General features: G+C 33.1%; 1 protein-coding gene across 9 annotated transcripts; it reads left to right on the top strand.

The window, feature by feature from the left end:
- The first annotated feature begins 16,542 nt into the window (after positions 1-16,542).
- Positions 16,543-52,447, top strand: LOC134842368 (leishmanolysin-like peptidase). Of its 9 annotated transcripts, none has more exons than XM_063858673.1 (5): positions 16,543-16,661; positions 40,914-41,183; positions 43,976-44,513; positions 50,545-51,007; positions 51,330-52,447. In XM_063858673.1, the coding sequence occupies exons 3-5, from the start codon at positions 44,162-44,164 to the stop codon at positions 52,438-52,440; spliced, it is 1,926 nt and encodes a 641-aa protein (XP_063714743.1). In that variant the 5' UTR covers positions 16,543-16,661; positions 40,914-41,183; positions 43,976-44,161; the 3' UTR covers positions 52,441-52,447. The 9 variants fall into 9 exon arrangements, with proteins under 9 accessions (XP_063714743.1, XP_063714741.1, XP_063714742.1 ...); XM_063858671.1 differs by having other exon boundaries at positions 16,543-16,668; XM_063858672.1 differs by having other exon boundaries at positions 16,543-16,678.
- Positions 52,448-72,089: the final 19,642 nt, after the last annotated feature.

Genomic DNA, 72,089 nt, shown 5'->3' with positions numbered 1-72,089 from the left:
AAAGTTTAACATTCCAAGAAATTCTTGGATTTTCTTTTTATTTGTTGGTGGTTGAAGTTTTTGAATAGTGTCAATGCGTGATTTCAATGGAGTGATTGTTTTTCTTTCTATATTATGTCCTAAGAATTTAACTCTTGTCAAAAAGAAGTGTGATTTATCGGGGGCGGCCTTCAGATTTTCGTTCTGAAGTATTTGGTGATATTTTTCTAAAACATTGAACATCTCGTATTTTGTTTGTGATTGCATAAAAACATCGTCTAAATAGGTGATTGCGTTTTTCTTGAGTATTAGTGGTCTAAAAATTTTGCTCATAAAAGCTGAAAATGCTGCTGGTCCTATGGATATTCCATAGAATAAGCGGTTGAATTCATATTGTTGGTTTCCTATAACAAATTGTGTTAAACGTCGTGATTGTTCATCTAGTGGCATTTGATTGTATGCACTATTCATATCGGCGGTTGTAAAGTATTTGCCGTTTATTTTTGTTAAAATAACTTGTATTGGTTCAATGGGCCAATTACATTTTGATTCATCTATGAGTGAATTGAGGTATCTAGCGTCGAGAACGATTTTCAATGATTCTCCTTTAGCTAGTATGATAACAGGGTTGATGAATGTGTTGCCTTTTGGTTGTTCTTCTTTGTTTACTGGTGATATAATGTTGTATTGTTCTAAAATATCGAGTAATCTGTTTACTTTATCATGTAAGTGAATTGGTACTTTACTTGCTCTTTGTTTTTTGAAAACTGCGTCTGGTTTTAACGGGAGATGTAGTGATGAACTGATTTTGCCAACATCGAATTTTGATGTTGCATAGACTGATGAATATTTAATTAGTTGTTTGGCTAATTTTTCGAATTCGTCTTGTGTTATTTGTGAATGTTGGAAATTAAACATTGTTAAAAAATTTTTGTTGGTCCTCTGTGTAGTTACTTATGTTGAATGTAGGTTTGAAATATGGAGTTTTTGTGAAATAATCCGTATTTCTGTTTTCGTTACTTATTATATTATTTATAGATAATTCTTCATTAAGAATTGTAGATTGGCAAATATCTAGTAATTGGAGTATATTATTTACGCGATAGGCTTTTTCGTGTATTGGTGATATTGTAGCGTTGGTTTCACAATATCCTAAAAGTCCTAAAGGTAATGTTACTTGGTAAGGTGTGTTGTTATAGACATGTAAGGAAATGATATCGGAATTCGAATTTTTCAAATATTTTATGGATGAGATTGTGATTTTGAAAAATTTATGAATAGGTTTGAATTCAAATTCTGACATATAAAATTTTTGTTTGTTTTGTTCTTTATCATATTGGTGAACTTGTTTGATTGAAAAATTATAGATATTTCCTGATAGTGGTTTTAGGTGTTTTCTTTGTTTGTTAAATATCGGGTAGAATTTTGAAAAGAATGGTGGTTGTTTATTTAATCTTTGAAAAAATGTTAAGGATGTTTCTTTTGTTTTTGTATATTTATCTTTGATTAATATTTTACTATTTAGTATGTTAATTGTTGGTATATACTTCGAAATAAATGGTATTCCAATGATATTATATTTAATGTCAGTGATATGGAATATTTGTTTAAATGGCTTATTTAAAATTTTGCTTTGTTCCATTGTTCTGGTGGGGAGGAGAAATAATTGGATTTTTCCGTAGTTTATCAATGTTGATCCTTGTGCTGTTGCTAACTTACTGGAGGTTTCAAGAGGTATTAACTTTGGGTGTAAAGTTTTTATTTCATTCCATGTGGGGATGTTTATTATGTTTGATTCTGCTCCTGAATCAATTAAAAAATCTATTTCAAGGTCTGGTGGTTGAAATTCTTTATTTCTTGGGCTTTCTAAGAGAAATGGTATTGTCCAAATTTTTTCTTTGGGTTGTTCTTTTTGTATATTTTGATAAATGTGGTTTGTATTCAAGCATTTTGTTTTGGTATTTTTATTGGTTTGATCTGTAGTGTTAATCTCGTTTGTTTCTTGCGTCGTTGGTGTGGAATTTATGGGTGTAGTGTAATAATTTTGAAGAAATTCTGATTGATTTTCATATATGTGTGATGAAAAGGGTTGTTCATATATGACAGATTCATAGTCATTTTCGACGTTTATCATATTGATAGAAAGAGTGTTTTCAGTATCACTTTCTGAATCTGATGATGTACAGTTTATTTGATTGAGTTGTAACGTATCAGTTACTGTGTCATCAATACCTGGAGGGTCTGATGTTGTTTCTGGATTTGACTGTACTTGATTGATTTGTCTTTGATGTTTAGGTGTACTACTTCTGTGGCGATTATTAGAATTATTATAGTTATTATTATTCCGGTGTGGTGATTGGGAATAATTTCTATAACGATTATTATAACTTGAGTGTCGATTTTGTGAATTATTTCGTGATCTGTTTTGGTAATTATTGTTTGGTCTGTTATAGTTCGATCTATTATATGAGTTATTCCTTGATCGATTGTTCGGGTAATTCTGATTTCGGTTGTTTGAATAAATTCTATTTCGATTATAGGAGTAGTTTCTATTCCTATTGTATGATGAATTTCGTGATTGGTTGTTTGGATAGTAGTTATTTCTTGATTGGGAATTAGATCTAGAAACAAATCGTTGTGTATTTGAATTTGATCTGGAGTAGTTATTTCGACTATTTGGTCTATTGTAGTGATTTTGTGATGAATTATACGTGTTTCTTCGTTCTGGTGATCTTCCTCTATAACTTGAGTTATATGGTGATTGATTTCTTGTATAATTTGTATTGTTCGGGAGTGGTTTTCCTGAACTGTTGTTGCTGTGGACTGTTTTGTTCGGTAGATTTTGATCTTTTTTCATGTATTGATAGAATGATTTATTTGGTTCTTTATATTTTTGAGGTTTATTTTGATTGTCTTGCTGTTTTTGTCTACATTCGGAAATACTATGTCCGTATCGTCGGCAATAATTACACCATTTTTTGAAAGATGGTTTGCCTTTAAAGTTCGGGTTCTTTTCGTAAATATTGAGTATTTCAGTGATTTTTTCAACGAGGTCTGTCTCTGATTCCTGTATATTATTAATATTAGTGGGAGTCGTTTCAATTCTGTTAACGTATTGTAGTTTCAGATTTTCCGTTTCTTCTAGTTTCATCGTGATTTCTGCTTGTTCTAATTTGTCTTCTAGTTTTCGAAAATCTAAATCGGGTTCTCGAATTGAAGAAGGATGGGATGCTCTCTTTTTTATTGCTATTTTCCTTAATTGTGGTGTTAAGGTCGTCATTAAGATTTCTGTCATCTTTGTGTTTTTATAGTCATGTGTATTTAATGAATATGCTTTTCGAACTAGTGTTTCGATTCGTACTGCTATTTGCTTGATGGTTTCGTTTGGTAATCTGCGAATTTCATTACATAAAACTCTTTGTTGTTGTTTGTTTCTTTCGGAGTCAAACATTTTTGAAAATTCTTGTGTAAACCTTTTCCAGTTTGATTTTATTTCTAGAGGTAGTACTGAAAACCATTTTTGGGCTGCGCCATCTAAGGTTGTTTGTATTAACGCTGTGCGTCGATGTATCCAATTTTGATGTAGTGGCGTATTAATTGGTTCAGGTCCAATATTTAAAATCAGGTTTGCTGTTACTGCATTTAAATAATCTTCTACAGAGTATTCAGGGTCTGTTCCTGTGAAAACCATTAAAGGTTTGTTTGATGTTATTGATGATCCACCCATAAGGTATGGATTCATTGTCATTTGTAATGATTCTGCTGCATTTGGCATTTGAGAAAAATTTGAAAGTTGGTTTCTTGTTATCTCATGTTGTTGGAGATAATATGGGAGTGGTATTTCATTTTGCATTTGTGATGGTTGATACGAGTGTGCAGTCATTGGATTTTGTTGTTGAATTGGTTGAAAAGATTGTGTATTAATTGGATTTTGTTGTTGAATTGGTTGTTGATTTTGTGCATCTATTGGTTGTGGAGAAAAGTTTCTATGATTTGTACGTGTTCTCTGTATTCCTTGTTTACGATATTCTTGAGTATTTTGTGCAAATATATCTGGTTGTAAGAAATCATCATCTGAGGATAAATAATCCATTTGATAAGATGTCTGTTTTTTATTTTTATTTTGTTGAAAAAATGGGTAATTTTCACTGTGATCCCGTGGAGGATTTGTTTGGAAATTTGTTGAATTAGGTTGGGCCATTGGGTTATCCCAATTTCGAGATCTTGTATATTGGTTAAAATTTCTTTGTGGTTGATTATATGTTTTTGATGGATGTGTATAATTATAATTATGGTCTGCAAAGTTGTTTCTAGTGAATGTTTTGCGTGTTTTTGATGGTATTGTCATGGGTCTGTATGTTTGGTAATCCATATGTGAATATTTAGGGGCAACCGAAGGTTTAACGGTTGATTGTAAGGTTACCTGTGTTTGTGAAGGATTTGTATTTCTTGGTGTTGTTAAATTTGGGCGTATTGGTGAAATACTTTGTTGTGTAGTTGTTGTGTGTACAATTTCTTCATTTATGAAGTGTGATGGTGTCTGGATATCTTGTTGAGTAAGATTCCTAGTTCCATTGAGGTTTTCATTGTGTATAACTGTAGAGTTTAAACTATTATTTTGTGTATCGGGTAAAAATGTATTATAGTTTAATGGTGTTGCATCAATTGTTAATGGTATTACTCTTACATAATCTCTTATGTAAGATATTGTACCTATTGCTTGACTTGAGATTGATTGTGGAAAGCTTATAAATGCGGGATGAGACCATTCGGGGTCCCAAACATAATCTGATTGTTCTGTGATAGCGGTATCATCGTTCGAATTTTGGGGTCTAAAATTTTTTCTTGCTTGTGCAATTAAATCAATATTGTGTGTGAAATAATCTATTATGAACCATGCCAAAATTTTTTGTAGATCGTGTTTTGTATGTTGTGAAACGTCGTCTTTCGTGAAATTTTCTTTAGTGATGTTTAAATAACTAGAGAGTAGTGTGATTTCATGTCGTACTTTCAAATGTTTAGATGTTTCTGTCGGTGAGACATTTGTTATTGGGATTTCGTTTTCTAATATCGAAATATAACTATATATTATTGCGAAAACTTCATTGGTGAATATGGAGTTTGCTCTTTGTGAGTTATGGTATTGGATGCTTTTTATATATTCTGAAAAAACTTTTGAAAATTCTAAATCAAGATCGTCTGTTTGAATTGTATATTTTCTATTATTATGGTTTGGTGAGGTAAATTCTATGGAGTAGATTCCATACTGTTGTGTTATGTTGCATATATCTTTTAGATAGTGATCTATGATTTGTCTTTTGATTTTTACATCGGGGAACTCTGTTTTACATGGACTGATTCCGGGTTCAAATAAATTTACGAGTAAATTTTGACAAAATATGTGTTGTCCTCTATCAGTATCTGCGTCTACTATAAAGGGAAAGATTTCATCATCATCTGGACTTTCTTCACCTGGGGTGTGCGTTGAGCTCATTTTTTCGTTCGATGACTGTTAATATGTAATTATCAATGTGTCTAATTGGTTGATTCCAATTGTATAAATGTACTGGTTTGTGTTTATACTGCTTTTTTATTCTTCTTTTTCCTCTTTTTGATGAATTTGAAGTTGTTTCTGAGTCAGAAAAATATAATTGATCGTGAAGTGGGCAATTTTTATCTATTGATTCTTTTAGTTTGTAAAGTTCGTCTAAACTGTTGGTTTCTGATTCTGAAAATGCGTTTCGATTTTTTGAAAATCTTTTTCGTGTTATTTGTCTTTGTTTCGTTATTATTTTTCTTTTTAGTGTTTGTCGTTTTGTTCGAATGTATCCAACTGTTTGTGTATGAGGTGTGATTACAAGGTCGTATTTTTTGTTATCTATTTCACAATTGTGTAAAACGATTGTTTGTTTATTTCCTAGGTTTTTAAATGACATAAGGTTTAGGATGACGGATGCAAAAGGTTGTTAAATGATTTCTATTTTCTTAAACTGTTAGTTCTTACGATTTTTTGGTTAGCTTAACTTGGGTCTGTTTGTTCAGGGTTGGAGAGAAAAGTATATCGATTCCGAAGAATGATTTTTTACTTTCTCGTGGCTAGTATAAGTTAAGGTGTTAACTTACTTAATCTTACTTAGGGGTAGTGATTGTGTTCAAGGGTTGGAGAATAGTAAATCGATCCACAAGGTTCAGGTATAATTAGAACGCGAGTAGTTCGTTAGATACTATTTTAAACTTACTAAGTCTAAGATTTATCCTGGGTCTGGTAAGAGGGGGGGTCAAGTGAAGGATGAATAACCGAAGTTCTTCACTGTTTATCCTAATTTGAATGATTAGTTTTGTTTAAAAATTTCTATTAGTCTTGGGTCTTTAGAAAGGGTTGGGTAGTGAATCGACGTTTGAGGTCGTTAGACACTAATTAAGTGGGTGGGGGAGAACAAAGTTGTTCTGTTTGATCCAAGGATAAGCCTTGATGATCAAATTTGAAATTTAATTAAGTAGAAAATGATTTAAGATCCAAGGATAAGCCTTGATGATCTGGTTTTAAAATTAAGTGAATTTAAGTTTTAATAAAATTTTAAATGTGTGTAAAGGAAAGATTTAGTGTTTTGATGATATTAGTGGGTTTATGATTGCTGTTATGTTTTAGATGATGAAGCTGGAACAACAGGATGATTTATGATTACTAACCATTTATTGTCATGCTACTAATTTTTATTTTTATTTTCCAATAAATATTTTTCAAACATGTTTTGTATAATACTGCAGAGTTTTAGGAAAACGATCTAAGATTTTTTTATCAATCGTTATTGTATATTAATAAATTTGTTTAGCGCCTGAAATGATTTTGAAGAGTAACTTCAAGGTTTTATGTTTGCAAATGGAAATCTAAATTCATTGCAAGTAGTATTCGAAATATAAAAGTTTGTTCTGGCTTTTGCCGAACTATCATATAACTATACGGCAAGTTTCTACTTTGTCGTATGTCGTCTTTGGTTCGAGGTCTTCTTCCAATTCCGGGTAGTTCTGTTATGGTTCGGAATATTGGCTCTGATCTATTGAGTCGTAGAGACATTTCGATTAAATTATTGTCGTATAACATTTTGTAAATGTTTTTGTCTAATTTCTAATCTATTTTGGTTAATTCTAATCTATTAAGGTCTTGTTCGAGACTTATGGTCGCACCAGATGAGTTAGGACCGAAGTGTATAACTCATAGAGTAATTTCGGATAGGGTACACCGTCTGCTCGTCACGCTATCTTATTTTCGGCCGGATAGATTCGTGCAACTTCTTAGTCTAATACCGATCCTAATCTTACTCTTATACTATCTAGTCTCAGGTTGTTTAACTAGTCTCTGCTAGGCTCAATAGATCTAGGGTATACTGGTTTATTGCGGCTGCTGAAGTGCTCGGGAGAGTCCAACTAATTTCTAAGTTAAATTCAAATCTCTCTGGTGCTGAAATTACAAGTAACTTCAGCACTTACAAATAAGTGGGTTGTTAGTTAGATGGATCATGATTGGTTAATATTAAATACTTTACATTGGTAAAACATTTAATTTATCCAATCATAAAATGTAGTTTAGATCAGGTTCCAACTCTGTCTTCTTGTCCCCGTCAACGAATAGGGGAGCGCTCTTTTTGCTCTCCTTTTCGCGCTACTCTAGAAATATCTGGAAAAGAGAAGTATCAAAAATAATTTGAAAACTTTTAGCGACGTTTGTTTTTTGCGCTCCATTGAAAGGGGGACCGCGCGTTTCCGCACTCCTCTATTCTTTTTTCGGGAATACGCGCGGAAAAATTCTAGAAAAAAAAGGTTTTCAATGATCTGTTTTAATGAAGAGGGGAGCGCTCTTTTTTGCATCCCCTAGAATTAACCCATTGTGTGGGGCAGGTCAGATTTTTAATTTTTTTTTTTAAATTAAAGCTCCCCTTTACAAATAGGATAGCGTCACTTTTGGATCTCTCCTGTTTGTTCTAAAGGGGAATTTATTATTTTTGTGGGGGGAGGTTGTTGGATGTAACGTTGAATAAAATCCGAGAACCTACAAACTGTTTTAGAAAAAATTGAAGGAAAAACTTGAAAACAAAAACAATTAACATTTTTTCTCAGTCAAAGTAAGACTAATTTCTACAATTTTCTATAAAAAAGGGGGTTTTAAGCCAAATGCAATGGTCATTGTTTGTGAAAAACTGCTCTCTTTTTAAAAATGTTACAGAAATTGAAATAATACATTTCATAATCTAATATAACCGATTGTTATCGATTAAATTGGATTTGTTGTTTTGACAAAAAAAAAAGAAAATTATGATCCATTTTGATCGATTATAATCAATTGTTTTTGAATTTTTTCGGAGATTGAGCATGAAAACGTCATATAAATGTAATTGATTATTATCCTTGAAACTCCAGTGCGGGACGCCAAGCCACCTTATTGAAGACGGGAGATCGCGACCAATTATTGCAAAAACTTGTGGATTTTTATTCGAGATGGCTCCCCGAAGAGGTTCTGGATTTATCACACTTTATTTGCTCATTTTATTGCGGAATTTTGGCAAGACACATAAGAGAAACACCCCTTGAAAATTTTCAGCTGAGTTTACTATGCGAATAAGGGCAGCAATCAAAAAAAGGCACGGAACTCAAAATGATTCTTTTTAAATTATTGAATTTACTGTTTATAAAAAACGTATATGATAGCCTAAACAATTGATATCAATCAAAAGCAGGATCTTCAATCTCATAGAGGTCCATCGGGCTTCGTCGCAGTACTTGGACGCATAACATACCATCAACTATCGCTGGTCTCTGTCGTGCGGTGGTTGTAGGTGCATTTTGAAAGCATAGACCTGAAAGAAAACCAATACAATATGCATACCTGGGTTGACGTCCATACAATTACATATAATGAGTCTATGGAAAAATTGCTTATCAGAGTTTTCATTAAAGAAAAATTTTCATAGAAAAGTTTTTTTTCCAGAATTATTTCAAATTGGTTTAAATTTCAAACAAAACAAATGATGGCAGTTTTAGTTTGATGAGGGAATTTTTGGCATCAACAATTGTTTTTGAACATAAAAAAATTTACACAACTTCATATATGAAAATTGCATGATTTGCATTTTTCCATAGAAAAAATACAAATTTGAGGCAAAATGTTTTAAATCCTTTTTTATTGCAAACTTGCTTCTGTGCTCAAACATACTTTTTATGACAAAAAATTGCATGAAAAAAATGTGACACTTTGAGTCTATAACGTAAAAAATATCTTGCCAAATACAAAAAATTACTTTTTTGGTATTTAGTTCCGCGTGAAGTTCTTAACATTCACTCACGCAGTTTGGCCTCCACTAATGCTTCTGTCTTGTCGTTAAACTTCTACAGGAATGAGCGAGCGTAGAAAAAAAGGGAATATTGAGTTTGCCGGACAAGCAGCGCAAAACATGAGACAATATATTTTACAGCGAAACGGAAGAACGAAAAAACCTGCAGTAGGTCAAATCCTTTTCTGCAACAACAACATTGGTTCCATTAAATGATTAAACTGTGAATCTGCCAAAAAAGTATGTAGAAATTTTTTTCTCTTTTCAGGATGTTACTAGAGTTATTGGAGGGGAAAAATGTGGAAATTTTATTTGCTGCGCAATGATAATATTACCAATTTTAATTTTCTCGGCAGTTTTTCTACCAATTTCAAAATTTCGAAACGCCAATTTGTTAAGATAATATTATAAAGTTTTGGGTCCAGTTATAGTTGCGGCTCGGTAAACAACTCTCAGTGATTTTTAAGGCTTTTCAAAACATCATCCGAATAAATCATGAAAATTTGTAGATACTATTTTCTTTCAACTTACTTCAAGTTAATTTTTTGGAAAATTTTTTCGACTTCCTTTTTTTTTCTATCTTATAACGCAATAATTCTTTGCTATATTTGCTTGCAATATGGAAAGAGTGCTTATCATACAGTTTTCATAAAAGAAAATTTTTCAATTGGTTTAAATTTCAAACAAAACAAATGGTGGCAGTTTTGGTTTGATGAGGGCAGCTTTGACATCAAAATTTTTTTGAACTAAAAAACTCTTGTCTTGCAATTTCATATATGAAAATTGTATGATATGCATTTATCCAGAGAAAAAATACAAATTTCAAATTAAAATTTTAAAAATCTTTTCTTGATTACAAACTTGCTTCTGTGCTCAAAACAACTTTCTATGAAAAAAAAGTTGCTTAAGAGAAAGTGTGACGCTCTGTGCATAGAACGTAGAAAATTTCTTGTCACATACAAAAAGTTACTTTTTTGGTATTTAGTTCCATGTGAAATTCTTAACATTCACTATCATGCCTAGTATCACAAAAAGCAGTTTATCTGCGTGGTAACTGCCAGTTACACTCTGTGTTTTCTTATGACAAAAAAATCTTTGGTTATTGTGTTTCGGGTGAAACATTCAAAACAATTTGTTTTTGTATTTTCTTTTATGGAAAAACATGCTTATAATAGAACTTCGTGGTATGGAAAAAACGCTTGTCATACATTATCATAGTACATGAAAATGCTTTTACAATTTTGATAATTTGTTTTGTGACAAAAATTGTGGCAAAATTTTTTAAATATTATTCCAGAATGCGGCAAAAAAAAGCTTAATACAATTTTTTTGGTATCAAAAAGCTAATTTTGCTCTTTTCAAACTATTTTTTGCAGTCCGCGAAATTCTATGAACTTTTATGATAAGCTTTTTTGCACAGTATGAAAAACAATGACAGGAATTTTTGGCTTTGCCAACCCGAGTAGGCGCACATTTTGGTGAGTGTAGTTCTCTGGAATCCACAGACAAGCCTTCGAGCATGTTAAAATTTTCTCGGAACGAACAAAAAAAAGAACCACAGAAGATTAAAGGGAGCGTTTTTGTATCACAAAATACAGAATTTGGCCTCGTAATGGAGTCCATGTAACTCCAGCACTAATATTTATTTCTTCGCGTTAAATTTCAACAGGATTAGGCAAGCGTAGAAAAACTGAACTCAGCCGAAATAATAAGTAAAAACTTTTTTCCCTTTTCAGGGATCTACTACAGTTATTGGAGGAAAAAATGTTTACTTTGTTGCTTCGCAATGATAAAAAACCAATTTAATTGCAAATAGAAGATAGTTTATCTGCTTTTTTTTCTAACAATTTCAAAACTTCGAAATGTCATTTTAATAAAGTAATTTATTCAAAATTTGGGTCTAGTTAATCATAGTTGCGACTCGATAAGCAATTCCCATTGCTTTTTATGGCTTCCCAAAATATCATCCAAATAAGCTCGAAATTTCGTATATAAATTTTAAATTGGACTTTTTTCAAGTTAACTTTTCAGAAAATTTTTCCAATTACTTTCTTCTTTTTTCGATTCACTAACTTGTGATGCAATAACTGGTTACAATATTTGATTCGTCTCCGGGATGATTTTACCCATTGGGAATGCGTAAAAAAAACGATTTACTTCAGTCAAGGGTTTGTCGTGATGCGGGTGTTCTTGCAGTGCATTAGTTTGAAACTGACATTGCGGTCAGGAGAAAAAGAAAAAATTTTTTAAAAATTTTTCGAATCGTTTTTGTAGCACAAATTGCGTTTACCCTACTTAAATGAATTCGGTAATTAAAAATCAATTCTGGTTAAAAGCCGGTTTTTTATTTTTATTTTGTTACAAAATTATTTGTATTTTATAGATTTGTTTTTTCAAATTTCAAAAACGGCTATACTATTCTATGATGCAGGACTAATCTTATGTTTTAGCTCAACGTTTTTGATATAATTTTTTGACCGGCAAGTGCAATTTATAATAAAAATTATGAGCTGAATTTTTTAAAATGGTTTAACGTCTTTGAGATCATAGTCTGCATTATCGAGAAATAATGTAGTGTTTAGATTCTCCCAAAGCTTACAAATTATTCGACATCACAAAAACAAAAACTTCGCCGTCATATAGCTTCACTGTTGCAGACTTTGCGAGTAACGAGCGGATTTTCTATACAAGATCTGAAATTCTTTGTTTCTTAAAAATATGATTCTCACCACTAAAAATTGTTATTTCAGATCTTGATAGGAATTTGAAAACTTCATAACTGAAATTTGGATCTGAAATAAAAAATGTTCAGATCTGAATACCTTGAAAAACAAAACTTCAGGTCTGAAATTGGATCTGAGAAATCATTTGTTAAATTATATTATATGCATTTCGTGCAAACAATTCATTTTTCATTTTTTTGCTGTTTCTGATTAATTAGCGGTAAAGAAAACTTCCCAAAAATTACAAAAACAGTTTTTTCGTACTAAATTTCTGCTTCAACTTTTCAAAAATTTTCAAACATTTTTAGAAGACCTATCAAAACTCTTATTTTCATGCGGTACGTATGCGATTCCGAAGCTTATGCATGCGTTGCGTTTGCAAACAGATTGCAGCAGTCTCCGATTGAAGTATTTTCAGATAACCGTGCTATCAGCTAGCAGAAGCAAAAAAAACTACAGAAGAACACCAAACATTACGTCAGAATCATTGGTTGTTTCAGGTCTGAATTTTAAAAAAATTCAGATCTGAAATAACCCAGTCAAACAAAATTTCCGAAACAAAACTTCCAAATTTAGAGCTGAAATAAACCATTATTAAAAAATCTGAGCGTTATTTTAACATTTCACAACCTATTTCAGATCTGAAATTAGATCTGAAACAGATTATTTCAGATTTGAATTAGAACATTTACTGGGTACGGGTTACTCACAGAGAAAAAGTTGAATATTCCTACTCAGTGGGTAATTTAGAAGTATGTGAAATAAGGTTCCGGTACCTAACAAAGGCTTGTGGCTTCTGTATAGTGGCACCTGCTTATTTCTGATCTATCCTTAGAAATAAAAAAATTTCTAGAACGAATATACCACTAAAATTCGTAGCGATAAAATGCAAAACAAGACTTGTTATATATTACACAAAAAAAACACTTGTTTGCATTAGATTACTAGAGCAAGTGGCCTAGCGGTTAACACAAACGTCTAGTTGACGGAATATTCATGAGTCGAGCCCCAACAGGAGATTTTTTTCTAATTAGAAATAGCCTAAATATCGCAAATTTTGATTTGAAATAAAATCAGAAATAAAGATTTCTAAGAAAGTCACAGCTTTATTTAAACATTTTAAAAAGAGTTTTCGGTCAAAAAATTAGATTAGAAGCTAAGTATTCCTCGCCAGAGTCTCGCCAGAATTTGTTCGGTACGGGTTGTGAATATCGGTTAAGTTTTGGCAAAATCTCTTTGATTCGAGATTTTAAAACAAGAACATCTTCGAAAAGAGTGAAAACTACATAATCATAAGAAACGCCAAAGTACCAGTGACATTGTTTTCATCGGTGCTTGAATAATTGCCTGATGAAGCAATTTTTGATGGAACTTGAGCCTTCAATAACTGAAATGATCCTGTACTGACAAAAATGGATTGTAATCGATTTAATGCGGGTAATACAGCAGACTTAGAAAAAATTGGTTTGCCTTGATTTAGTTTGCTGCACAAATGTTGCATATAAAATCAATTTCAATCAATTTGAAATCTTTTTAAATCCATTTTTGTCATTTTTTGGATTCATTACCATACCGAATTTCAATAACAAAAAAAATGAAATAAATCAAAATAAATCAACATTTGTCTAGTGTTTTATACTCATTTTTTACAAAATCTACACAGATTTTATTCTCAGCTATCAAACAAAACAGAAAACTGGAAAAAAAATGTAAGATATGCTTTTTTGACCTTTCGTTTTGATTTTGGGCCTGAAACGAAAACTTTGCGTAAAAAAGTTTTCTCTGCCAATGCTCAAATTGTTCTAAGTTGAGTTTTTCTACTAAATTTCAATTGCCTAACTTAACTGCGCCTAGAACGTTGCCATCGAAATTGACATTTAGAGGAATCTTGCTCTCAGTAGCTCTGATGGAGATTTTTTTAGTATAAAAACTTGATGATAGTTCGATACAAAATCATATATAATTTAAATCAGTTTTTTCAAGGGAATTCACTGGCTCCTAAAAGTTGTTTTCAGTCAAGTTTTTAGGCAAAAAAATTGTTTTACTTTTTACCGTAAAAACTAATTCACCCATGCTAAATCAATTTGAGTACCTAATTGGGCAACCGTGAATCGATTCTTCTACAGTATATTAGCTGTAGAGTCATCGATTTATATCGATTTCAATCTCAAGTCTAGCAGTGCTATACTTTCATTATATGGTATTATATAAAATAAAACTATACTTTGTTTATGTGAGTTTTAATCTTAAATATGTATTTTTTAAAATTCTGTTGAACAATAATATCTAAGTTTTTTCGAGATTAAGTAAGCTTCCAGACCAAATCGGAGCGCTACATTTCTCACAGTCAAGCTTTTTTGTTTTTTAAAAGTTAGAATCATCACTCTTTTCAATATCATTAATATAATTCGCGCGAAACCTTTTAAAGCTTGAAAAAATTGAAAATGATTTTTTAAACCTTGTTATAGGAATTGATATCCAGATCATTGAACCAACTGGGAAATTCCAAAAAATTGAATAAACTTGCGATTCAAAGCACCATATTCTGGACTCACTGTTGTGAATTATAAATTGCAGAAATGGCAAAAATCACAGAGCAAAAAAAAGAACTGGTTGCTGTGTAATTATCCAGAGCTTTCCGACAACGTTCAATAAAAAGACTAAAGCAGGCTATTTATTTCTTTTCAAATTAGCTTCGTTTTTTTGTGTGATGGCATAACAATAAGAACACATAAAATATAAAGGGATTAGAGATAATTGACAACAGTTTTCTTCAGAACATGAATAACGGATAAAAAAAGTATACAAAAATGCAATTTATCTCGACATCGGAGAAAACTTTTTGATTTTATAAAGTGTCGTTTGAAACATTTGATTGAAAATACTTCAACATTATATTTTTTTTGACTGATTCCGACTATTATTTTTGGTGCCTGATTTTGCTACGCACTTGTTTTCGAGCTTCTCACTGACTAAAGTTGGAACCAAGATATACCAGATCATGTTCGAGTAACATTCTGGATGTACTAAAAATGCCTCTTCAGCTTTTAAAATAGTGAGCGAGGTACCGGTTTCTGGTTTCGATGTGTCAACTGCGGTGAAAATTAAAACTGCGTCATTCCTACAGAGGCTAATAGTAGCTTCGCACCACTTGTCTTACAAAAAAATTTCTATCCTCTCTACGACGCAATGAATTTTCCGAACACATTCATAAAAAATTGGGAATGATTTGTTTTTTCATTTTTTTTCCAAATTTTATGTCATGTTCTATGCGTGCTATAACGAGAGAAGCTTACAACCGCTGATGAATAGGGCAAAATTGACCACAATTTTCCACAAAAAATGAACGACAAGAAAAAATTGCAAAAGATTTTTCAGAAACGTTTTATTGCCAAGGAAGCGCTAATTGAAGCTATCAAACTTAGTTTTTCTGAAGAAAATTTGACTGTGTTATTTGTAAGGATATGTCACTCGAATTATTTGCTCAAAATTAGACTAAAACCAAAAATGAATATTCTGATTTCTCTTGACACAGGGAAAATTCCGTTCGATTCATTCCGATGATATGATGTGATAGCTGATTTTGCGTGAAAAATGAAAACAAATATCAACAAGACTGCTCGAATATTATGGTAAAGCCCTATATGATCCGACTGCCCCTTAATCTATATCGAAGATTTTTTGGGAAAAAATAATAAAAAACTATAAAACTATAAAATTTGGACAATTTCAAAGATCAGTTTTAAAAATTTGAATCGTACAAAATCAATACGATCAATTAGCTAGCCTCAATTCAATTTGGAATGGTTTTGTTGTGCGGGATAATTTGCCCCGCATAAAGAATTCGTGTGAAGCTTTCAGGATTATGGATAAAATCTTCAAAAAGCGCATAAAATAGTCCCGAGCATAGCCAAATTGGCAATTTTCAAACTTCCAAAACTTTGTAGAAAACAATCAGGGTACAAAATCTCTTTAAACTTAGTTTTGGGTAGTCAATATTTTAAATGGGGCATAGAGTTTTTTTTGTTAAAAACGATTAGTTTGATTGCCAAAAACTGGCCGAATAAAAAAAACCGCACCAAGCATGATTATTACGTTTTCTTCGAAAGTCGGAACAAAATTTAAAACAGAGCGGAAAACAAAATTCTGTTGTTTACAGTGGTCGGAACAATAACCCGCTGGAGTATAATTTTTTCATTCTGTACTTTACGAGGATTTAATTAAAAAGGTCATTGCGAAACTCGTCCTGAAAACTTTACGCGCTTTCTTCAGTTTCATTTCAAAACAATTTTATAAGGTTGGAACATAACTCAGTTAATTTTTTGTAAATTTCAGCGTTTCGTCGCTTGAAATCCCTCCATGTTAAAATAAACATCCAAACAAAATTTGTTGCCACAATTGAAAACCCCCTCGGTGATAATAAACTCTCTCTGAGTGAAATCTGATTAATGACCTCGGGGCAAAATTTAGACCAAAATGCCATTATTCGCACTCATTCAAGCGGGTTGCGATAGCTATTAAAAGCAAGTTTGTAACTGACACAGCTTATGCTATATTTGAAGTCAAAGTCAAAGTTACAATTCTAATTTGCATTAACCCAGCTTAGAAAAGAAGATAATAACTTATTATTGGTGTTAGAAGTCAGAAATTGTTATTTCAAGCTCTCCGTTCAAATGTGAAGTTTCTCTCTGGATATCAAATTTAGATTAAAGTGTTTTTCGAAAAAACAGTCATCAAAATTGGCATTTAGTGTCAAACAACAATTTCTTAGTTTTGTTGTATTCCTGAGCAAACTATCGTCTCTATTAATCTTGTCCTATTTTTACAATCCAAAAAATCTAGAGGAGTCGGTGGTTCGACTTTCAGCTCTAAAATCGACTTTCTTCTGTATTTTTATTTCCATTGAAAATTTCTGTACAAGCATGATAGTTGAACCCCTGAAAAGCAAATAGTAATAATAGGTCCCGCCAAGTTTGCTAAATTTTCAAAAATTATTTGTTAACTAACTTCATTTTTCCGAAAAAAAATCAGGTAAAAACATTTTTTTTCTAGTTCAACCTAAACTCAAGGGATTCAGACGTCTTCCTCGCATTAAATTTTGGTCCCTCTGATTGCTTAATTTCTATTTTTGTAATTTAACCTGCCGTCAGCCGAGGTAGAGAGTGAGTATCAATAAACCATCCTTTGATCATGTTTTAAAATTTGATGGTATTCCAGGTTGACCTTATCATACAATTCAATTAATTGCAAAATCTATGAAAAAAAGATGTATCATGCAATTTACATTCAGGAAAACTATTTGGCGAACGTTTTTCTGTACAAAACATCCAAATTTTGAGAGTTTAAAAGTTTTTATATCAATTTTTTCTTCTATCAAGTTATTTTGAAAAAAAAATTAGTTTGCAAAATTTTTGGTTCTTTGACTTAAACTTATTCCACAGAGGAAAAAAGTTTCTGTATCCTTGATTTATACGAAATCGAGGTTTTATATTATTACAATAAAAAAATTAAAATCGATTTTATACAGTGTGAAGCTCAATGCTTTTCAATACTTCCACTTCAATGATAAATAAAACTATTTTGCTATTTTCCAACATTTTTTTGTTCTATTGGATTTTTATGGAATTATATGATACGCGTTTTTACAAAACGATGATATCTATTTTTTAATTTTATGGAAAAGTTACTTAACTAGCTTTTTGTGTCAGAAGCCTCAGAAAAATATTTTTGCCAAATTTTGTGTAGTTCATGTCTATATTTGTGTTTTTCGTGGAAATGCCGGCAAGTATACTGAATAAAGATTAACAGCTGACAAAAACGCGTTTCTCAGTTCTGTGTTGAGGAGCAGAAACAAGTCATAAGAAGAACGGCTCAAAATTTGTGTTGTTATCATTATATTTTAAGGGGCAACGAAAAGGACCGAAATAAAAAGTTGTCAACAAAACTAAACATATTTCAGATTGAAAAGTTGGTTTCAATCGGTTCTAAAACAATTCAAACCCTTCTTTGAAATTTTTTTGGCTTCGTTTTCCTACGGATTTTAGTAACAACAAAATCGATTAAATGACTCTTTTGTATACTCATTTATACAGATTATATACCAATTTTAAGCTTTTTTAGACTACCAAACAAAAGAGAAATAGTGGAAATTGAAAAATTAACGTATGTTTTTTAATTGATTTTTCCTTTTGATGTTTGGCCTGAAAATAAACTATGAGATAACTATTATCCAAATTGAATATTTCTAATTCTAGTACCAAAAATGAATATTTCTAATTTGATTTTTCCATCTAAATCTCATTTGCATAACAAAAGTCTGCCTTGAACGTTGATATCGAAAGAGACCATTGAAAACTTTTTTAGATAGTCTTACTTCTCATTGCCGCTGGAACCCTTAGTTTTGCACAATTGGAAAGGGAATCCGTTAAATGCAATAATTTGCGGTAAAACCTCTCCTCGAGTGACTCTTGCTATCTGTAGCTCTAATAGAGATTTTTTTGAGCACACAAATTTGCTCACGCATCTAAACAAAAAAAATCAGATAAGTCAATTTTGTTGGGATTTTGATCATTTTCAATGCCTTGCAAAAATCAGTTTATAAAAATTAATCCGTTTTTTATGCAATGAAATCAATTTTTTTCTTTTGTAAACATCCATTCAATCCATTCTAAACCGATTTACGTGTCTAAATAGGCTATCGTAAATCGATATCTATACAGTACTTTATCTGTATAAAAATCAGTTTAGTTATCACGTTTGTCAGTGCGGGAGAAAATGAGCAGTGTTTGGAAACATTTAGCTTTCAAATTTATTGTCGGTTTGACATTATGGAACTACGCAGTTTTTATTTCAAAATTTTCAGTTGTTTCAATGATTACCCCAATACTTTGTGTGTTTGTGTGTCTCTGTTAATATTAATAATTTTGGATCGGCTAAAATTGAACAACTGTTACCAATACTGTGTGTTTCTGGTTTTTATTGAGAGAATTGACAAATTGTAACAAAAACTGCTCTCATAACTGATTTTAAAGCACATTCAGTTGTGTAAAAGATGTTGAAACAAATACCATAAGGGTTGTTTATAAGCGGCAAAATACGAGAGTTTCGAAATCGAAAAAGTGTTTCAGATCGCACGAAATGGGCAATTTCTGGAACTATTTAGTTCTTTTTTTTGGGTGGAATCTCGGGTTTGCTTGAGAATTGCTGTTATAACTTAACAAAAATTTAGGTCTACATTTTAGCGAAATATTTCGTTTGTTTTGATTTTGGTGCTCTCGTTGCAAGATTTTTTCTCCGCCCTAAACATTATAATATAGCTCAAAAACGACTAAGGAACCTTCACAACCCATTTTTTTATATCACATTAATGTGTTTTTCCCGGTTTGACTTTGCAGCAATAATCATCCTTGACCCAGCGATATACCGTCATAGTGTTGTTGGCCGCACTGAATCTCGAATAGTTTTTCAAAAAGCACCACATCACTGGAACATTGATAGCTTAGTGGTGTTCGTCATTGAATTATCAACAAAAATAGTGTCCACTTGAATTCTGGGGCAAAAATTTTCATAAGCAATAAGCACATAGCTTTCCTACTATGTGAGTTAGGTCCTTGAGGTTAACTCATAGAGTAATTTCGGATAGGGTACACCGTCTGCTCGTCACGCTATCTTATTTTCGGCCGGATAGATTCGTGCAATTTCGTAGTCTAATACCGATCCTAATCTTAATCTTATATCTACTAGTCTCAGGGTGTTTAACTAGTCTCTGCTAGGGTCAATAGATATAGAGTATACTGGCTTATTGCAACTGCTTTAGTTCTCTTGGAGATGAAACTAATTTCTAAGTTAAATTCAAATCTCTCTGGTGCTGAAATTACAAGTAATTTCAGCACTTACAAATACGTCGGTTGTTAGTTAGATGGATTATGATTGGTTAATATTAAATATTTTACAGTGGTAAAATATCTAATTTATCCAATAATAAAATGTAGTTTAGATCAGGTTCCACCCATCCGGGGTTTACAGTGCTTTTTAGATTTACTTTCTTTCTGCAATTGAAGGATGGATGATGAACGTTGGTATTTGGCGAACATCATTTTCTTATCCGGTTCCTCTTGAATAAGAACGTTCCAGGACGCTGGAATCAGGGATAGGAAGTTGTTATTACGTCATTCGACAACGACTGTGATCCCCAATGAAATCAATCCGATTTCAAAATGGTTTGCTATGTCAGGTTTTTCTGTATTAGTAGAGAACTTGTTTTGTGTTCAACCTCGTCTGGGAATGGCGTGGAGATCGTGTGTGGAAGGGATGCCTCGTAACTCGGATCTGTACGTATACTTGAACATCGAAGTGGTCATTGGTCTATTTCAATGAAGTCCTTTTCTGCGAAGTCAAGTCGTACTCTAAATCTTTGAGTCGTGATTGTGGACGGCATGTCGGTTGTGTTTAGCCATTCTTTTATTCGAGTGTGATGGGATCGTCTAGTCTTTGGATGTTCGTCTTTAAGGTTGTGTATGATCTATATACTGCATAGTATAATTTACATTGTATAATTTTTTGTTAGTTTGGTTTTTTAATCATGATCTTAGTTAGTCGTTTTCACAAAAGCGTTTTGTTTTAGTTCAGTTATAATGAAGAGTTACTCACCCTTGAGTACCTCTTATTAAAAATTGAAGTGTGGTCACAAAGCGTGGGTGTAGCGCGGTGGGTTAGGACGGTTATAAGCATGCTCAGGACGTCCTTCTCTGCTGGGTTAGGCCAGGAATAGGAATGTGATTTCATGCTGTTTCTTTGAGAGGTCCTGTTATGTGATAACATTTATGCTGGTTTTTTCTGGTCTTTCTTATGTTACTTTGGTTGTGTGTGTCCTTTTTTCAAAAATCAAATTGTTTTCGGATTGGGTTTGTCTTGCGGCTTTTTTGTGTTTTATTATTTCTTTCTTAGACTTTACAATAGTCTTCAAAAGAATAAATTATCCAGTTTTAAGCTGGGTTAATCCGGTTTGGGTACCGTTGGTTTTCTTGTCTTAGTCATGCTGTTATTTTATGATTTGTGGTGTTTAGTAAGCTGCGTTGGTTAGTTTGGTTTAGTATATAATTCCTTTCCAACCGGGTTAAAGGAAAGTTTGAAATTTGTTATCGCTTGTTAGAGTTGTTAACTTGAAACTTAAAAACATTATTTAAACAATTCTTCGTGGGCGAGCTGTGCGAGTTTGAATAGAACTCTTGTGCGATTGAATGAAAATATTGAAAAAGTTAGTACTGCTTTCTCATTTTACTAATTTATTGCATAGAAATTGAATTTTACTGCTTTTGGGGAAGTTTAAAATTATAAATTTTCATCGTATTTTAATTTTACTGCTTCATGGAGAATTAATTTATAAATGAATTTACTACATTGGATATGAATTTTACTACATTATTTAGTGCGAAAGATTAATGAGTTTGGTTATAATTTAAGAAGTTTGTATTTTTATTTGTCTTTTTCGGTTTTTGTAGGTGATTGTGATTTGAAGACTAAAAGAATAAATTAAACATTGATAGAAAATGGTTAATACAAATTTGGATTTATAGTTATGAGTATTTTAAATCATATTTACCTTAGTCGTCTGGGAAAAAGCCGTGGGGGAATATGTCGCGAATCATGTCTGATGTTGTTAGTAACTTGGCTAGTATGCGTATGACATTTTCAGTTTGTAGCAGTGGCCAAAGCAATTGAAGTGCTTTGATGGTGTTTAGTTCTTCTGTGCCTACTGCGAACTCATAAGGTGTGTTTTGAATTAGGTTATAGATTTTATGATTATTTTTAGTATTATGAATAAATTCTAATATGGGTATTTCAATAGGTTGTATAAATTCATGCGGGATAATGAAGGGTCTTGATTCTTCATCACTGAAGGTCTTCGTGATGGGACAGAATATATACATTTGGGTGACTGGTTCGTAATTGCGGGGAATGCCGTGGAGGTTAGTATTTTTAATGCAATATGTAAAAATAGGAAAAAATTGTGACGTGTATTTTGAGTTAAGAAACTGAAAACGATGGTGGGGTTGTCTTGATGGAGTGTGTAAATCAAAATGATTTTGTATAAAACGATAATATGTGTAAGTGTGCGTTTGTTTAGTGCGTAACATTATATCGTGTGAACAGTGCAAATCGCGTTCCTGTGGTGAAAGAAAGTGAAAGGTTAGTGAAAATAACTGAAATTTATCATAGAAGCTTTCATATGCTTGTATATCAACTAGTGCTTCTGAAATAGTATGATCATGCTTTTTATCAAACAAATTAAGTGTAAATACGTATGGTATTTTAATGAAAAATTTTTTGGTTAGTTGCGGGTTTGCAAAGCGATCTTCGTCTAAAAATTGATCGTGATTAGGGCGGATGATATTATGATCGTAGTATTCTTTTGAGAAATCGTTAGCTTGGGGTGCGGTGAATGTTTTTCGTAATTTTTTATATCCAACATAAGTAAATTGTCGAGGTGTTAATGATATGGTGAGTCTATATAACATAGTTTTGTTTTTCTCTAATTCTTCACTAGTATTTGTTATTGGTAAACAAAGGGGGTTAGTATAATTGTAGTAGGCTGTCCAATAAAGTGTTGGCGTTAAAACGTGCTCATCAACAAAATTTAGTGTTTCGTTAGCAATGGTAGGTGTTTTTATTGTATATTGCGGAAATTATGGTAGGGTTATTTCTAGAAAATTTTTTGTATTTGTGTGTTCTGGGTGGTTGATGTATTCTCGGGCTGTTCCGGGTTTGATTGGGAATGGGTGATATGGGAATTTTCGTTTAAAAGTGCGATAAGCTCGGTTAGTACCGGTAGGTGTTTCAACGGATGTGGATGACTGAGCTAATGATGGAGTGTAAGCTGAAGAGGGTGTAGGAGTTGGTGGATTTGAGGATGTTATTGTGGATGATAGTTGATGTATTGTGAGAGTTTGGGGATGTATTAGTTGTTGTTGTAATGTAATAAAATTGTCGAGTTCTGCGGAAATTTGGATAGTATCTGGCGAGTTATTATGTGATCTGTCGGAATTAAATGGAGAATAGGTTGGGGTTACTTGGGAAGCGTAAGAAGCAGTGGAAAGGGATGGGAGTGGATGATTGGATTGGATGGGTCGAAAAGGGGGTTGCGAAAAAACTGAGGAGTTGGTCTGGGTATGGGTAGAGGGAGATGGTTCGGAGTCTGCAAATTCGTCGGGGATTTCTACATTGGAGTTATTAAATTGTGAGATAGTATGAAAAACTGAAATATCTGAGTTAGTATCAGAATTCGTGCTTGATGGTATAATAATAATTGGAAAATCGGGTGGCGGGGAAGCAAAAGTGGGATAATTGGGATTTGAGTTTGGAGGTTGGCTGGGTGGGAATTTGAGCGATGGAGGGATCCAATTTGTCGGCTCATCGTGGGCTAAAAAAATGATTTTTTTGTGACTGAAAAGTGGTGGTATGGGGTTGTTCAATAATTTGTTCATATGTATTATCATTTTGTGAAAGATTTGTGCTGAATGGGACTTTGTGTTGTATTTGGTCGAAAGTTTGGATTATTTGTGATTGCTAGGTTTCGAAATTTTTGGGGAACTAATGATAATGGATGCTTTTGTGGTAGGGGTGGTATCTGTGGTGCTGTAGGTGTTGTATCTACATTATTATGCTCTTCGTTATATGTGTTGGGTCTTGTGGATATTTTTGTATTATAATCTTTTATTTGTGCATCTAGAAGTATTTTATTGATTGATGATGAAAAAATTCCGAAAAATCATGCAAATAGTATACGTGCGTGCTACACTTTCTTGGCGGTTTACTTGTGTGTGTATAGCGCATGTGTTATAGATTCCTTTTAACAGTGAGAAAAGAAATCCTATAAAATTAAACATGGCGTATAAGATGGTTAATATTTCTAAGATGTAATAGGGCCATCCTAGAAAGGCGAGAATTTCGTTTTTTAAGATTACAAAACTGAAAATATTTATGGGTGAAATATCCTGTGGTCTATATTTTTCACCGTTTAAACATATGTAGGCTTTGACATTTTTAAAATATCCGCTGTAGTCTTGTGTATAAATGTCTGCAAATCCTGCGGTTTCGGCAAATTTTCTTAAATTTTGGTCGATTGATTGTCGTTGTATTGTGTCCATTTGTGTTAGTAATTCTTGAAATTGTTGTGTTCTAATGTTATGTTGTATATCAGATTTAGAGTATATTCCAATTGATTGTAAATCAATATTTGGGTTACGAGCGATAGCTCGGATGCTTTCGGGTGAAAACTTTTTAGTGGCTGCATTAAAATAGGATACGGTGTAAGTAGGTAGTATATATCTTCATCAGGGTTTAATTGTACGACATTGTGGCTGTTTTCTGATCCACATGGGACTGCGGTATCCCAAAAATAAGTTCGTCTTGAGAGTGTATCGACAAAATGTACTTTATTTTTATAGAATATGGGGATTCTTTTATAACAACGTTTATCTTCGAAAACATATAATGATGATATTTTTTTGGTTCAAGTATAAAACCATAAAATGTTTCCTTCGTAATCAAGAAAATTTGATCTGTTTCCTGATAATAAATATCCTGCGTAAGGTGTTTTTAGTACTGCTAATGCGAGTGATTGTAAGATTTGTGTTCTTTCTAATTCGCATAGTTGATGAAGTGTTTCTAATTCAGAAAGTGACATTTCTTGGAAAATTTTACTAATTCTGTAGTCTAATTTCATGTCCAAGTGGGTATCATAATGAATATTACCAAAGTAGGTGCTATTCATTAGTGATAATTCTTGTAAACGTGTGCTTTTACTGTAGTATGGTTTTAATTTTCCACCAGGTTGACCTTTGCTTTCATGAAAGTTAACTGGGACGTATGATGTTCCTTCGTTAATAGGATGACTTGTGGCATAAGGGTCAAATTTTATTTTTCCAGTGGTCATGTCGAAACCTTTTTTGTATTCGTCAAGTATTTCAGAGTACTGTGTTTTATAAAGTGGATTTCTATATTTACATGCAAATTCTGTTTCTCGATAGACCTGAAAGCGTGTTAATTTATTTTCTATGTCATTAATGATTTTGAAATCATTGCTTTGTTTACGGTACGGGTTCACTTGTTCACATGGGATTGATTCAATAAAAAATTTTTCATGGAATTTTATCATTCGAGCGTGTATTTTTGCTACTTGAAATGTTGTGCATGTATCTTCGGGAAACCAAACAATTGTTGCTTGGGTCCTTGTTGTAGGATCCTAATAACCTTGATCATTTTTGTAGGGTAATCTGATTCCTTGATAGATCATGCTGTTATCAGTTAAATCTCGTGTGAGTTGTATTTTTTCAAGTTGTATTTTCCAATCAAAAAACATTTTTTCTTAATATCCTATATTTTTTGTGTCTGCTTTGCAGTTTGAAGGATTATTTATTCCAATGTGTGGTATCCAGTGTTTATCGTTTATATCATAAGTTATTATCTGGGTATTTTTCGTCTAATTTAACATGTCCTTGATTTCGTTCAAGTTCTGCTTGATGTACAGAGTCGGACAGAGTCGTACAGACGAATTTACTATTTTTCTGTCTGTGATTTTATTTCTTGTTAGGTTTAGTCTGAGTAATTCGTTTTTACAATCGTCGGGATTTAGGTGTAAAAGTCTTTCAATATTACTCTGGTAAAATGATTCGTGATCAAGTTGGTTCTTATTTCCATTGGAAACTTGTGAACAATGTACATTCTTTTCGGAAAATGTTGCTTTAAATTTATATCCTGTGACTGTTGTTGCTCGGGCTTTTGAGTACAATGTTGCTATTACAGTTGTAGTTTCTATAGCTTGTTATTCTGTTTCGAATTGTGATACTTGATTTATTGCATATTTGTGTAGTGTTTTTTGTTCGTTTTCTTCACAATCGTAGTGTGTTACTAATAAATCCTGGGGTCCTGTGCGAGGAGAAGGATATGTGTTTTGGTCGGAAAATATTAGAAAAAAGACGTGTTGAAACGTTAATATTTTTAGAATATACATGTGTATGATAATCTGGAATATGGGTTGTAAAATGTTTTTTGTATATCTATCGTATTTATATATTACTTCAGTTGTTATAAATGGTGGTGGTAGCGATTGAGCTGTTATATTTGGTGGATTTAATGGGTAGGGATGTTGAACAATATTTTTTAGTTTGATTGTGATTTTAAATTTCAATTGGAGACTATTTTGTTGAAGTATTTGATTATTATGTTCTCGAATATCTTCGTGGATATCTTGTCTCTATTGTAATCTATTGAGTGCCCAACTGTGGAGTCGGTTACTTTCTTGATGTAGTTTAAATAATGGTGGAGGTGCTACAAAAGTGTTCCAATCTAATCGTAAAGGGATATTTGATGATGATTGTTCTCGATATCTAGCGTCGAGGTTATTTATTATTTGGGAAATTTAAAGGGAAAAGTGTCGGTGACATTTGATTTAATAATGGCGTTGACGGGAGTGATAATGTTTCTGGTAATGATGATAGTGTTGTATCAGAAGAAATATCTATTGGTTCATTTACTAGGTTCGGTTCACCTTGTGTATATGAGTGTGTAGTCCAATATGGTGGTCTTTCTCTGGTATCTGGGGGATTAAAAGGGTTTTCTCGGGATTAAAAGGGTTGTGATGTGGGGGTTAAACCTAGATAGTCTGAGGGTATACTTGAGGTGCTATGTTGGAAAGGAGTGTGGGAGTTTCTGGTATTGTATTACTTGACATTCCTGAAGTAGTTGGTGTTGGTGACTGGGGTATATCAAAATGAACTCTGGGGGTTTGAAAATTTCTATTTCTTCGTGGATGTATAATTTGTCTATTGACTTCAACTGTATTTTGATTTTGACTAATATGTCTTATTCGATTTAAGTCTTGTGGTAATGGGGGGTATAAATTATATGTAGGTTCACTTAGGGATGCTTGTCGCTGAACTGGTTCTAATGGTTCAGATAAGCGAGCGTGTCGTTCTTCAAAAGTATACGGGTTGTCTTGGAAAGAAATTTGTGTGGATGTTTGGGGGTTTTGGGTAGTTGTAGGTATGGTTGGGTTTTTTTATGAGGAAGTCGGTGAAGACTGTTTTGGTGGATGTTGGTTAGCAATTTTGGAAATGTGTTTGATTTATTTGTTTCTTAGTGGGAAGATATATGTTTAATAAAATATTCTTCAATGAAAAGAATTAAAAGGATTGTTGCTAAGGCGAATGTGACTATTGCCTTTTTTACACATTTGCACATTGTCATGATTAGGGATGATAAAAATGTGATGAAAATTACGAATAGTAAAAAAACATCTGTTCTGCTAAAAATTGTTCGTATCATTTAAATAGACTTTGAATTATCTTACCTGTGAATGTGGTCAATGATTTGGGAAAGTTGGAGATATATTTCAAATAGGGAGTAGAAAATTAAAAAAATATTGCAAAAAATTGTTAAAAGGATTATTAAGGCTTCAAAAGTTTCAATAAAAAATTTTAGCGTAAGTTTAAAGAGAATGAAAAATTTTATGAGAAGATTTAAGATTATATTTTTAAGGTAACGACTGTTAGAGAGAAAAGCATTTAAGAAATGATTCGTTCGTCGAATATTTTTTATTTTCTGGAGCGAAATTCAAGTGTGGTCGGATTATTTATTGATTTTTTGACAAGTGGGTTGAATTTTCTGAAAAAATGTTGGAGATTATTTTATGGTGTTCGGGAGATCTTCTTTGCTTTGTTTTTATTTGATAGGTAATCTGGGGTATTTTTGAAATGTTTGTACTTTAGGCCAAATGATTATGGTCCTTTTTTACTTTAGGCTAATTTGCCAATTTTGGTTGGGGGTTTTTGAGGTCTGAGTTGGGAAAATATTGTTGATCTTTGCGTTATTAGATAGAGGAGGGTTGTAATATTAAGGTGGTATTTATTTTAGTTGTCAAGTTTTAGAAAGTTGCTTATTTTTGACCTGGAGGTTGTAAAGTTATAGTTATAGATATGCCTGGAGATTAATATCTATCGGCTAGTAGGTTTTGTTAGAGATTTTGAAGGTGACGGATTTGAGTGAATCCTATTGGCTGAAATTGAACTAGAATTGTTGCGTATGTGTCAGCATGTTATTTTGAAAGTATGAAAGTTCAAAATGATTTAAAGGTGTACAAATTACTAATTTAAAAATCAAAGTTGTTTTTGAAATTAAACTTTCTTTAATATTTTAGATTGTGGGATGAATGTTTTGTAATTTTTACGTGGTTGATTTCTAAGTCGTGATAACTCCCTGTGTTTTGATTTTTGTACTTGTTCTTGTGGTAGAATTTTTTCTATCGTTCTCCTGTTTTTTCTTTCTTTTTGAGATATTTTTGGGTCTGGTGTTTTTGTATTATTATGAGTTGTGTTTTGTTTTTTGATTTTGTTTATGCTGAACGTCGGATTGTACATTTGTTGCTTGTTCTGTATGTGTATGATTTTGGATAACTTTTAAACTTGTAAAAGAATATAATTGAGTTAATTCGCGTAATGCGTATTCTTTTGGGTAGTAAGGTAACAAATTGTTACGATGTTGAACAATTTCTTTTTTGGTTGAATCTGTGAGTTTGTATGTTACTTCAGTGGGTTTGGCAATTATTTGGTATGGTCCAGGCGAAGCGGTTGTTATTTTTTGGAGATTCCTTTTTGTGTATTAAAATTAGGTATTAAAACAAATGTTCCAGTTTTTAAATCTGTGGCTGGCATAAAACGTGAATTAATTTGGCTGTTAATAATTTTCCTTTGTAACAATTTCTTTGTTACTTTTTGGTAAATTTCATTATGTTTTTTATCACTATTTAAAATCCATTTGGTATGTGTGCCGGAAGCTAGTTTGAGAATTTGTGGTTGATGGAAATGATCTTCATCATGTGTGTGTAGGCAGGTTATAACAAATTGAATCTTTATTTGGTAAGCAATAACTTTGTGCATTTTTATGGGCATTTGCTGTAAACATGATTAATTTTCGTGGTTTTTGATTAAAAACCATTTCATATGGTGACATTCCTAAAGTTGTCGTGATTTGTGAATTGTATGATAAAGGAAATAATTTTACATCTGCTGACCATTCCGTGTATCGTGTAAAATTTCCATTAATGATACATCTTAGATACTCTTGTAATGAACGGTTCATACCTTCGACTAATCTGTTTGTCCAAGGTGCATGAGATGTACGTGGTTTATGTTTAATGTTGTGTAAGTGGCATAGTGTGATTTTTTCATTATTAATAAATTCCGTACCGTTGTCTGTAACTAGGATTTCGGGTAATCCGAATTTAGCTATCCAGTGTTCGTAAACTGTTGTGTATGCATAGTAAGCATTACAATTTGGTACTGGGTTGAGTGCTACATAATGTGTGAATGCATCAACAATGACCATAATGTAAGAATTTCCTTCAGAGGATGGTGAAATTGGTCCTTTTGTGTCGAATGAACTTCTATGGTTGAAATATAATTTTTGTCCTTTAAAATCTTGTTTTTATGCTATTTTTTTTATTCGGATAAGGTTTGTTCATGTTCAATTGAAATATTATACAATCATTGCATAATACTTTTATCCAAATTGGGGCATTTGGAAAATAAAAATTTTGTGCGAAGTTCGAGTATGTCTTTTCTGATCCTGAGTGTTCTTTTTGTATTTTGTGTATGGGAGATGTTAAATGCTATCAGTATCATACTTAAAGGAAGACAGGGAACTTTTGAATCATCTAATTGGTTTTCTAAAAGATCTGTTTTTTCATTGATTGTTGTGTTATTAAATTTTCGGAAATATCGGAGGAGTGTTTTGTTTCCTAAAACTGTGGTATCAGCTTTTGCTGGTTTTGTTTTGTATCTGTGCCATGATTTTAGTTGTCTAATTACTGGGTCGAAAATTTGATAATAATTTAAAAGTTCAAGTGTAATTTTTTCTGTTGATGGGAGAAAAATATTTTCAATTTCTAGTTTTGATAGGGGAATTGTGTCAAGTGGGTCATGGAGGTTAAAAACTTGATTTATTGTGTATTTTGAATCATTCGTTTGTGGTCCAGATAAATTTATTTTATCGGTCAAGTTTTCTTTTTCAATTGATGGAAAAAGATCTTTTTTATGCGGTTGTTGTTTCAATTTCTTTTGTTGAGTATTATTTTTGATCCATTGTGAGTATGGAATTGGTTTAAAGATAGATGTGCCTAATAAATCAATTAGCCAATAGTGATTATTTTGGCAATCTAAGTAGAGTGGAAAATTTTGTAGATTATTTAATTGTGATTGATCAATGTCAGTTTTTACTGCGTATTTGCATTCTAATCGGGCTGATGTTTCATCTTTTGCGAAATAGAATTTAAAATTTTTTTGTTATTGCAACTGTAGTTTTTCGTGTAAGTAGTTCAGGTGGTGTATTTCTACTTAATGTATCTAGTAATGCAAGGTTTTTTCCTGCTGTCCAAACTATATGTAAGTTTGGGAATTTCATTAAAATTAATTGAAATCTATAAACTCTATGATTAGGATTTGATTTTAGTGTGAAGAGAAATATAATTGGCTTATGATCTGTAAATAGAACTGTTGGGTGTTTTGATCCAAGTATCAGAAATTCGTACTCTGTAAGTGTATAATTTATAGCTGTACATTCTCTCATTAGGGTAGAGAGTGGTAGCTCGGCTTGCGTGAATACTCGTGAATTTGCTGATATAAGATTCATTTTATTTGTTCCACTATGTGATTGCAGTAATGCTGCGCCGGTGCCAAAATTTGAAGCATCGCACATTGCGTAGAATGGTTGATTTGGATCTGGAATTGTGTTTGAAATTTGCTCTGTCAAAAGTTTTTTAATTTCTTCAAATCGAGTTTGATGTTCAAGGGTCCATACGAAATTATTTTGTTGTCTGAGGATGTTATAGAAAGGTCTTAAGTATAACTGCATTTTGTAAAGATATTTACTTAAGAAATTCAACATTACAAGGAATTCTTGAATTTTCTTTTTATTTGTAGGTGGTTGAAATTTTTGGATTGCATCAATGCGTGATTTTAATGAGGTGATTGTATTTCGTTCAATATTATGTCCTTAAGATTTAACGTGTGTTAAGAAAAAATGTGATTTATCGGGGGCTGCTTTCAGATTTTCGTTCTGAAGTATTTTATGATACTGTTCCAAAACTGTTAACATTTCTTCTTTGGTTTGTGATTGCATGAAAACATCATCTAGATATGTGATTGCGTTTTTCTTGAGTATTAATGGTCTAAAAACTTTAATCATGAAAGCTGAAAAAGCGGCTGGTCCTATGGATATTCCATAGAATAATCGATTAAATTCGTATTGTTGATTTCCGATAACAAATTGTGTTAAGCGTCGTGATTTTTCATCTAGTGGCATTTGGTTATAAGCACTAATCATATCTGCAGTTGTGAAGTATTTACCATTTATCATTGTTAAGATAACCTGTATTGATTCAATAGGCCAATTTCATTTTGATTCATCAAGCAGTGAATTGAGATATCTAGCGTCTAAAACTATTTTTAGTGATTCACCTTTTGCGAGGATGATTACAGGGTTGATGGAGGTTTTACCTTTGGTTGTTCTTTCTTATTTACTGGTGATATATTTTCAAATTGCTCTAAAATATTAAGTAATCTATTTACCTTGTCGTGTAAGTGAATTGGTACTTTACTTGCTCTTTGCTTTTTGAAGACTGCGTCAGGTTTTAATGGGAGGTGTAGTGATGAACTAATTTTTCCAACGTCAAATTCTGATGTTGCATAGACTGTGGAATATTTTATCAGTTGTTTTGCTAATTTGTCAAATTCATCTTGTGTGATTTGTGAATGTTGAAAATTAAATATTGTAAAAATTTTTGTTGTTCTTTTGTATAATTTGTTATATTGAATGTTGGTTTAAAATATGGTGTTTTTGTGAAGTATTCTGTATTTTTTTTTCATTACTTATTATTTTATTTATTGATAATTCTTCGTCAAGAATTGTTGATTGACAAATATCTAATAGTTGTTATATATTATTTACTCGATATGCTACCTCATTTATAGGTGAAGTTGTAGCATTCGTTTCACAATATCCTAATAGTCCTAAAGGTAGTGTTATTAGATACGGTGTATTATTATATACGTGTAGTGAAATAATATCGGAATTTGTGTTTTGTAGATATTTTATGGATGAGATTGTAATTTTGAAAAACTTGTGAATGGGTTTAAATTTGAAATCTGACATGAAAAGCTGTTGTTTGTTTTGACTTTCGTCATACTGATGAACTTGTTTTATTGAAAATTTATATATGTTTACTGACAGTGGTTTCAGGTGTTTCCGTTCTTGATTATAAATGGAGTAAAATTTTGAGAAAAATGGTGGTTGTTTGTTTAATCTTTGAAAGAATGTTAAGGCTGTTCTTTTTGACTTTGTATATTTGTCTGTGATATGGATTTTACTATTTAAGATGTTTTTTGTTGGTATATATTTAGTAATAAACGGTATGCCAATGATATTGTGCTTAATATCAGTAATATGAAATGTTTGTTTAAGTGGTTTGTTCAGAATCTTGTTTTGTTCCATTGTTCTTGTGGGAACAAGGAATAGTTGGATTTTTCCATAGTTTACTAATGTTGATCCTTGTGCTGTTGCCAATTTACTAGATGTTTCAAGAGGTATTAAATTCGGGTGCAGTGTTTTAATTTCATTCCATGTGGGAATGTTAATCATATTTGATTCTGCTCTTGAGTCAATTAAAAAATCATTTTCAAGATCTGGTGGTTCTAATTCTTTACTTCTTGGACTTTCTAGGAGAAGTGGGATTGTCCAAATTTTTCTCTTGGTTGTTCTTTTTGTATATTTTGATAAATATGTTTCGTGTTTGAGCATTGTACTACGTCTTTTTTATCAGGTTTAATGACAGTAATAATTTCATTTACTTCTTGTATAGGTTGTGTATTATTATTAATGGGTGCGGTATAATATTTATGGAGAAGTTCCAATTGATTTTCAAAGATGTTTGAACTAAAGGGTTGTTCATATATGATAGGTTCATAGTCGTTTTCGACTGTTATCATATTTACAGAGATGGTATTATCTGTATCACTTTCAGTATCTGTTGATTCACAATTAATGTGATTTAATTGTAATTCATTATTTTCTGTGTTATCAATACCTGGGGGTCTGAAGTTGTTTCTTCATTTGTTTGCACTTGATTTATGTATCTTGGGTGCTTTGGTGTGTTACTTCTGTATCGATGTTTAGAATCGGGGTAACGGTTATTATTCCTATGGGGTGATTGGGAATAATTTCTGTATCTATTGTTGTAACTTGAGTTTCGGTTTTGTGAATTATTTCTAGATCTGTTTTGATAGTTATCATTTGAACTGTGATAATTTGATCTATTATATGAATTATTCCTTGATCTGTTGTTTGGATAGGTTTGGTTTCGATTGTTGGAGTAACTTCTATTCCTATTGTTTGAATAGTTTCTATTTCTGTTGTCTGATGAGTTTCGTGATTTATTGTTGGAATAGTGTCTATTCCTTGGGTTTGAATGGGAACTGGATGCAGAAACAATTTCTGTTGTGTTGGAATTCGATCGTGAATAGTTATTTCTAAGTTGATTATTTTGACTATTCAATCGACTGTATCTATTTTGTTAGAAATTTCGTGAATTTCTTCGTTCGGGCGATCTACCTCTATAACTGAAGTTATATGGTGATTGATTTATTGAATAATTTGAGTTACTTGGAAGTGGTTTTACTGAACTATTATTACTATATATATTTTTGTTTGGTAGGTTTTGATCTTTTTTTATATATTGATAGAATGACTTATTTGGTTCTTTGTGCTTTTGAGGTTTTATTCTAATTGTCTTGCTGTTTTTGTCTACATTCGGCAATACTATGTCCGTATCGTCGGAAATAATTACATCATTTTTTGAAAGATGGTTTGCCACTAAAATTTGGGTTCCTTTCAGAGATGTTTAGTATTTCAGTGAATTTTTCAATCAGGTCTGTGTCTGGTTCTTGTATGTTATTTATATGTGTGGTATTTGTTTCAATCCGATTAACATACTGTAGTTTTAGATTTTCTGTTTCTTCAAGTTTCATTGTGATTTCTGCTTGTTCTAGTTTATCTACTAATTTTCTATATTCTAAATCTGGCTCTCGAATTGAGGAAGGATGAGATGCTCTCTTTTTTATAGCTAATTTCCTTAATTGAGGTGTTAAGGTCATCATTAAAATTTCTGTCGTTTTTTGTGTTTTTGTAATCATGTGTATTAAGTGAATATGCTTTTCGAGCTAGTGTTTCGATTCGAACTGCTAATTGTTTAATTGTTTCATTTGGTAATCTGCGTATTTCGTTGCATAGAACTCTTTGATGTTGTTTGTTTCTTTCAGAATGAAACATTTTTGAAAATTCCTGTGTGAATCTTTTCCAATCTGATTTTATTTGTATGGGTAGTACTGAAAACAATTTTTGTGCTGCGCCATCTACTGTTATTTGAATTAACGCTGTGCGTCTATGTATCCAATTTTGATGGAGTGGTGTATTAATTGGTTCACGTCCTATATTTAAAATTAAATTTGCTGTGACTGCGTTCAAATAGTCTTTTACAGAGAGTTAAGGGTTTGTTCCTGTGAATACCATCAGTGGTTTATTCGATGTTATTGATGATCCACCCATGAGGTATGGATTCATAGTCAACTGTAGCGCTTCTGCGGCATTTGGCATTTGCGAGAAGTTTGTAAGTTGGTTTTTTGTTATTTCATGTTATTGAAGGTAATATGGAAGTGGTATTTAATTTTGCATTTGAGTCGGTTGGTAAAAATGCATAGTCATTTGGTTTTGTGGCTGTAGGTTGAAAAGATTGTGCGTTAAATGGGTTTTGTATAGTCCATTGGCTGTTGATTTTGCATGTCTCTTGGATTTTGTGGGTAAATTTTCATATTTTGGGATGGTTGAGTTTGTCGCGGTCTCTGTGTGCAATATTCTTTAGTATATGGTGCAAAAATATCTGGTTGCTAGTAATCATCATCATCGGATGATAAGTAATTTGTGTTATCAGGTGTTTGTTGTTTATTCCTATTTTGTTGAAAAAAATGGATAATTTTCACTATAATCCTGTGGAGGGTGTGGATTATCTGGGAAATTTGCTGAATTGGTCGAGATATTTGGAAGATTCCAATAATGAAAACATACGTGGCTTAAGTTTTTTTTGTACTTTTTCTTGGGGGTTGATTTGTTTTTGATTGATGTACATAATTATAGTTGTGTTCCGCAAAAGTGTTTTTTGTGAATGTTTTTCGTGTTTTTGACGGTTTTGTCATTGGTCTATATGTCTGATAGTCCATATGGGAATATGTTGGAGCAACCGAGGGTTTAACGGTCGATTGTAAGGTTTTTTGTGGTAGTAATGTATTTGTATTTTTTGGTGTTGTGAGATTTGGACGTATTGGTGAAATACTTTGTTGTGTAGTTGTTACTGTTGTTTGGGCTACTTCTTAATTTATGAAGTGTGATGGTGTTTAAATATCTTGCTGTGTAACATTTCTAGTTCCATTGAGATTTTCGTTATGTATGACTGTTGAATTTAAGCTGTTATTTCGTGTATCGGGTAAAAATGATTTGTAATTTATTGGTGTTGCGTCAATCGTTAATGGTATTTGTGAAAAGATATTGTACTTATTGCCTGACTTGAGATATCCGCATGTTTAGTGTTTTGTGAGACTTTTGTATGTTTCTTACTTTTGTATGTTTGGATGTTTGGGTTGGTGATGTACTTTGAGCTTCTGTTTTTTCTATAATAGATATAAAACTATATATTATTGCAAAAACTTCGTTGGTGAATATGGAGTTTGCTCTCTGTGAATTTTGATATTGTATGCTTTTGATATATTCTGTGAATACTTTTGAAAATTCTAAATCAATATCGTCTGTTTGGATTACATATTTATCATGAATTGTTCGTGGTGTGCTGAATTCTATGGTGTAGATTCCGTATTGTTGTGTTAGGTTACATATGTCTTTCAAATAATGTTCTTTAAATTGTCTTTTGATTTTTATATCCGGGAATTCTGCTTTGCATGGACTGATTCCTGGTTCAAACAAATTTACGAGTAGGTTTTTACAAAATCGTGTTTGTCCTCTATCACTGAGTGAGTTTATAAGACAGGGAAAAATTGCTTCTTCATCTGGACTTTCGTCACTCTGAGTGTTGCTCATTTTTTCGTTTGATGACTGTTAATATATAATTATCAATATGTCTAATTGGTTGATTCCAATTGTATAGATGTACTGGTTTGTGTTTATATTGCTTTTTTATTCTTCTTTTTCCTCTTTTTGATGAGTTTGAAGTTGTTTCTGAATCGGAAAAATATAACTGATCAAGGATGGGGCAATTTTTATTTACTGATTCTTTTATTTATATAGTGCGTCTAGACTACTGGCTTCTAATTCGGAAAATGCATTTCTTTTTTTGGAAAATCTTTTTCGTGTTATCTGTCTTTGTTTACTTATAACTTTTCTTTTTATTGTTTGTCGTTTTGTTCGGATGTATCCAACTGTTTGTGTATGTGGGGTTATTACAAGATCGTATTTTTGGTTGTCTATTTCACAATTGTGTAAAACGATTGTTTGTTTCTTTCCTAATTTTTTTAATGACATAAAGTTTAGGATGAGGGATGCAAGGAGGTATTAGTGATTTTAATTTCCTAGACTGTTAGTCCTTACGATTTTTTGGTTAGCTTAAGCTGGGTCTTTTTGTTCAGGGTTGGAAAGAAAAGTATATCGATTCCAAAAAATGATTTTTACTTTCTCGTGGCTAGTCTAAGTTGAGGTGTTAATTTACTTAATCTTACTTAATCCACAAGTCTCAGGTATAATTAGAACACAAGTAGTTCGTTAGATACAATTTTAAACTTACTAAGTTTATGATTTATCCTGAGTCAGATAAGAGGAGGGTTCAAGTGAAGGATGAATAGCCGAAGTTCTTCACTGTTTAGCCTAATTTGAATGGTTAGCGTGATGAAAAAATTTCTATTAGTATTGGGTCTTTTGAAAAGGTTTGGTAGTGAATCAACATTTGAGGTCGTTGGACACTTGATAAGTGAGTGAGGGAGAACAAAATTGTTCTTTTTGATCCAAGGATAAGCCTTGATGATCAGAATTTTTATTTTAAATTGATAAAATAGAAAGTTTATTTAGATCCAAGGAAAGCCTTGATGATCTGATTTAAGATTAAATAAGATTAGGTTTAGATTAATTTAAATTTTTGTAAAAGGTTTTAGTTTTTGATGGTATTAGTTAATTTAGGATTGCTGTTATGTTTAGGTGATGAAGCTGGAACAACAGGATGATTTATATATACTAACAATTTATTGTCATGCTACTAATTTTTTTTTTCAATAAATATTTTTCAAATATGTTTTATATAATACTGCAGAAGTTGAGGGAACGATTTGAGATGTTTTTATCAATCGTTATTGTGCAATAGTAATTTTGTTTAGCGCCTGAAATAATCGTTGAAGCTTTCCTTCAAGGATTTTATGTTTGCAAATGAAAATCTAAATTCATTGCTAATAAAATTATAAATATAAAAGTTTGTATTGGCTTTCGCCGTACAACCATGAAACTAAATGGTAAGTTTCTATGTAGCCGTATGTCGTCTCTTGTCCGAGGTCTTTTTCCAATACCGGGTAGTTCTCGTATTGTGCGGAATAGCGGCTCATATCTATTGAGTCGTAGAGACTTTTCAATTAAGTTATTGTCGTGTAACATTTTGAAAATGTTTTGTCTATTTTCTAATCAATTTTGGTTAATTCTAAGATATTAAGGTCTTTATGCGAGACTTATGGTCGCACCAGAATAGTTAGGTCCTTGAGGTTAACTCATAGAGTAATTTCGGATAGGGTACACCGTCTGCTCGTCACGCTATCTTATTTTCGGCCGGATAGATTCGTGCAACTTCTTACTCTAATACCGATCCTAATCTTACTCTTATATCTACTAGTCTCAGGGTTTTTAACTAGTTTCTGCTAGGCTCAATAGATCTAGAGTATACTGGCTTATTGCAACTGCTTTAGTTCTCTTGGAGAGGTAGCTAATTTCTAAGTTAAATTCAAATCTCTCTGGTGCTGAAATTACAAGTAATTTCAGCACTTACAAATAAGTCGGTTGTTAGTTAGATGGATTATGATTGGTTAATATTAAATATTTTACAGTGGTAAAATATCTAATTTATCCAATAATAAAATGTAGTTTAGATCAGGTTCCATATGCTTCGCTTTCATTAATTTTTTTATAACTTTTTGATATCATTTTTTCTTACGTGGAGCAAAGCTACAGATTGTGGGTTCAATCCTCGTGGGGATTTTTTTCTTCGAACTGTTTTGAAAAGACTGAAAATCAGCGCTGGCTCAAAAATGATTCAACGCTAATCCTAAAAATTTAACGTTTAATCAGGGATGACTCGGTGCTTATTCAGGCCTGCTTTTTTATAGCTGAATCCGCGATGATTTAAACACGGTCATAGATAATTGTCAATGAGAAGGATTGATTCTTCTTCATTTTCAACCAATTTACAGAGCGATAACTCAAAACATTTGCTGAGCCAGCGAAATTTAAGTCTGTTAATGCGGTGCGGTACTGTAAAAACGACTCTCTCAACCAAAATAATCAATTTTTTCTGAAGGGGAAAATAAAGCTGTTAGAAGAGTGAACCTGAAAAAATCTGTTTTCAAAATCGATTTACGTAATATCGTTGGGCTTATGTACAAAAGTAAGAATATTACTCGATGAGCGCGAGGCCTAAGTATTCTTAGTTCTCTTGCTCCAAATTTTCTCTTTTCAAGAATACTTTCAAGATAATGTTCCAATAAAGTTTTTTCGTTGACTTTCCCACCCCTGAAGCAACACCAAGTACTATGCGATATCATTTTCACCTAGTAGCCAATTAATTCGATGAGAACTCATTCAAATTTTACGCGTTGTGAGTTTTAGATAAAAATATTTGTAGCCATTTACAGCAATACATCAAATTTATCAAAGCACTAATGTTCAAACCCGTTTAACATCACGAGAAACATATAAATATTTTGCTGTTGTCAAATTCCTATAAATCAGCCCTTTTAACCACTGCTGTTTGGATTGTCAACGTGTATCTGGGGAAAAACACTGCTAACCCAATTATTCCGTTAAGTTACTGCGAACGTGGGAACCAGAACTGATAAAACGATAGGTATTTCTTGTAACAAAATCATAGAATAGATCGACTGACCTCAATTCGAGAATATAGTCGGCTGGGTTATCATTTTATTTGAAAGCAGAAACTTATAATTTTAGTTTTCGAACTAAATTGATGGAATTGTGTTTCAAAAGTGGGGGTATTATGCTCTAAATTGCCCAAACTTCTACGTGTTGGACTGAAACTAAGGTCTACATGTTGGACTTCAAATTCAAGCAACAGGCAATTCAATTAACATTTCAAGCAGATATAGAAATGTTGACAAACTTTCAGCCTTTTTCAGCAATTTCAAAAAGCGTCAACAATTTTTTGTTTAACTTCTGATTTAAAAAGCAAAACAAATATTAAATTTTTTTTTCTGGAGATGGGTTAAAGCTATTCAAAAAATGGTAGTCGAATTTGAACGTTTGCAAATTTACATATTTTGATCTCATTTTTGTTCTGGGGCCGTGCAGTGCATAATACCTCAAAGTTATAGTTCGTTTCCAGCAAAGTTTAGTTCTGTCCAAGTTCAATTAAGACACTCTATTGAATATTACATTCGGCGTGGGGAGGTAATAAGAAAATATTGATAATAGTTTTCAATTTTTTTAACAGTTTATAAATATTTATCAAAACTGGTGGCTATAAAGTGTAACATGCCATTTAAGTACGACGGGAACGAAGTGATTACCTTGGTTAAATATGGCAAAATAAACAGTATCGTTGAAAGTTATAAGTAGCTATAATTAGAACGGTTCATTAAAAATGAAAAAAAAAAACTTGGTGAAACTAGTTTAGAAAACTCAATAATTGAGCCAAAAGGAATACAATGCCCCTCTCTTTTTGAAAACCATAATCAAAAATTCAACCGAACAATCAGATAGTGTGTAAAAATGGTTTCTGACGGGGAATTCAATGAAAAAACAAATTCAAAAACTATATCGATGTTTTTACGTCGACCTAATTGATTTCTGAAGTCACTCCGATAGCACAAAAAACCCTATTTTGCCGAGATCGTTTTGCGGTTTGTAGAAGTTTTTTACAACCAAAAAATGCTTTTTTTTGTACATATTGTCCCCTCAAACTCAGTGTATGTTTATGCCGAAGGTTTCCTTTAAAAAATTTAAAGTTGGTCGACGAACTTCGTTAAATAGTACCACAGGTAAGAACCTTCAAGTGATCAGATATTCGAATTTCTGAGGAAAATTGGGGCTTCAAAGTGTGATCATAGTCCATTGAATCTAATCTGATGAAATTATGAAGCAATTTTAAGTAGCTGCACTTTTGTTTTCGTGATGAACATTTTAAATCACCGACATGTTTGCTTAGGTGAATAATTTGTTCAGGGATGATTTCATTATGCAAACATAGGTCTCTTATTTTTCCCTACTGACATATGCAGACCTCGTTTTTCCCTTTCATTCTATCCAGTGTTCCATAAATAAAAGCCATTACGTAAATATACCAACCAGTTATTCGTACCGGGAATTTTTTCCGTTCCAGCGCGCCAGGCGCCGAACTATCTACAGCCTCCTCAAAACACACTTTGAGCTTGCTTTATTTACAAATAAGAGTTCCACTAAAATCAGAACAAAAATAAGAGAGAAAAAGGTAGCCTGCAAAAATATAAAAAAAACTTAGGTCAGGATTATACCAATTTGAACTGAGGAAATGAATGGAATGACAACGTAGCTCGCAAAAATTTAAAGTCCGGATTACCAATTTCAATTGAGGAAATGAGTAAATCAGACTTCGTTTTATCGCCAATTTTCCCATCGTTTGAACTGATCGAAATGTGAAAGTTACCACCAAATCCCCCGATAACTCGACGTGTTTACAGCTCTAAAAAAGTTATATTGCAGAACGTATTACAGATGTGGAAGCTTGATGTCGAAGTTGATCTTACGTTATTTCCATTCTCAATTTATACCTAATCGTTCACCGATATTGTGTATATTCCAAGTAAGTGAATTGAATGCTTGAAATCACTTAAGAAAAAATAAATGTTTTACGATCAGAATGCGTCTGGATTTGGGATATCAAAAGAGAGCAAAGTTTTAAAAAAAACCTGATTTTTGATCCAACTATTTTTGAAAAAGACGGTGGAATATTTGTGCTTGGGTTAATTTTTTTCTCCAGGCAGACATCGACTTTTAAACTAGCAACTTTTGACAGAGTTTTTCTAATATCATTCGAGACGTGTTGTTTTCGACACTGCTCGACATGTTCTCATTTGTTAGTATTAAAAATGATATGTGCCTCGACCTATGTTTCGACTGTCTCGACCAAAATTGGGTATTTTTTACCGTCTTCAACCTTTGTTTTAACTTTCTCGAAATTCCCGACAATAAATCAGGATAGCCGGTTACTGTGCAAGTAGCACAGAATTTTCCGACCATAATCTTTAAAAAACTACAAACAAAAAATTTTTTTCAAATTAGTGTAGTTTTTTCTGCTTGGTTTGATAAAATGATCTGACGTAAAAATTTAATTTAGCCATATTCTTCAGTCAAAGTAAAATAAGGAAACAGCTCATAGGTACTGAACTTTCTCCGATAATTATTTGCTTGCTTGATCGCTTTACTTGCTCGAATTTAAACGAAAACCAAAAATTTCAAACCACTTTTTTCGAATCACGACTGAAAGATCTTTATTTTGCGAAAATTTCTCGACCAAAAATCGAAATGGTTGTCGCACAATATAACAAAAAAGGGTTTCTTGGAAAAATTTGGTTACCAAAATACAAGCGAGCGTTGTGGCGGCAGTCCCTACCCCTCGGTACGCTTCTGCTCGACATGTTTTCATCTGTTAGTATAAAAATGGTGTATGGCTCGACCTATATTTCGGCTCTCTCGGCCAAAATTGGGTGTTCTTTTACCATGGTCTATTTTTTTTAACTTTCTCGAATTTTTTGACAATAAATAAGCTTGCTCGATCGCTTTACTTGCTTGAATTTAAACGAAAACCAAAAACTTCAAACCGCTTTTTGTCGATGGTGGGTAAATTTTCTCGAAGTATTTTTGTGTTGTTCGGATCACGACTGAAATAGCGTTAATATGAGATATCATTCAAATCTCTCGGATGATTATTTGTTTGTGTTAGCTGATTTTGTATGGAAAACAAAAAAAAAGAAAAAAGAAAAAACTAAAATACAGCCATATACAAATTTCCTCCCCATTTTTCAAATTGTCAGAACAAAAATTTCTTAAAACTTTTAGAATCTGCCATTTTTGCTCTTATTTTGTATGGCAAATGAGATTGAAACTTTTGATCTAAAAAATGTTATTTGATGACGTTCTACTAAAAAAATTTTAGCCGCGGAACCCTTAGATCTCAATGAAAGAAAACGGTCCTCTAAAATTTCCGGTTTCGTTAGAAAAAATCTCCTCCATTATATGTTGTGCGATTTATTTGTACAGAGCTTTGAGAAATCGGCAAATTTCATGTCTTGGTACAGTACCTCCCATTGGTCTCAATAAATCAACCACTCCAAAAGTATATCGCTTACTTTTGTCAAAAATCGAGACAACAAGGTTAGCTTGCTCTGCTAATAGAAGAATAGGCTCCAATCGCTTGATTGAAAAAAATTAGAGAACTTAAAAAAAATTTAAAAAAATTTGAACATTTTTTTCTTTCAGTTTTTTCGTCCAATTTTTTCCTGAAAAATTCATTGAAGTAGGCGTAAAAATGAGTGCTAATGAGTGGTAATTATTTCATAAAATAACGTTAAAGTTGAGTATATTTCAATTGAGGAGTCGGCCTCTTATCAAATTCAGTCTGAAAAACGAAAAAAAGCAGACCATTTTTTCTCGACACTGGCTTGATAACTTTTCTGATTTTTGGATTTTTGCTCCCGACTGGAAAGGCTTTAATATGTGTCTACGCTTCCACCGTCTACTCTTGTAATAATTTAGATCTACCTCACTACCAATGCGTTCAATTTTTCCAAAAATTACATTAAGTTTAACTAATGATGCATATTTTTCCTTATACATATATGAAAAATGGAGCGAAACCAGTCTGTGTTGTGTTGATGGATTTATACCTGTGGATAAACAAATTGAATTTGCCCATGGAAAAAAGGCCACATAACCATGTTTTTTTCCGGTTTTTATGACAATTTGAATTTATTCACATATCCAACTTTTCTAGAGATGTATAATTGAACTCCCTGACTCTGAGAGGGCGCAAAAAAAGTGTTTATAACATAAAAATAGCGAAGAGAACTGGATAGATAATTTTGGCTCCATGTGAATCCATAAATTGACCGCGTTCTTAACTGTTGGAATTTTCCAGTAGTGGTGCTGAAAATTGCGTCGCAACTATTTTGTGATTTTTTCAATCATGTTTTATCTTCTCGTGTGCGTTTTTCTTCAAATATCCACTGACTTTTTCCTGCCATATAAGTTCAGATAAGTAGGCATTGAATCAAATGTGTGATAATTGAGGACTCTTTCGTTTAAACTCGAACTGTTTTGGCTTTTGGAGAAAGTAACGGAATATATGTGCTCCGAGTTGAGTTATGTTTTTATCTTCTGACAATTTTTGTATTTCTACAACCAGTTGTGGACATATTTTCACATATTTCATTGTGCTTAAAGAACATTTCAAAGCGGATCTCAAAAAAAAACTACGTACAATACACATTTTTGGAAAATGCATTCCATATGATTCCTTTTTATGAAAATTTTTTGATCATGTTGTTTTCCAGCCTTTTCAATATATTAAAAATTATATAACAGAATTGATTACAGCCCAGGTATTTGATTTTATGTTTGAGGTGCAGTGGCTAAATTTTATTGACAAACATTTTAAGTCTCTGCAATTGCCTTACAAATTTACTCGCGAAACTGCCAATCTTTGATTTTTTGTATCAACTTACACGCTTTATGTTTCGATCTTTTTAAAATTTATTCGAGTTTTACAATGGAGTAGTAAAAATGGATATTATTTCAAACTTTTTGATGTTTCTTTCCGCGATTTTGTTTACTTCCTCGATCTTTAAATCAGTCAATTGTGACTCGCAGCTGTTCCTTAATGTTACCACAATGCCGAGAGCCGACACTCTCTGGCGAGACTCGGCCGAGGAGCCGAGTAGCTCGCGCGGATTTAAAATCATGCCCAAGTTCATGTTCGACTCGGCAGTGGGAACAGACAATTCCGAGGAGATCAAAAAGAGTGTTGAAAAGTTGGTCAACGACGCTGTGGAGTTCTATAAGAGTGTGATGAGCCTGAAGAATCCGGTGAAAAAAGAAGGCATTTTGCTGTCGAGAACTTGCGAATACACTAATGGTTAGTAATCATCAGGTCAAACATTCAACTTCAATTTTTAGTTTGTAATATACTTTTTCAACGCCATATCTGACAAAAGTAGCATCAACTTGAACAACGTTGTTTTTAAATCGAACTTTTGAAAAAAAACAATTTGAACATATTTTACTCTAAATTGGACAAAATGGCAAAAAGTAAGAGCAAATTAAACAGATGGCATAGCAGTTTCCCTTTTCATTAATTCTCTTCTTTTCTTTTTTATCATTCAATATTTTGACTTGCCAAACATCTGGGAATGAAAGACATTCTATGGTTGTACCATCCGCGACATTTTGCGACACTGATTTCCGAGCTAAATTCATCCAAAAACTTACAATTTAGGTGAATCAACCCAGGTATTCTTAAGCAGCAAGTAAATTAAAGTTTTATCGACTTTTTAAAATCAAAATTCCGAAATGGGACCTTAGAGCAAAAATAAGCCAATAACAGTAAGAAAACAACTTCTCCTTTATAGGCATGCAAGCGAAAAACTCAAGTGGAAACGTCGGCTAGAAAACAAAAAAGTGGCACTGCAATTAGCGCATAATATCAGAATATGTTAGATCGACCTAAAAAAGTACCCTTCTAGAGAATTTCTTCCTCCGCTCCCTCAAGAAACTGCTCGAGGAGGGAGGTATTTTCAAACAGGCCAACAAAGCCTTTTTAAGGCACTTTTTGGAAGGCGTTGACCAAAAAATTGCGTTCTGACCGAAAAATTAGGAAAATTTAGGAGTCGGTTGGCTAAAAATGGATCTCGTAAAAAAGTACCAAATAGACCTTTTGAATGGTGAGGGGGTCAAAACCCTGGGCAGAAAGGCATCCGTAACTCCTCCCGCCCGCTTTCCCTAAATCCACTCATGGTATTAAACGTAAGGCAGATAGTGGTTGAACGCGAGGGGGCAATTGTTGAAATGAGTTGAATTGTTTTTTTTTACTTTGAACTTTTTAATTTAATTTTTTCACTTTTGTATCAATCCCCCACCCCCAAAATATATCAGCTGAAAGCCGCGGACCTTTAAATACTGATTTTGTAGCACAGATAAAAACAGGTTTTGAAAAATTTGGTTCAACCTACCCGTACATAACCGGGGTGCGACAATTTGAATTGCGAAAGCTGCTGCCACTCAAAACTGCCCTTCTCGCAAACACAAAACTACTCTACTTCTGACAACGCAGAAGGGGAGTGGTTACGAAAGTGACTAACAACTTTCACGATATAAAAAACTGAATTTTGCAAAAAAAAATTTCCTGAAAAGTGATATTTTCAAACACATACATTGAATCCAACATTATTGGTTGCAGTTTTTGACTCCTGATTTCAGTTTTTTATGTTGTTCGTAAATCGTTTTTACTGGTATTGCCGGATTTTTTGAGTTTCGCTTAATTCCTAAATTTTTGGCGCTGGAAAATTTGCTATGATTGTGGTTGTGGTTAGATAGAATTTGAAGTATTTTTTGTAAATTCTGTTGTAATTTTGTCAATTATCTGCCTGCGCAATTGGAGTCAGTAGAACAATGACATCCACTTAATTTTTTGTCTTTCTCAAATCTAAATTGAATATTTGTAGCAAGATTTTGTCCTCCTTTATGTTTAGACAGAAAAAAAATCTGAATATTTCCATTTTCGAGCGTTTGATTTGCTTAAAGGAAATCTCTGAAAGTTAATTGTAGTCTGCAAAAAAAATTTGCATCAATCCCCCACCCCCAAAATATATCAGCTGAAAGCCGCGGACCTTTAAATACTGATTTTGTAGCACAGATAAAAACAGGTTGTGAAAAATTTGGTTCAACCTACCCGTACATAACCGGGGTGCGACAATTTGAATTGCGAAAGCAGATAGACCTGTTTTTATTTATTTTATTTTATTATTTATTTTATAATAATTAAAGTTTTGAACAAAAATTGTGTATAGCAGAATCTAAATAGCTGGTCGTCTTATTTAGCACGGCTTATCGAGTCCCACGCCCCCTAAAGCAAGGCAGTTGGGTTGTTGTACATTGCTAAATCAAATAAATTCAAACTGGTTACACAATTAAAATGGAAAATTGCTCTGTGAAGAATTGTCGCTTTTTCAAATACTACAAACTGTCATTTGTGACAAACTGTTGCTTGAGACGGTAGAATTCCTCATAGGCGACGTACCTATTGGGCGAAAATAAAAAACAGCCAATCATTTTTCAGTATTCCAAGATTTGGAACGAAAGCGAGAAAAAGTAAACATTTCTAGGAACTTAAAATTACAAATGGCCGAATATAAAAGCAGCAGAATTATGGAAAACTTTCAAATTATCACTGACCGCCGGTGATTTTTTTGACGTGTTTAATAAAAAAGAAGAAGCAAAATTTTGCTTCCTTCAATTCCTTTAAAGTGTGTTATTTCTCCAGAAAATACGTGATCTACTTTAAAGTCTTTACCAGCCGAAATATTCATTACCCAACAATATAGTTTGACTAGATGTGGTAAAAATATTCCGACAAATAAAATGAAGTTGGATGGCAGTTTATCTATAACAGAGTACCTGTGAAATTAAACGAACCTACAAAAAAAACTAAACCAAAATAAGTTTCTAAACACAAACTGGGACAAGAAATCAGTACCAAAAATAGCTTTGAAAAGTGGAATAATATTAACGTAAAGCTGAAAAAAATTAAATTTTAAATCGAATCTAAATTTGAACTTGAAAAGTTTTTGATAGAAATACACGAAAAAATCATATTGATAGATCCATCAGTTCTGTTCGAGATTATTTTTTACGAGATTATTTTTCTACTAAATAGTACTGTCACATTCATATTTACGCAAGCTGCACTTGTATTTTTACATGCCGGTGTAGTTAGAGATTTTCAATTTATATTAATAAATTCATTTTCTAGCAACATGTATATTTAACCAAGTGGTCATTTTGAGCATACCTATTTGTGAAAAAAAATTAGATGAGTAGCTATTGATTTATTTTAATAATTAACTTTTAATTTTTTGTTTTCCTTCCTTCGCCCACGAGTTTTTTGCCCATTTGGTTCTTTGCCCATAAAAATAGCCCCAGTTTGAGACAAATTGTCGCTTCAAGTTCTTATTTGCCAGTCCCTGAAACAAATTTTACGGGACGCTAAAGTGGTCAAGCTGATTAGGATCAACCATTAGCTTATCATGCACAGCTTAGATCAATGACGGATTGCTATAATTTAAGCGTTTTCAATTTGAGCTCTCACGCAGCCTTTTTAACAGATCTACCAAAAAATATCTTTGTTTTTGATGTTTTAGTAAATTGCAGTGGAAACTATTTGTCAAACATCTTATAACAAGTAACAACACATATTCAAATTGCAGTTGGTTAGAATCTTATTCAATATTCCGGGGTTTATTTGCATTTGATTCAGATACTTTTTACCCAATTATTTTTTCTCTAACTCTGAAAGAAAAAAATTAACAGAAATGTTTTAAGCAGAAGAAAAGACTGCTCGTACAAGGAGGAGGCGTTAAACATCCCGACAAAATTTCAAATTGACTTCATTCAATTTTTCCGAGTGTTTTCTCTTCAACCATTATGTAAAGTACAAGGAATGCGTTTAGCGAATTGTATATTTTTGATAAAACCAAATAGATTGCCTCAGTTGAAATTGGAACAATTTCTGAACAGAATTCAACATATATTTTATTTGCACATTAAGTATATCGAGTATATCGCACATTAAGTAGGCCTTATTTGTTCAAACTGGCAGTTTTTAAGCCCCTATAACTTCATGCGAACTATCACAGATGAAATATTTTTCAGTTTTGAGCTTAAGCATTCAATGTTTTCCGATGATACAGTGCTATGATTTAAACTATCCGGACAAAAAGAATAAAACTTGATTTTTCAATCACTTTTTTGCTCAAAATGGGTTAAAATTAGACAAAAAGCGACGAGAACAAAAGTTGCTCAGAATTTCATCAGAATTAATATGGTGCAATTTTTCTACAAAACTCTCAACCAAAACTTTACCCCAAAAATGGGTCATTTTGGTTTTTTCTTTCAATTATTCAAAAGTTATGCTGAAACTACTTTGTTAATTGATGAAGAATAAAAATCACAAGAAGCATCTTACACAGCCCAACAAAGTTCCAAAATGTTTAGGTCTCCAAAATTTTCAGTAAATTGTTTGAAATTTGTTTCTAAGCAAAGATTTTGGGTACTATGTAGTAAATAACACGTTTCTCGACTATCAAGCAAAAAATATTTTCTCTTATACAGGTTTTTAGAGATTTAACTCTTCTAGAACTTTGTGGGCTATATAAGAGGCTTCTTGTGATAAATATCCCTCACCAATTAACAAAGTTATTTCAGCGTAATTTTTGATTTTTTAAAAAAGTCAAAACGACCCATTCTTGGGTTAAAATTTCGGTTGAGAATTTCGTTTAAAAATGCATTTTAATTCTGGTGCAATCTAAGCAACTTTTGTTCTGTTCACTTTTTGTTTAATCTTAACCCAATTTGAGAAAAACGTGTTTGAAAGTTCAAGGTTTGTTCGTTTTGTCCGGTTAATTTTAATCAGCACTTTATAACAAAAATCCGTCAAAAATTGCAGCTTAAGTAGTCGATTTTTTGAAGAAAAACCCACATATATCAGTTGCGCACCTATTTTATCCTCTTCTCGCTAGTCGGAAGAAAAAAAATATACTTCAAGCTAAAAAAAATCTGTATGCAGACCAAATGATATGCTAGCTGGTCTGACTTTGTACAGTAACAATAAGTTGAACAATAACCCGGTCCTTGAGCGTACATCGACCAAGTGAACAAATTTAAGACACGCTCAAGTAAGATTACAGCCAAGTGAACTTATCCGCCTCATTTGAATTTGGGGAGGCGATTGTTTTCATATTCCAATATGTTTTGCCTAAAATCTATTCTTAAGAATTTGATTGCAAACTCTCACATTCAATAATTCTGAAATAAAAACATTCAAAATCATGCCCATATCAACATACAGGGGCGGATCTAGAATTTTTTCAAAAGGAGGGGATTTAAAAAAAAAATTCAAAAATTTTGTCGATCTTATTTTGTTTCTTAGATCGACCAAATTGATTTTGTGACCTCTCCCTGATCACTATAAATGAGACACCTGAAAACGGGCCTTGTTGGCTTAATGGTGTTCTCCCGAACGATTCTAATTTGTGTTTATAAATTTTTATAAATAACTTTGTAACTAGATATCGTTTGGAAACAATTTATTATTATTATTATTATAAAGACCCCACTTTGACCAAATTTTTTGCACCGCAGGCAAATTTTTGAAAAAACAGGCCAAAAAAGGCGTTTTTAGGCACTTTTTTTTGAAAGTTTTGACCAAAAAATGGCGTTTTTTTGGTCCGCGCTCCCCCCTCAAAATTAGTATATACTGACGCTAATGGAAAAATTTTAGGGTCCGTCGGCCAAAAGTGGATATCTGAAAATAGTGCAAAGGGGGACCTTTTGGGTCGGCAGGTGGTCGAATCCCTGAGAAAGCGGCGTCCAACCCAATCCCCCCCCTGAATCCGCTGGGGTGAATATAAATGACGTAAACGTAACGTTCGGCGCTTTTATACAACCTGCCCTTTTTTTGTTAGTTCACAATGTCACTGTTTTTTAATGACAAGTCACGCTGTATTCCTTATTTAAAAAAAATTGATTACAGAATTTTTCAGAAAAAAAACTTTGCTTTACATTTTTTTTCCGCTCAGAGAAGATAACCAAAATCTTTGAATTTGAAATCAGGCAATAAAAAAAATTCAAATAGTAACTGATACTCCATATTGAAGCTTTTTTTATGTCGAGATTCGAACACATTGAAAAAAGTTTTTTTTTGTGACCTTGCTTTTCGCCAAGCAATTGGCAATCATGAGTGTTTGTGATAACAAAGTTAAAGTAAGTTATAATAAGATATGAGTCATTATTCAGTTTTATGATTAGATATCTAAATTACTGCGGTTCGTGCTATTGATTTTTAAATTTTCTTCAAGTATATTGTTAAATATTTTTTTTTCTTTTTTTTTCAGGAAAAGGTCCAATTTATGCCAGTATAGATCCTATAGTATCTGCTTGTCCTCAAAGGTGTGGTGCCAAGACCTTCTGTGGACCTCGCATCGAGATCCCAACCCACATGATGTCCGATTGCATGGAACAGTACTTCGAGGACCAAATTCTAACCCTGGAACCTTACGACGAAAACCCGAACGAAGACCCTCAGCCGAGTGATGCCGACTTTGTGTTGTTCGTAGACGTAGTCAAAGACCCTTCGAGTCGTTTCGTAGTCTCGGAGAATGCCTTCTGTCAACTGGATTTGACAACTTATCGACCAATTGCGGGTTTTTTGAGCTTCAATGTTTTGGCGCTGGAGGAGGGGTCGATGAACTATGACATCATGCTCGCCCAGGTCAAACATAGTCTGTGTCACATGTTGGGCTTTTCTCTAAATATAATCGGGCTGAGCCCGACTGTAAATGGATTCTCCTATGAGAAGTGAGTACATTTTATCTGTCAGATCTGAATATCAGGTTTAATTATCGTTTGTCTAAGTATAACTTGTCTCAATATCAGATCTAAAAACGAATTCAAGAGTTTGCGTTTATAACAGTACTCTACGAAATATATTAGTTCCAAAAAAGTTGATTTGGTTTTTGTTGTCTTATCTTTTGAGAAAATCCGAGAATTGGAAGAGATTTGAATCGGCTTTTTTTCGACTTGATATTTTGAAACTTGCAACCAGGAGATTAATTTGGGCTCGTTGCTTAATTTATAGTAGTTTTTCAAGATAATCGGTAGAAATTGATGCACTTTTCAGGTACCCTGAGACGAACGAAGAACGTCTCCCGTGGGAAAGACTGAATACCAACCCTTACTTCTTCCTTCCTTCTAGCCAAATTTACAACTCAAAGATTGTAGACAACAAACGAGTCTACCAACTCACCACCCCCAAGCTTCTAGAAGTTTCTAGATCTTACTTCGGTTGTGACAAGATTCAGTTCATAGAACTTGAGGACCAGAACGACATAGACCCAAGAAACTTCAGAAACCAGAAGATTCCTGGAAACCAGAAGATTCCTGGAAACCACTGGGAGCAGAGATTCCTCCCCGAAGAAATCATGTCAATGAGTATATTTGACCAGACTTTGCCAACCAATTTCAAGCCTAAATTTTCAACTTTCACTATGGCGTTATTCGAAGATCTCGGTTGGTATGTTCCCAATTACGATCTAGCAGAACCAATGACATTTGGAAAAAACGCTGGATGCAAAATTTTGGAAGAGAAAAGTTGCCCTGAGTTAACCAAATTTTACCCAGAAAATTTCTGTTCCCCACAAGATTTTAAAAACAGAGTAAATTATAGGAAATGTACAGACAACAAAAGAGCACAAGTTCAATGTCAGTTGAGATTTTATGAATCAGATGTGGAACACAATTTTACCCGTTTTGGAAACGAGAAAGTAGCCGGAAGCTTTTACTCTGACTATTGCCCGATTCTAGGACCCAGCGAAGACATTTGTTCCTGGGCGGAACAGAACTATATCGATAAATTGGAAAAACAACCATTAGAAGTAAATATTCGGTGTGTTGAGTCTCCTGAAATCACTTCAGAATGCGAAGCTTTAAGAAACGACCACGAAGTTTTTTCACAAAAGATCAAAAGTTCTTGCGAGACGGTTTTGTGCTTTGGCAATTCGTATCAGATCCCAAGTTTGCAGGCGACTTGCGATCATGATAGGGAAACCGTTTTGATTGGCGGAAATTCCGACTGTCCTACGAGATATTTCACGTGTCCACCGTGTGAGCAGATGTGCTCGAATTGTTCTTTTGCAAAACAACTAGATATCACTTCCTCGTGCGTGTCTACTGCGAATGTAATTTTATTGTTTTTAATTGTGCATGCTTTCAACAAAGTTTTTATTTTATAATTCACCAACCGATGTTTTTGTACATTTCTTATTATTACTCAATTTGAAACAAATTTCGAAAATCTGATCAAAACTGAATGATTCGAGAACTCGCAACAGACCCGCACTGACAAAAATGGATTAGGATCGATTTTGATATGAAAAAGTACGTTGATTAAATTTAGATCGATTTTAGTATGAAAAAAGTACGATGATTAAATTTAGATCAATTTTAGTATGAAAAAAGTGCGAAGATTAAATAAAAAAGATGAAGATTGTTTAAAATCGATTTAAATTGATCTTAAATCCCAGCTAAAAAAATTGAGCCAAATCGATTTTAAATCAATTTAAATGCACTTTTTCAGTCTGAATTTGTTTTTATTTTTAAGAGGATTAAAACGGATTTAAATCGAGTTAAATCGATCTTTTTCATTCGAGATTTATCAGTTTCGAATTTTTATTGCATTTATTTATTGCCTATCATTTTTCATTTTACATCCATAGTGTATTGTAGCATAAAAAAGACCAAACGAAAAGACAAAAATATCGATAAAATTTTTCAATTTTCTTGATATTTTGAGTTCAAAAACTGATCTAGGCTCTTTTTCCTCCCCCCCCCCCCCACCTGCAATTTTTTCAATTTGAAATTACTGTTCACTTTGTCCGATTGTCATAAAAATTGACATGCAGACTGATTAGGCCATAACAAACATATTTAATCCTCATAATTAACCTTGTAAAACTACTCGTTAGACCATAAAATTCATGTTTGTGTGAGGTGGGGGGAAATGAAAAAGAGCCCTGATCTACAATGATCCTTTTCTTCATTCGTTTTATCCGAAGTTTTGCCCGAAATCTGATTTATCTTCAAATTTTTTCATGATTTAATTGCATATTTATGAGATCAAATTTTAGTTTTTTCTGACTTTTTTCTTGTTTGTTACATAGGATTTACAATAATTTTCTATAATTACATTGCCTATTTTCGAGCTTGAAATCTGATTTATGTGGATATTTTTATTGAATTTTATAACATATGGCACGAGTGTTTATATTTAAAAAATCGAGAATAAAAAATTCAACAATTTTTTAAAGAGTGTTTTTTTCGCTTTGTTAGCAAAAAAATTGATTTTAGTGGGTCTGAAAATCCATCAAAATCGATTTAAGTCGATTTTTTAGACATTTAATTCGATTTGAAATTTTCAAAAAGATCGATTTAAATCGATTTAAACTGGATTTAAGTGAGTTTCGGATGGATTTTCATGAGTCGGAAAATCCATCCAAATCGATTTAAATCGATTTTTTAGACACTTAAATCGATTTAAAATTTTCAAAAAAAATCGATTTAAATCGATTTAAAAATCATTTAATTTCGTAAAATGTACATTATTAACTGATTTGGATCGATTTAAAATCGATTTAAAATCAATTTAAATCGATCCGAAACCATTTTTGTCCGTGCGGGGAGTCATTTGAAAATAACGGACCATTTGGTCTAAAGACCTCTCAGGCTTCACTCGGGGTGATGGCGTGTTGGTGACCTGCGGAAGTGCCGATAGGTCAGATTGCCGAAATTATCAAGCTACCCGCGTCCTGGTTCTTGGGTTTTTTGTCTCAATTAATCAGAAGTCATAAAATCTACCGCGAGTTGCGACCAGTTTGACAGTTTAATCACATGAGCCAAATTATCAGTCAAATTAACTTAATCAGGGGTCGCTGAATCAAAAACTTTTTCAACATTCAAATAATTCAGCCGGTAAGTCGAATTCCCATTAAAAGAAAGTCAAACTTAGTTAAGGAGATGAAATGGAATCCAACTAACTCGGATTTCGATCAATGAAACCAAGGAAAAGTTTTTCCATTCAGTTTCTTTCAAAAATTTCTTTTCACATTTTTGATCTTTTATTGCAAAAACGAGTTAAGTGCTCGACTTTTCCGATCCCCTTAATAGACCAAACCTTGTCAAATGCTGCAGGCGAATTTTTTTTCGTCCCATGTCTCTTAATAACGTAATGTGCCTTCGTAAAATTGCCAAAAAAAACGACACAGGTTCCACCTGCAAATCATCCGTCGTCTCAAGGCGAGAAGAGGTCACCCTATTTCATCTTCACCGACTATGGAAAAGAGGTTACTACAGCCGACAAAGATTTACAGGGGATTTTTTTAAAACAGAGAACCACAAACTTTCGAATCAGTTGCTTCGAATAACAAGGAATTTCAAACCTTCTAGCAGCTCTTCATTCCGCAAAATTAGGGGTAACGCTTTCTAAAAACAATCAACGATGCTTTGTTTCATAGTAATTGCAACAAAAAATTGAGAATTCGAAGCTTGGTCTATCTTCTTCATATATGGAGCTGAAGCCATGCTGAGCTCACGCCGTGCGACAACAAAGCCCTGCGTTAACGCGCCCCTGATAGCAAGTTATCTTCTGCTAGGACGACCATCGAATAGTTAGTATCCAGGATTCTCTTATGTTAAATCAGAAAACACCCAAGGAAGCTACCCAAGGTTATATGTTGAGATCTGAGTTACTAGAATTTACAGCATCAATCTTTTATCAACTTTACAGCAGTTGGACACGTCGATGCCTAGGATGATTCGCGCTCGCCTACTTCAAGTCTAAAGTTTATTCAATTTATGAACTGCATAAAATCAAAGTTCAGACTATCTTTGCCAAAGTTCAGTTGATGCAGTCTTCGCAGACACAAAAAATGCGTCCCCGATTAGCGCAAACGAAAAAAGGTTATCTGCGAACAGTGACTTCCCGGGTTGACAAAAAACGCTTACCATACCATTTCATATTATGAAAAAAATGCTTATCATACCATTTCATAATATGAAAAAAATGCTTATCATACCATTTCATATTATGGAAAAAAAATGCTTATCATACCATTTCATATTATGAAAAAAATGCTTATCATACCATTTCATATTATGAAAAAAATGCTTATCATACTACTTCATAGACAAAAAAATACTATAAAAATAGCATGATAAGCATAATATATTATGATAGGCATTTTTTCCAAACTATGAAATTTTATGACCAGCAATTTATCATAAATGAAAATACCAAAAATATTTGTTTTGAAATTTTGTGTTTTCATCCGAAACACTAACCTGGACTTTTTGTTATAGGAAAACCCAGAGTGTAACTGGCAGTTAACACGCAGATAAACTGCATTTGGTGATTTTTGCCAGCTACGTTAATTTTAACATTTTCATATGGCATTATCTACCAAAAAAAAACTTTTTGTATATAGCTAGATAATTTTTTGTTTGAAAATTTTGGTAGTTGATGAGAAAAAAAGGCCTTTCTTTACAAATTGAATTTTATCTTAACAAATGAAATAAAAAATTAATCGTGTTCACAAAAAAAAACACTTTTTGTGACTTTTGGATTTTTTGGTGAAAAACTCATCCTGGACTACCTTATAAACACAAAAAGTCAAATTTTGCATGTAAGTTTGCAACCAAAAAAGGGATAAAAAAATTTTCACCTCAAATTTGTGTTTTTGCTTATGAAAAAATGCATATCATATTTTTTCATTTATGAAAATTAAATGATAAGCTTTTTTTGACCAAAATTAAAATCATGTTTTTGAGGGTCAAAATGCATTTTTTCAATAAATTTTTTTAAAAACTCATTTAAATTCATTCAGGAACTTTGTTAAATGAATTTTGAAGATTTTGTTTTTTCTATAGCAAAATGCTTATCATACAATTTTCATATATGAAAATATTAGGATATTTGAAATAATAGGATATTTGAAACTATTAGGAATTTTAACAGAACGAATGCTATGCCAAGCTTTGGGCCCAACTTAAATTTGAAACCGATTTTGCCAACATTGGGGGCCCAAACGTTTACCCCAAAAACATCACTAAATACACCGGAAAATTGTGCTCGTTGACCGGCTACCGTTTACCCCTTTAACAACCCGTCAAGTAACAGCGTATTTATGTGACATAAGCGTTCAGGGAAAGAGTGGCAAAATTTGTTAAACTGCACAAACGAATTAACATAAATACTGCGCTCTGAGACAACAACTGAAAGGTTTTCATAAGGTCAAATGAAGGAAGACGAAAGCACCACCAACTAGCGCAATAATTTTTAAGGACCGTAACTATTTCTTTCAGGTTTTATCATTCAGTTTCAATTGGATTAATAATCAAAGCATGATTCAAAGTCAAATGCATTAAACTATCTCAATAATCGAAATATCAAACAATTGCAACCGGTTACTGTGCAAATAGCACAAAAGGTTGCGACCAATTTCTTACGAACAATATTTTTTCAAAAATCGACAATATTTAAAAAAAAATCAAAAAAAATCACACAGTAACAAAATTTTTTTTTCAAGTTTGGAAGTTTTGGTTCCTATAAAGGCGACAAAAACACAAATTTAAGAAGATTAAACCCTTGTTATATTGTGTTGGGCTATATTAGAGGTTTCCTTTGATAGAATTAGTGAACCAGTAGTTTTGGCGTAAGCTTTGATTGACTTAAAAACCAAGTATGATTCGTTCTAGGATAAAAATTTGCGTTCAAAATTCAAAGCAAGTTTTGAGCCCAACATTTGTTGTCAACGTTCCACTCAATTTGAGAAACGCATTTTAAATTTCAGTTTTTGTTTGTTTTGTCAGAGTTGCAGGATTTGTAGTTAAAGGATTTCCTAATGTCATTATTGAAAGTATTCGTAACACCAGGCCATTGAAGATTGATTTACTGGGACTCGCTTGTATAATAAAAAATATCACAAGTTTGCAGGATTTTTTTCACAAAGCACCCGAGCCAATTTTTTTAAACTGCACAAATCTGTATTATCGTAAAGCCCCCGTGAAATCCCGGTGGGCAGAAAGTGCTTGTCTCTAATTGGTATTTTTGCCCGTTTTGTTTCTCCAGAACACAATCGACTTTAAACTGCCAATTTTTAACTGAAATATTATTTCACCTGTGGTCAGTTACCGAAAAACTTGAAAATAAATGGGTTGAGACTTTCTTTGTCTTTCTCACCTGTGACTTAGTTTACACTCAGGTTTAACGAGTTAAAAATTTTTTGTCATATGAAAAACAGTGCTCATATTTAAGCAAAAAGTTCACAATAAAGTTTGAAAAACACACATTTTGCTCTACCAATTTTTGTGCTATGATGGGCTTTATTTCTAAAAAATAATTTACTTGGACTTTTCGCTGCTACCTGGACAGCAAACGGTTCTTCATAATACTCATTGTTTGGTTCAAACGACGTATATTATGTGGTTATTGAATCATATGCGAATTCGTTACTTATTCCAACCCTTAAAAATGGGTAGGAACTTCGTCTCGTGCTGTGTTTTAGATTTTTCGCTCCGTGCAAAAGCAGCTACCATTAAACATGTATTCAAATGACTTGATTTATCATAATAAAAACTTTTCTGTTGTGATTCAAGGGACATCAAAAAAGGTCCTATGATAGGCTTATAGTTTTCTTATTCTCATATTTCAAGTAAGCCTCAAAACTTTTTTTGATGATAAACTTATTTTCTGGATGTTTATTCTAACGATTTTTTCAGAACTTTTAATGCAAGAATTAAAAGTTTTCTGTATTTGTAATTTTTCGTTTCGTTTTTCGACAAAAATTTGGTCGCTTACACCATCTATTATAACTTTTTGAAAAAATGAACTAATTCAGTTTAGTTTTTTTTGTGATCAAAACATTTTATGCTAGTTGCACAGCAATCGGCCATCCTTTTTTTTCGCTATACCTTTTTTGCTTTCTCTCAACACCAAAAATATCAGTAAGCCCTTTGTAAAAATTAAGGCCATTAATTGCTTTGAGGTTTCTAAAATTTTAATTTTCCACAAAAAATTATTTTCAGCAGCTAATTACATAGCTTAGCATTTTATAAACAACAAACTTGAGCTGAACATCAGAAAATTTATCTAAATATTTCTTCTTTTAATCCTCAAATTTCGCTGCGTTACTTTTCGGTGGCCATGAGCAAATTTATATTTGCTATTTTCAAGACTTCAAGAAAGAAAAAATTTATAATTTATTATTTTAAAAGCTCCAGGAACTTTTGTTGCTTAGCATGGAATAAAGAAGAAGCAGCTAATTTTATCCAAATTATTTTTGTAGTATCGGTTTCGCGAAAACTTACTTTTGATAAAAACGTCAACTTGCACAACAAAAAGTTAGATTAACGAAAATGCCTTTTGTGTATGTGATGGCGTTTGCGTTATCAGAGTATTACGATGATGGTAACGACGAAAACATGGCTTTGCAATTTCACCAAAATCAGAAGAGACTCAAATCTCGCGCACAATTATTCAACGTAAGTATTTAGCCGTAGAAAATCTATTCAGAGAAAATTTTTGATCGTAAATTTGGGACACTTCTGTGACAGTTTGTATTCAATTTTTGTGTTTCTTCCGACTTTCAAAGAAGGAAAAAAGTTTTGGATTTTTGTTCTATTCTGTCAAAACTCGGCAATCGAAATGGTAGTTTTAGCACGTTTCGTTGAAGGTAACAACTACTTGAGTTGATATGTAACAAGATGTTTTACCTAGATTTAAGCTTGGGAGGGTTCTGGGGATGTGACAAGTGCCAACGCGAGTTCTCAAAAAAACATATTATACAGTTTCATACTAAGAAAATGCTTGTCATACGATTTAATACAATTTCAAAGACTGAAAAAGAAGTATGAAATTAAAAAACAAAAACTTTTTCTCACCTATAAAAGTTTATAATGAGCTTTTTTGGACCCTCTAGGAATAAAAAAACAAGCTTTTTGACAGCTTGTTATCAGAAATTTTATGAAATTATCGTACATATTTTGTTGATACTATAAATTTGCATGATAAGCATTTTTTACAGATGAAAATTAAAAAAGTTCTCAGTTTCTATTAAAAATTTTGTGTTATTGTGTTTTGAGTTGTTTATCACCGAAGGAGGTCATAAAGATTTTATTGGCAGTCATGTTCTACCTAAATTAGGTTTTGAATTTCGACAGAAACAAGTGGTGCGTTCGGTTAATGAGATCGAGCGAAAGGAATACAGCTCGGACATACGATATTCTCCAATCCAACTTAAGTTCTTTACGTTTTTTTTGCGAGACTTCAAGGATATATTTGATATGAAGGGAGTGTCAAAAAGTTTTGAAATGAGAATGCATTTTCATGAACTAATGCGTCCAATTCAGATAAAGGGTAAACGGGTACGATTCGGACGGACGATTTGGATATCGCGGTTGAGTTGTCGGCAATGAGTACGACAGAAAAAGATCATCTTCAGATTTAGAAGAGTCGGAGAGCTTAAAAATTTAAATTTATCGTTTAAAACTAGCACTGAAAGGTGGGAAACGGATAGGATACCATTAATAGAAACATTAGACGAATGACTAAACGGGAATACTTTCAACTTATTTGTTATTGAAGCATTGAATTGATTATCAAACATACTGAAATAATGAAGGCGGAGTGTAATGGAGAGTGCTATAAAACTTATGTTTATTACATTTTCTGTACAATATTTTAACTCAGGCTACCAAGGTCAACATGGCAGTGAACGTCAACCGTGTGTTCAGCCATTGGCACTGATGACTTAAAAGAATTCAAATTGTTATACTTACGTCTCTTTACTAGCAACGTTCGTCGATACGGAACCAATAAGTAACCAATGGACGCTCAAATTAGTTTTTTTTGCAAATCAGGTGTTTTGAAATTGCTTGGGTTGTTTGTTGCCAAACCGAATTCTTGAACATTTTGCCCAATGGGGAAAGGGGAAAACAGCCAGCGCTTAGTAAATAAAAATTTTGTTTTCTTAGCAATTGGAAAAGTAATCAAACCGTGGCTTACCAATGTGTTGTTTTTTATTACGGATCAAACAATTGAAAATGGTTTAAGTTAATACTGAAGTGATAGTACTGAAACTTTACTAATGGAATAAATTGTTGAGTTTGTTTTTCGAAAGCAAGTCTTTACTTTTCTTAGAAAATTATTTACATCAATTTTTTACTGACCAGAATTTTTGTAATCATTGTTTTTTAAAAAAGTATCACGAAAACATTTTTTCTGTCAGTAAAATAAAAATATAAAAATATATAGCAGTTTTCAAAAAAGGCGATTTTTATAGTTTCTTCCAGATTAAATTTCGATTTTGAAATTGAGAATTTTTTATCCAAAGATTTGATTAAAAAATTGAGCAAAGATTTTTGTTTTGATGCTTGTAGTTTTTGGCTCGAAAAAGGTTTGTTTGTGTGGGAGAGGAGAGGCAGAGGCAGAGGGAGAGAGAGAGAGAGAGCGAGAGATAGATAGATTGAGAGACTGATAGAAAAGGAACTGTTTTAGGTGATTCTATGTCTTTCGATTCTTCCCTTAAATGTCTACTGTTTGGCGAGCATGCGGGTTGTGAAGGAGCTTTGGTGTTGGGATTTCTATCTGCTGTTTCTGCAAAACTTGCTTGATCTTATTTCGGCAATCAGTTCGATGCTGAGCAACGCACTCGATTACTACACGAGCAACTATCAGACCTGTGAATTCGATGCAGCATACGAGGAGAATTTGTGCGTAAACTATCAAAAAAAGTTTTTTTATGCATCAATCTACTGTTTAAAGTTTATGCAAATCGGGTTACTTTCAGAATTTGACGAACAACATTTTTATTAGCAACGTCGATTAGCTATTTTTGCGATTTATTTCGTTGTTGTTGCTATTACAAATTACTGGTACTCCATTAGCGGTACCGCTACTAGTATCTGAGAGTAAGACGCGGATCTCTACTCGAGTATTTTTGTAACTATTCTAGTTCTTGATGTGGGTTTCTGTAACTTTGAAATTTTTCATTTAACGCTGTACAGAAGAAAGGGAAAGAATTTTTTATCTTTTGTATCTTTAAAATATTAAAACAAGGATAGCCGGTTACTGTGCAACTAGCACAGAATGTTCAGACCATAGTCTTTAAAAAACTACGAATTAGAATTTTTTTCCAAATAAGTGTAGTTTTTCTGCTTGGTGTGATAATATGATATACCCAGTCCAATCAAAACTTGTGGTACCTGATTATGCATGAATAACAAAAAGCAAAAAAAAACTAAAATACACCGAATACAAAGCTCCTCTCCAATTTCAATGAACATTTATATTTTCTCTCAATATTCATTGATAAATTTTTCTACTGACATGTTGCCAATTTTCATGTGGAATAGTCAATCACTTCATTTCTTTGCTTGTTCTTCAGGATCTGGAACCTAGGATTTCGTATGTCACATTCTTCGTGCAAAAAAATTAAAACGTTTCTAATACCATTACGAGGCCAAACTGAGCACTGGATAGGCGCAACAATTTTGTTTCTGTTTGTTCTTGGATTCAGAGACAAGTCTTAGATTATGTTCCAAAATATAAGTGGATTTCACTTACAAAGTTTCAGTGGATTCGGCGTACAAAGACCTGTAGCGTAAATTTTGTCGGAACATTCATTTTGTTGCGGATTTCGCAACGAGCAAATATAAGTAGTTTTTCTTGATTCGGGAAATGTAAGTAGATTCCGCAAATGTAAGTGCATTCTGCAATTTTAAGCAAACTCAGCAGATTCCGCGGATTCCGTTTACAATTTGCCGAATCCGCTTACAATTTGCGGATTCCGATTACAATTTGCGGATTCCACTTACAGTTGCGGATTCCGCGACGGCTTAATTTTACTAAACACATTTAACATGATTTGTTCATGGATTACACACTCTTGTTCCGGTTTCCGCACATTTTGTAGCGGATTCCATTGCCTGTTTTTGGGGCATTTTGAAGCTATACAGTGTTTTAGCTATTTCTCCGAGGAATCCAAGACAGCAGAAAAGATCAAAGAAAAAATAGCAATTTTGCGGTTTTTGGGACCAATCTGATTTTTGCTTGTTGCGATTTTCGATAAAACTCATAAAAAGCACAGTTTGGCTTCGTAATGACACATTTAAAAAACTGCATTGCTAGATAAGAAAATTGAATTTATCTAGGTTTGGAAATCGAACAGGCTACACGGTCCGAGTGTGTGATGCCACTTTTTTAATAACGATAACGAGGTAACGAGTCCTGTTTTGGTCATGAGAATAGGTTTACTTAGAAACTTTTGAATAATTTCATACAGAAGTGGAAAAACGAAGTGGGGCTCTTTTCTGTTCCCCCAAAACTTGATTTTTAGATTGTAAAACTATTCTTGCGTTGTCAGTACGTAATGAAATTTTAAAGGATGAACAATTTAACTAATTTGAACACATTTGTCCTTGATACCATACACGGTAACATCACGCTTCTACGTTTTAATAACACGTAAGACAACTAAGATAATGGAAATTTTCAAAAGTGGGAGTATGGGTAGAAAATGGATTTTAAAGGGATTGGAATGGATTTAAAGGGAATATGTTTAAACCCAAAATCGAGAAAAAAAATGTTTGTTATCAATTTATGACCTATTGTTCTGTAGGAAATTGTCGAAAGAATCAAAAAATTAGTCAGCCAATTGAGAAATTGCCAGAGAACAGTGAACATTGATCTCAACCATTATCAACTAATAAACTGAGTTTCAAATGAAAAGCGCGACTTTGTTACTCGTTCAGCCTAGTCATTCAGCTAGATAGTTTTTCTATGTTTTTGTTATAGAATCTGTTTTCTCAGTTATAGGTGCATGTTTGGTATTGAACTAGAAACATTCTATCATAAGAGCTTTCAATCTTTCTCTCCCATATCAGATACTCGTGTTTTTGGAAGGCTTAATGTTCTTTACGCTTCTTTACTCCCCCTACCTTAGTTCACCTGTCTCTAGCTTAATCTAATTCATGTTGTCATTAGAGAACAAGCTAGGGATCTTATGCCACCGAGAATTTTCAAAACTACATTCAGCCTTCTTCTATTCAGATATGTTTTATCTCTGCTGTTGGTATATCTTTTATGAGAAAAATTTAAGATTTTGTTTTGAGCTACATTAATTGAGCTACACCCAGGAAGTTAAATATCATGAAACTCAGCATCCCCAGCATTTCGGGCGTCATTTATAACTTCACACCGGAGAAGCGGAAGTTAAAACAAGGCGACAACTGAATTTGTGCAGCTTTTCTGATTTCATTAACGCACCCAAGAGGAACTCAAATCCAATCAACGGGCCGACTTTGAGAGGTAAATTGATCACATCAGTGACAGCATATGACCACTTCAAGGTACGCAACTGAAAAAAAACAACAGATATGCAGCCATTATCAACACTTCTAAAGAGCAGTATCACAAGCAACCCACCCAGTTGATTCTCAACAAACAACTCTCAACTCCGAATGGAATTTAACAGAAAACATGCCAAATCCAATCAGCTTTCCTTGCACTTCAACACTTGATTCGCACGCAAAAAAATGTCCCAACTAGATTTCAGCAAAATACTACAGAAGACTTCAATAACGCTCAGGAAATTAGTCGCAACGGTCAAGCGATTTGTGTTTGACCTTAACCCGGAGCAAAAAAATCAACTTACAATTCAACAGTTCAACTTACAATCGTGAACAGCATGAGCTAGATTCAAAAAATCTTTTTTCAACTCATCCTTGTTTTTTCCGTATCGATACAAGCATTTAAAAAAATGCTCGGTCACAGTGCATCCTCAACATCTAAATTTGTATATGATAGAAATTGAATATCTCTGGTTTTGGCAATTTTCCGGCTTTACTGAGCCGGAAACGCCATTCAAAAAATAGCTATTCCAGTTTGACAACCAACAAAGGGACGCTACAGCGACGGCGCGACTGAGTCTTCTGTCGATCGCAAAAAGTCTGTTTTCATCAATACCCCAATAGGAACTCAGTTCCGATGGACAAGAGGGCGAACAGACACCTATCAGCACCATATACTAGAAACAGACAATCTTCAGCTCTATGGAACCCCTCGTGCAAACTTTCAGGTCTCAAGTCGCTAGATGATTAACCACAAGAAGGTCAACGCCTTCAAACAAATATTTTGGAACAGAATTATTTTGCATCCGAAGCAGCCCACTTAAAAAGATTCAGCGGGAATCAACGTCCATGGATTAACACCGTAGACCAATCTGCCCTACAGTCTTAACTTGATAGCACAGATATGGAACATTAAGGAAACCGGAAACCAGCCGTATCCGATTTTTGGAATGAACGGAGTCCATCATGCGTCCACATCAGAATACGCATCTACAATCCATCCAACAGATATACAGCTCGCACTAATGTTAAGTAGTATCATCAGCAGCCGTCAAAAGCAACCGAATCAATCGACCCAGTTGATTGTCAACCAATAGTTTTAGCTCCAAATGGACATCAACAGACAGAATACCAGAACCAACCAGCTTTCGTTGCACCAAAAAAATGATTCACTCTCAAGGAACAGCATATCCCTACTTCAAGAAGACACAGAAGGTTTCAAAAATTTTCAATAAACCAGTTCCAATTGTCAAGCCGATTGTATTTGACGGAAACCCAGAACAATGCTCAGATTAGATCGGAACCCTCAACGCGACAATCGACAACATGGACTTGTCACAATGTTGCAATATTTTGCATCCGCGGATATGGATGCATGGGATCGATGAACAACTAAGCAATCCAACGCCGGGAAAACATTGCTTTGGAAATCTAATGAAGATCTTTCCTTCGACATCTCGACATTATCAATAGTCCGACTCTGCGACACAACAGAAACTACACTGTCACAACACATGGTCTCCACAACAAGTTCCAGTCTACAATTAATGTGCAAACAGTTTTATCAAAACCACCGACAGACATGGGATTCGCTGCTGAAATACCAAAAAATTATGAAGTGACTAGAAAAACACTTGAGAAATCAATCGCTATATTTTAGTCGCCAGCCAGACAGCACCACAACCCGTCACCCACACAAATTTCTTGATAAGTTTTTTTTACTGAAATTGCTCTTCGTTCGCTAAGATGCTAAGCTCCGCCATAAACGCGAAGTAACACTAATGATTGTCTAATCATGTGAACTTGAAACTGAAAAAAAAATTGTATGTTATATACGAATGCAAGAAAAATTATCTTCACAAATTCAAATAACGCAATGTACACGATTGAAAGCAGAACTATAACTTTAACAGAATTTTTCTGATATAGTATTTAAAAGTGTCTTAAGTATTCGCAATTTCACATGGAAAATACCAGTCAATTGGCAGATCTGACATAATAAACAATTCGTTCTCAATTTAATTTTTTGACATCATTGCGATCTCGAATTAAACTGTATCTGATGGGCAACTCTGATAATTTTTTAATGTCAGCCTTACCGATTGACAGTTTTGGAGCCTACCAATTTCCACTTTAAGCGGTGCTGATTATTTCGGATACTGTTCTAGAAAATACCAGTTCGAATTTCAATTGTTACCAGCTCTAAGTAGAATCAAGAGTTATTTCTGCCTCGTTTCGGTTCTGAGGCAGATCGGTTTCGGGTAGCTGGCTGATTGACAACATTTCATTTCATACGTAAATTAACCGTAATTATCGGAAATTACAAGTCAACAAAGAATATCGAACTGACATAAATTTCGGTATTTAAAAGCAGAATTCAATGTCATAAAATACGCAAAATGAAAACATTAAAAAGTCAATTTTAAAATGGCGCCTGAACAATTTGTGAACTTATATTCGATCTTTCAGTTTTGAACTTTTTTCACACACTTCTTCGTTCACCAGAGTTCAACAAGAGTATTACATTATTTCTTTTTTTTTAAATAGAAGTTTCATTTTTTCACAATTCGATTTTTTGGCCTTACTGAGCGGGTACTGTCAATCATATAGAATAAATCATTTCTATTTTGACTACCGATAAACTAATGCTGGAACGACGCGACAACAGAATTGTTCGGTACCAATTTTCACTAATGCCCCTACAGAACCTCAACTTCAATTGACTGGATGGCGAATAGACACCTATCAGCACCATGAACTTGGAGTAGACAATCATCATGCCAGTACAACTCAGTCTGGCTCTTTTTCTTTTCTCCCACCTGCAAGTTTTTACTTTTAAAAATTTTATTCACATTCTTCGAGTGTTACGATAAGTGGTAATGACAAGCAGTTTCGGTCTTCATGCTTAACCTCGAAAAACGCCTCGCTAAAACAAAAAAAACTGAAAAACTGATGATGATGTGAGGTTGGGGGGGGGGGGGGGGGGGGGAGGGGGTTAACCGCCTTCATGCCGAGTATCAGGTCTGAAGTCTTAGTCATTTAATCTTTATTCACAACCAGATCAGCGCCTCCAAAGACAGAACAGTTTGTTACCCGCAGCAGCCATCCCCCCCCCCCCCTCCACTCACAATAGAACTCGAGCGGATATCAGCTGCCGCTACTTCTCAACCTCGTCTTTGGATCATCACCGCGCCATTAACCAATCAGCCATTAAGCCTAAACACGACAGCAGAGCTTAAAGAACAATAAAAAGCATGAACAAGAAACAGTATGGCCGGAAAACTGAAAGTTAACATGCGGGCAATGTCAAGCATGAAAGAAATTTTTTCAGCTGGTAACTCGTAGAGGCAAAACAGAACAACTTAGTCCCATCCAACGAGTGGCGATATTCTGCAACCCACGCGAGAATTATTTAAACCAATACTTTTAGCAAAAAATTTGAAAATCATTCTGATTTATGTCTTTGATGAGCTCAAGTGAAAAAATGCAGAAAAAAAATAAGAATACAAATGTATAATAGTTATTCAAACAAGAAAAAATATGTAATGATTAATCATAATGATAAACGAATTTTTTTTTGCGTCATTGGTTCTTTTTTCTCACTTTTAACTTATTTGTCTCTTTATCATTTGTTCTTTACAGCGCAATGATGATGGCTATGATAATCTTTGGTAGGGATAAATTTCGACGAGTTTTTTTTTCAGTTTTTTTCGCCCACTTTCAAAGTATAAGTATCAGTTTTTTTTTAATAATTCGATAACACAACTTGCTAAGTTCACTAAAAAGGTATTTACAAAAATGACAAACTGCAAGTCGTGCTTTGAGAATGCAATACATCGCTCGTTAATCATCCAACTTGGCCAAAATTGCAATTTTCGAACCCCCATAAATTAACAAAAAATGACCACAGGTGAAATTTTCTTCATTCAAGTTTCATGCAACAGAATTTCTCAGATGATATATAAGAATTCTCGTAAAATTATTTAAAATAAAGTTCGAAAAAAGTTGACTGAATACAAAACAACTATCTGGAATATTCAGTTTTTTCTTCAAAAGTCTGACTTAAAAACCATCCGGTTTAATTGAATTTCGTTGACATATGAAATTGGTATGTAGTATCGTGTGGAGACTCGGCTATTGCAACTATTGGAGATGTTTGGAAGACCTACCGCTCAATTATGTATCCGCTATCATTGGGGTAAGAAAATTGTGCTTAAAAATTGTTTTTCCAAAGTCAAGAAAAACACTTCTGCCCTGCATTCAACCAATTCTTATCTAGCTGATATTTTTTTCGAAGTCTTATTACTTACTCCGCCCAAATTATCAAGTATGAATTTATGAAAGAATAGATTAAAAGTTTGAATCAAATGGAATAATTGTCAAAGCGGAACTATTTTGTCGCGAACAACACAATTAATTCGACATTAAATTAGTTTACTTTTTGCGCTGAATAAATAAAACAACACAAAACATGACTAATACGCAGCAGAAAAACTTGCTCGCATCAGGGCAAACCGCTGACTGTTCCAAAGAACCTAGAATTTTTTGAGCTTTTTTTGTCAATTTAGAAAATATTTATACTTTGGAAACCAACAAAAAATTAAATTTCGCATTTTGCTGGTCGGAGTTTATTTTTGTAGACTAGAGTATAGAAACAGCCCTTTTCTTTTCTCAATTATACTTAAAGAATGATTTTGTGCCAGATGATTTTTGCCCTGCTCAACATAAATTTTGTTGAAAATCATCAAGTTGGCCAAAATTTTCATCCCCAATAGTTACAGAACATTATATTGCAGATTTAACAAGACTCCCCGTGACAAGGCGAAGTAATCTGATTGTCTGTTGAGGTTTATGGAGTAGTGTTTGCTCTACAACAAGATTTGGAATTATCCCGCACACACTATGTAAAATAAAAAGCGGTTTTTTTGCTGAAAGCAAAATGATAAATAGACAAAGTAGCATGCCTCATTGTTCCGACTTTCGAAACAAAAGTAACGGAACATTTGTGCTCGGGGTGGGTTATTTTTTCTTCAGACAAATTTCGACTTTTTAACGAGCTATTTTTGACGGAATTTTTTTATATCATTCGAAAGGTATTATTGTCATGAGCTCAAATTTGAAAAAATATTTCACGTGTGATCGTTTTTCGTAAACCGTCATAATTTCCCAAAAATGGTCAGAAATCAAAACTCTTTCTGAGTTTAAGCTCAGTAGAGCAAAAATTTTTGATTATCTCAAAATTTTGACAAAATTTTCTAGTTAAAAAATGAAATTTTAACGGCAAAAAAAAACTACCCAGGCACGAATATTCATTAAGACTGCTCGTATTAGGGCGAAGCCCTGATTGTTCTGACTGCCTTTTAAGGTTTATGGAGTAGCAGTAATAACACATAAAATTTAAATCAAATAAAACAAAAAAAAATTCTAAAATTTGAAATTTTTTATGAAAATCATCCCCCCACACGCCATATAAAGTTTAAAAAGATAGATTTCGTTCCTTGTAACAAACCAATTATTGCAAACAAGCTTCGTTCAACCAATTTGGAACAATTTATGAGACGGATTATAGATCCGCTTACGCGTTATTAGCGCGAATTATATCGCGCGTTAATTGTCCCAAATTGGTCAAAATGGCCAAAATGGCAATCTTTAAACCCTCATAACTTTACGAAAAATGATCACAGGTGAAATATCTTTTCAAATTTAAGCTCAAGACAACAATAACTTTTCAATGATATAATAAAATTCCGTCAAAAATGGCTAGCTAAAAAGTCGAAATTTGTCTGAAGAAAAAAAAACCCACCCCGAGCACAAATATTCCGTTACTTTCGTATCGAAAGTCGGAACAAAAAAAGACAAAACATTAATAGAAAACTTGCAAGAAACTGTCGTTTGAATCAATGAGGCATGATTTTAATACTTCAGTAACTGCTAAAAGTTTGAACAGTTTTTGTTCCGGCTTTCGTAGAAAGAAATGAGGAGTATATGTGCCCGCGGTGGTTTTTATTCAAACCAATTTTGAAAAACTCTGGTCCCTCTCTTCGTTTGCATGTACCCATCAGGGTTTGCACACTACTAAAGTAACCTTCCAGGAGTCGGTTTTATAAGAAATGTAGACTGCTCATACTGCGTTTTAAAAAAAATTCAATAGCTGTCAACATTCATGCCAGGAAGTTCAAGATTGGGCTAGACTTCTTAAGTTTTTGCCAGAAAGTCCAGGTTTGCCCCCGGCTATTTTAGCAGGTTTTTCTTGTTCTTCTAAATTTCAAAAAATGTTTTTTCGTACTAAATAACTTCTGAGTTTTTTTCTAAAATAATTTCTCTTAATTGGAAATTTTTTGGAAAACTTGTGAAACTCCAATGGAGGCTGTTATTATATTGGAAATGTAAGGCTTGGCAAAGTTGTGAAAGGTCCGAAAAAGTCAAGCATGAGTGTTTGAAATCTTTTGGATGCAGTTTATCATCTCAAAACACCATTGACTTTGTCTAGGAACGTCTTAGAAATGGTTAAGAAAGAATTTAATTAGAGTTTTAACTCAATTAATATGCTGACGAATGATTGATGAAAAAAGAATAGTCACTTGCCAATCTTATGAGAGGTCAATGTAACTCGATGAAAATTTTAAATGGCTAAGAACATTATTTTTTAAAATTAATTTAGAGCGGAGTTGTCTGTGCTGTCGAATGGACTGATTGTTCTAACTATGGCCTGGGAAAGATACATTAACGTGTGTCACCCTGAAAAGAAAACTAAAATGGACACATCGAAACGCAAAATTTACATTGCAATTACCGGCTTCGTTTTAATTTTACCAGTGGCTGCTATCATTGAAGGCCTCGTCACTACCTACATAATGCACGGTCGGCCCATGTATGTTTTTCAGTCGTTTCAAAAAGGATGCTTCTAAAATGCAACACCGTCAAAATTTTAAATCAAACAAAAGTTCCAAACTAGTTGTTTAGCAAAATCTGAATAAATTGAAAAGAATAATCCTGAATGGAAAAAGATTAAATTTTACTGAATGGAATAATCCTGAATGGAAAAAGATTAAATTTTCCACCTTTTCCGAGGACTTTGCGAGATTTTTGCAAAATCTTGCAAGTGTACCATTATTACCAGGCTATACTGTGCACTATTACCCGGGTTGACCAAAAGAGCTAATCACACAATTTTCATATATGGAAAACTGCTAATCATACACTATTCATGCAATTCCACATGTACTTAAAATTGCATGAAAGGCCTATGATTAGTGATGTTTCAAATATGGATACTGTATGACTAGCATTTTTCCATAAAACAAAAATTTAGATTTTCTTAAATTTAACTTCTCAAAGTTTTTGGGTTGTGTTCGTAACCAAGCACAAGTGGAAAAGAACTTGGTTAAAATAGAGTCAACTAATGTTTAAGCGTCTCGCTAATATATTGCATCGAAAAGGGCCTGCATTGTCTTAGTTTTGTCTTAAACAAATATTATAATGAAATTTTCAAAAGATTTAAATTTTGGCAAAGATTTTCAAAGTTGATTTATTTTTATACATTGATTTTTTGATTAAGTATGCATTGATCAGGGCATACAAAACATGCCATACGAAATCAATGGGCAATTTGAGCAATTTTGAAACAAAATTATCCTGAGAATTGGAAAAAATCAACTTTTGCGTATCCAGGACTACGTTATGCACAAAAAAAAAATTTGCGTGCAAAAATTTTTTTAAAAAATTTTTGGTTCGAGTACAACTTTTCTTTTTGCAATTAAAATCTTGGGGAAATTTTTTTGGGGCAATTTGATATTACTTAGATAAGTTTTTGCAGTCGCCAACAAAAAAATGCTGTTCGAAGATGCCATTGAATTATTGAAGATGCCACTTTGAAGATAAATAACGGAGAAAACCATTTATGCGGAGGCAATCAAAAGTTGCTTGACAAAAAGCGCAGCCATATCTGATAGATACTCATACTTAGACTCAGTCTGCTACGCGAAAGCCACAGAAACCGATTTTTGTTTTAAAAAAAACTTTACTACGAATTAGTGCCATTTTTTGTGCGTGGTGTGATGAAAAAAATACAAACGCAGAGAAAAATAGCGAATTGCATATAATCAACAACACTTAATTTCGAAAAATAAAAAACGAACAAAAGAGAGAAAAAAAATAAGTTTAATTTTTTTTAGAAAACTTTGTGTAGTTTTGAATTTTTTTTTATTGTCAGGAAGCCTAATTTCGGTTCCAAAACTAATTTTACCGGGACAAAAACTGAACAACAATTTTAACAACTCGATTGAAAACTTTCGTCTGAGGTCGAGCAAGTAAAGACATATTTTCTAGTTTCATTCGCTCGAAATTAAGCTAAAACTGAAAAACTGCAAACCAGTTTTTCGCGATACTGAGACAATTTTTGAAAAGTTTGCCAACTGTTTTTAGCACAGCTCTGGGTGAAAATTGCGAATTATTGCGAATATTAAAATTGCGCTGTATTTTG

The sequence above is a fragment of the Symsagittifera roscoffensis genome, chromosome 3 (assembly GCF_963678635.1).
Source record: "Symsagittifera roscoffensis chromosome 3, txSymRosc1.1, whole genome shotgun sequence".
Taxonomy (NCBI): Eukaryota; Metazoa; Xenacoelomorpha; order Acoela; family Convolutidae; genus Symsagittifera; species Symsagittifera roscoffensis.
This window is presented reverse-complemented; position numbering and strand designations above follow the sequence as displayed.

Bases quoted from the DNA above. Each gene is read 5' to 3' on its own strand.
- LOC134842368 (XM_063858673.1), top strand. From the start codon at position 44,162: ATGGATATTATTTCAAACTTTTTGATGTTTCTTTCCGCGATTTTGTTT. The intron at 44,514-50,544 runs GTTAGTAATCAT...TTTTTTTTTCAG, and splicing joins AACTTGCGAATACACTAATG to GAAAAGGTCCAATTTATGCC. The intron at 51,008-51,329 runs GTGAGTACATTT...TGCACTTTTCAG, and splicing joins AATGGATTCTCCTATGAGAA to GTACCCTGAGACGAACGAAG.